The sequence below is a fragment of the Papaver somniferum genome, unplaced genomic scaffold (genome assembly GCF_003573695.1).
Source record: "Papaver somniferum cultivar HN1 unplaced genomic scaffold, ASM357369v1 unplaced-scaffold_115, whole genome shotgun sequence".
Taxonomy (NCBI): Eukaryota; Viridiplantae; Streptophyta; class Magnoliopsida; order Ranunculales; family Papaveraceae; genus Papaver; species Papaver somniferum.
The window spans coordinates 2,552,788-2,613,735 of record NW_020620492.1 but is presented as its reverse complement, the minus strand read 5'-3'; the positions used below and the strand labels follow the sequence as shown (position 1 = coordinate 2,613,735).

General features: G+C 36.5%; 1 protein-coding gene across 4 annotated transcripts; it reads right to left on the bottom strand.

Moving 5' to 3' along the window:
• Positions 1–8,412: 8,412 nt before the first annotated feature.
• Positions 8,413–12,486, bottom strand: LOC113329262 (E3 SUMO-protein ligase SIZ1-like). Of its 4 annotated transcripts, none has more exons than XM_026576221.1 (14): positions 12,225–12,486; positions 11,998–12,117; positions 11,838–11,898; positions 11,148–11,289; positions 11,000–11,080; positions 10,822–10,903; positions 10,576–10,657; positions 10,404–10,504; positions 9,945–10,052; positions 9,399–9,560; positions 9,244–9,324; positions 9,037–9,145; positions 8,835–8,919; positions 8,413–8,668 (listed from the first exon to the last, which is right to left on the bottom strand). In XM_026576221.1, exons 8-14 carry the CDS (start codon positions 10,413–10,415, stop codon positions 8,560–8,562), a joined length of 666 nt encoding a protein of 221 aa, XP_026432006.1. In that variant the 5' UTR covers positions 10,416–10,504; positions 10,576–10,657; positions 10,822–10,903; positions 11,000–11,080; positions 11,148–11,289; positions 11,838–11,898; positions 11,998–12,117; positions 12,225–12,486; the 3' UTR covers positions 8,413–8,559. The 4 variants fall into 4 exon arrangements, with proteins under 4 accessions (XP_026432006.1, XP_026432004.1, XP_026432007.1 ...); XM_026576219.1 differs by having other exon boundaries at positions 10,822–10,891; XM_026576222.1 differs by having other exon boundaries at positions 11,000–11,069.
• Between the last annotated feature and the right edge of the window lie 48,462 nt (positions 12,487–60,948).

Here is a 60,948-nt window from a genome sequence, read left to right as displayed (position 1 = left end):
GTCACGATGTATCAACACATAAAAGAGTATTTTCTTTTCACTTTTTATTTTTTTAAATATAAAATTAAAGAAAAATATAATCCTAACTCTCAAAGTTTACATTTCAGGTCATAGTCGTGGATTCAATAAAAGCTAACTAAGAATTCTGAATTTCTTTTGGTTAAAGATACAAAGTAGAAGAATCAATCAACACATCCTACCAAACATAACTAAAAGCGGTATTCACAAATGTCACCTACTTACTCATTTCAGGCACACCATCTTATAGCTAAAACAAAATTACTTCCCGATACCATCCATCCTTTATGGTAAGGAGAGGTTGTTCTATCAATTTACTACTATAACTGAATGATCTTAAGTTTTTCTATTTTTCCTCTAAGAACAGTCTAGCCCTTGTCATGTTGGTTAAACTTCAACATAGAAGTCACTAACAAGCTGGTTAGGACAAGATTAGGAAATTGATGTAATCCTAAGGGAATTAGAAGTCATCTAGTTCTAAGAAAAGGAAAGACATGTAATAAGGTAATAGGACTAGGAAAAGGAATTCATAGTTCTATATATATATGATCACCAAAGTTGTGGTTGATCATATGAGCAATTCTGAGCCATGGAAAGCGAAACCACCATTGTGGGTGCAAAACAGTTCACGCCACCATCAATACAAGTTCCAATCCTCAACGCCACAAACTACACAGTATGAGCCATGAGAATGAAGGTACTAATGAAAATCTACAAAGTTTGGGAAACAATTGATCCTGGTACATTGGACCCAGACAAAAACAATATTGCCATTGGATTACTCTTTCAAGCAATACCAGAATGTCTTGTTCTACAAGTTGGTGAACAGGAAACTTCAAAGAAAATTTGGGATGCAATAAAGGCACGTAATCTCGGAGCTGATCGAGTTAAAGAAGCCCGTCTGCAAACCTTAATGTCTGAATTTGAAAGAGTGAAGATGAAAGACACTGATACTATTGATAGCTTTGCAGGAAAGCTATCAGAGATAACATCAAAAGCTGCGTTACTTGGACAATCCATTGATGAAGATAAACTGGTAAAGAAGTTTCTCAATAGTTTACCAAGATCCAAGTATATTCATATCATAGCTTCTCTCGAACAAGTCTTAGATTTAAAGAAGACTAGCTATGAAGATATAATTGGAAGATTGAAAGCATATGAAGAAAGAATCCTTGATGAAGAAAACAATGGAGAAATTCAAGGAAAACTCTTGTACACAAACTATTAACAACAAAACTCTGCGAAAACAGGAAGCGGTCGTGGGAGAGGTGGTAGAGGAAACAGAGGCCGAGGAAGGGGAGGAAGGTTTAACTCACAAGATAGAACAACAAGTCAGAATGATCAAAACCAAGGGAAAGAAAAGAAGGATATATCAAACATTATTTGTTACAGATGTGATAAACCAGGACACTTCTCCTATGTATGCCCTGAAAGAATACAAAAGATGGAAGAAACAAACAAGAATGAAACAAGGGAAGCAGATACAACTCTTTTCATGCACGAAGTTGTATTCTTAAACGAAGGGAAACTAATACCAAAGAACTACGAATCAAAGGATGGAGAAGAAGGAATCTGGTATTTAGATAATGGAGCCAGCAATCACATGACTGGTAAGAGACACTACTTTTCTGAACTCAATGAGAAAATCAAAGGACAAGTGAAGTTTGGGGATGAATCTTCTATAGAAATTGAAGGGAAAGGATCAATTCTATTTCAGAGCAAGACCGGAGAACAGAAGCTTGTCACAAACATCTACTTCATCCCAAACTTACAAAGAAACATTCTAAGTTTAGGACAAGCTACAAAAGTTGGATGTGATGTTAGAATGCGACAAGATTATCTAACAGTTCATGACCCAAGTGGAAGACTTTTAGTTAGAGTCTCACGCTCACAGAATAGACTCTACAAGATAAGTCTCATGATTGGAAGGCCATTGTGTCTGAATATGAGACTGGAAGATCAGACATGGAAGTGGCATGCAAGATTAGGACACATAAGTTTCAGAACCTTAAAAACTATGTCTCAGAACAAGATGGTTCGAGGTCTACCACAACAAAACGGAGTGGTGGAGAGGAGAAACATGACTCTAATGGAGATAACAAGAAGTTCTTTAAAGGCTATGCAGGTACCTAATTATCTATGTGGAGAAGCTGCACGACACTCCACATACCTAATAAACAGGATACCTACGAAAGCTCTGAAAAACATGACTCCATATGAAAGTTTGCGAAAAAGAAAACCAAACATAGATCATTTAAGAGTGTTTGGTTGCAAAGCATACGCAAAAGTTGATTCTGCAACTCTTGAGAAACTGGATGATCGATCTCAGACTCTTGTGCATCTAGGAATTGAGCCTGGATCCAAAGCTTACAGATTATTCAATCCAACAACGAAAAGAGTAATAGTGAGTCGAGATGTGGTATTCGATGAAAAAACAAACTGGAAATGGAAAGAAACTAATGATGGACCAAGTAGAGATCCAGGAATGTTTCACATGAGATGGGGTCAAGTAATTGATGAAGGCGAAGGACCCATAATCATCAATACCAATAGAAACAATGATGTTAATCAAGAAGAAGAAAAGAATAATGAAAACACTGAGAATAACGAAGAAGTAGAAGAAGAAGAAGAAGAAGAAGAAGAAGAAGAAGAAGAGGAGATCGATGAAATAACTCAACCCATTCTACTGCAAAAATCAACAAGACAGATACAAAATCCACAGTATCTGGAGGATTATGTTCTTCAAGCTGCAGAAGAATGTGAGATTATGCTACTTTCTGTTAATGATGAACCAAGGAATTTTCAGGAAGCAAAGGTCTCGACTAAATGGACACAAGCATGTAGAGAAGAAATTATTTCAATAAACAGAAACAAGACTTGGTTTCTAGTTGATAAGCCAGGTGGGGTAAAAGTGATTGGTCTTAAGTGGATCTTCAAAATAAAACGGAATGCTGATGGTACTGTCAATAAATACAAAGCAAGGCTTGTAGCTAAAGGATATGTACAAGAATCAGGCATAGATTTTGATGATGTTTTTGCACCAGTTGCTAGAATTGAAACAATACGCTTATTAATTGCAGAGGCAGCATCAAACTCATGGGAAATTTACCACTTAGACGTTAAGACAGCATTCTTACATGGTGAATTGCGAGAAGATGTGTATGTTGAAAAACCAGAAGGTTTTGAAGTAAAAGGACAAGAGCATAAGGTTTATAAGTTATCAAAAGCTCTATATGGTCTAAGACAAGCTCCTCGAGCCTGGAATACAAAGTTAGATCAAATCTTAAGAGAAATCAGATTTGTTAAGTGCTCTAAAGAAACATCAGTGTACAGAAGAGAGGAAAAGGGAACGCTTCTTGTGATTGCAGTCTATGTAGATGATCTATTTTTGACTGGCAACTCCCTTAAGGTGATCAATGAGTTCAAGAGAGAAATGTCATCAAAGTTTGAGATGTCAGACCTCGGAAAATTCACTTATTACCTTGGCATAGAAGTCCATCAAGGAGTAGATGGGATTCAGATTAAACAAGAAGCTTATACAAGGAGAATTCTGAAAGAAGCAGGACTTGAAACTTGTAATCCAACTAAGATAACAATGGAGTTTGGACTTAAAGTTTCAAAGGCACAAGAAGAAGCTTATATTGATCCAACGGGTTATAGAAGAAATGTTGGATGCCTAAGATACTTATTACACACAAGACCAGATTTGAGTTTCTCTGTGGGAGTAGCAAGCCGTTATATACAGAGTCCACGCAAGTCTCATGGTGATGTAATAAAGAAGATATTGAGATATCTAAGAGGAACAATCAGTTGTGGATTGAAGTATGGTCGAGGAGGATCAAGAGGAATTGTTGGGTATAGTGACAGCAGTCATAATATTGACCAAGATGATGGAAAAGGTACAACTGGTCATATATTTTATCTAGGTGAAACACTATTACATGGTGTTCATAGAAGCAAGACACTGTAGCCCTCTCATCCTGTGAAGCTGAGTTTATGGATGCAACAGAAGCAGCTAAACAATCAATATGGCTTCAAGAACTGTTGGGTGAAATCAAAGGAAGAGAACCTGAAAAAGTTCTCATCAAGATTGATAATAAGTCTGCAATTGCACTTACTAAAAATCCAGTGTTTCATGGGAAGACGAAACACATTCACAAAAGGTATCATTTCCTACGAGAATGTATCGAGAAGGAGATCATCAACGTTGAACACATACCAGGAACTGAGCAGAAAACAGATATATTGACAAAGGCATTAGCTCGGATCAAGTTTGAAGAAATGAGGCAATTGATTGGAGTACAAGATATGTCACGGGTAAGGTTGAAGCTTAACGGGGAGAATGTTGGTTAAACTTCAACATAGAAGTCACTAACAAGCTGGTTAGGACAAGATTAGGAAATTGATAAATCCTAAGGGAATTAGAAGTCATCTAGTTCTAAGAAAAGGAAAGACATGTAATAAGGTAATAGGACTAGGAAAAGGAATTCATAGTTCTATATATATATGATTACCAAAGTTGTGGTTGATCATATGAGCAAGATTAGAGCTTGTGTTTAGTTTTGAGAGATTTTCTAAACATCAATAAAGAAAGTTGTCTTTATATAAGCTAAGTTTCATCTTGCAGTTGCCATTATGTCATACAATCTAACACTTCATCAATTCTTCGACAAGGATATCAATGTACTCTTTTTTTTTTCTTAAGATTCTTTTTGACATCTACTTTTTATAATAAGCTTTTAAAGGTCTATTAGTGTGCAAATACAATCGGGACTAAGTCCCTAATAAATTTTTAGTGATAAGTTTGAGGGTTGTTACAGTATGTATCAGAGCTTAGGTTAGAGAACCTTTAGGACCTGGGGAGTGAGCCGAAGATGTCTTATCGAATATAACCATAAATTGGATATATCATATTCTTAAAAATAAATCTTTGTTTATATCTGGTTGATATATTCTTGGTCCTCGAGAGTAGTACGTATGAGTTTGAACTTGTTTCAGGATTATAAGAATTTATATTTGGTTACAATTTGTACAAACTTTAGTTGATGGTGCATATGTTTAGAAAATAAAAATAAAAATTAAAAAAATAAAAAATTGTGTGATCACAACAGGTTAATTATAAGTTCTGTAACTATGTTATTTGCATGCAAACTTTCTTTAAACTAATGAGTTTTACTTATATGATTTACGATTTATGCTGCTACTGATGCTAGAGTATAAGAATTTGTGATTTGTAGCTTATGTATAGTAGTTGATTTTTGTTGGAAGATGCTTGATCTTTCCATAGTTGAGTGGGTAAACGACACTCTTACATCTTATACTGAAGTATACAGTAATATAGATCGGGTCAGTAGTTAAAGTAGACACTTCTGTCTTTATAAAGATTTAACTTTCTTCAAAAGTAAAAGACCACCCTAGTGCAATGATCCTTGGTGTGAAAATGTGGACTTATATTTGAGATGGTGGTCAAGTGGTACACGGCGGGAACGTATTAGATCAGAAAGGATAATTTTGATTGACTTGCTCCTTAATGCACGTGAATTGATGTTGCAGGAGAGGGGATATTTGATACTACCATATTGGGGGTGTGGCCTAAGTTATGATAATTTAGTTATTACTTAAATATTCAAGTAGCTATGTAAGTCTAAATGTTAGATTTCCAAGTTTTAACTAAGTGGCAGTCGCATATTTTGGTCTAAAGAGTATATTTTGGCCTAAGCATAAGTCTGAGGTCTGGGCATATTGGAAACAAATTAGGAATATGTTTTGGACCTGGGAAACTCAATTTGAGTCTGAGGTAAATACTGATTATATCATTTGTGTTCCAAGATGGGAAGCTTAATATGATGTTTAAATGGTTTATGTATGGGTATTTCCTGTTACATCATTCCTAAGCGTAAGTCGCTGAAACGAGGTATGTCCTGTTATATCATGTGTGTTCAAATAATGGGTATCTTGATATGATGTTTAAATGGTTGTTGTATGTGGTATATCCCGTTACACCATCCCTAAGCGTAAGTCGCTGAAACGAGGTATGTCCTGTTATATCATGCGTGTTCCAAAATGGGCAGCTTGATTTGATGTTAAATGGATGATGTTTGGGGTTTATCCTCTTACATTGTTCCAAAGCGTATGTCGCTGAAACGGGCAGTGAGGTTTTTCCCTTGGTTATTGACGTATAAGATCATTTTCTTTAACCTAACCGTAGCTGATATGGGTAAAATAAAAATTCCATACCCGTTAATCATAAGCTGAACGGAACTTTTTTCTTTCTCTTTGCTTCGATCTTACTCCATTCTACCATATTCTCGCTCAATTATCTTCTTCTTCTCCGCTGGATGAAACACTACTTGAAAGTATCAATCATGATGGAGGGGAATCCGAACCTTGCTAGGTGACCTTAAATTAATATTTTACTTCCACTTGTGATTATGTTGCTATTAAGTGTGTGTTTGATTTACTGTTGATTAAGCTACGCAAAATTGAACCTGAATTTTAGTTTTTAATGAGATTTGTGTTAAGTTTTGAATTCTCTAATGAAATATGTCACAATTTTATCTCCATGTCTTTTTAGATTTTAATGTGTTCATGGTCTGACGTTAATTTGATGATGTTCTTGAAACCCATTTCTGATAATAACCCTAATTTTGGTACAATTGGATCGACTCTGGGTAGGTACTGAGGTGAGGCTGCTCAACAAAGTTAAACCTTAGGAATTGGATGCAAACTTTGTGTTTGTTTGATTTTTTTTGGATTAGACCCTTTGTTGGATTTTGAATGATGGTTAGTGGGTTTTTATTGTTTAAGTAAATTTGTTTGGGAAAAGGGAAATTTTTCTGTGAAAGTTGGGTGAGTTCAGGAAATCTTAAAGGTAGTCAACAACCTGTCAATTGATTATGGTTTTCTGAATTTACCGGTAACCTCGATAGTGGATTCACTAGTTTAGTGGAGTTTGAGTAGTTCCAGCTTTGGGGTTTTTTCCAAAATGTTTCTTGATTGAAAATAAATATTTTCTTTGGTTCAAGTCTGTCGTTTAGTTAAAGGAACTATAGTTTATTGCACGGTCCTTGTTTAGTTTACATAAACCGAAATGTAAGTCGGCTAGTTCTTTTTGTTGTTTAAAATGAGACCTAATTAGTGGGCTAATTTTCACTTATTCTGTTAGACATTTGTTATGAATTGAAATCATATAATATATGGTGGTTGATATCTAAATTTAGCCTACGAGCTGTTCCCATGACCTTAGTATAACATTCATCCTATGCTCATACAATGAAGTTTCTTCTCCAAAATTTTACGATGAAATGAAGCAGTCACTGAACTTGAATTTAAAATCCACTAACTGCATTTGAGCATAATTTATTATACTTAGTGATTGTATATTTTTTTTTGTTTTGTTTTTTGAGGCATTTTAGTGGTTGTATTGGTTAGCTCTTTGAACCGGTTTACACTGATTATGCGAAAGATACATTTTCTTACTTCAAAGCTGATTATGATCCTCATATGTTGCTTCATCGTCATTAGTGATCCAGAATACTGTAAAAAATATGCGACAACTGAGGACGTTGGGAATAATTTATGATCCTTAGTTTGCATTGTTTATGCAACAATTTATAAATAGTCGTTTTCTTATGCATATGTACATCATGATATTTGTAGTGTTCAGGTAAAAATCAAAATCCAACTCCAAGGAAAAACTCTGTTGTAAGAGGACCCATCTGTGGCGGTATATTTCCGAGGGACTCCTCTGTCTTATCTACCTTCTTCTTTTCTTTCATAGCCTTTCGGTGACATGTAAATAACTGAACACAACTATGGGTTTTATGTTAGCATCCATTTCCATAACTTATTGTTGAAACTGCACTCTTAAAAATGCTATTGTGATCTGTAGTTACCTTATCTATCATGTGATATTTTGTTTTATTTGTTATTATTTATTTATAACAAAGTACCTAACTATATTGTTCTCGCAGATTTTAACCAGTAAAGAAAATTGTAATCTTATTCTGTGGTCTATATCCAAAACAAAATCGTCTATATTCGGTCTGTCTCCGGAACAAAATCGTTTTTGTAACAGCTGTGGGCCCTTACGAAATGACACGAGTAACAGCTTAAGGACGTTACAAAATTTTTGTAACAACATGATCGTAACAGGGTTTATCCGTTACTAAGTGGCAATTTAGTAAATGCGCAAGCCGTTACTACGTGGCAGGTTGAAACAGCAAGCCGCTACGAATGTTTTTCGTAACAGAAAAGTTTTTTATTGCCAGTCAACCTTGACCTGATGAATATAACTGGCAGTTCATTTTCTACCGGAAATAAGTCGGAATTCCAAATATCCTGCATATGCCTTTCAATCCATTCAACAAAAATTTTCAATCAATTCATACCACATTCATATCAAATTCAATCATTTCATATAAAAAATAACTGAAATTTTCCTAAGTAACAATTCTTTTTTGTCAAGGGAATACATAGAAACTTCATAAGTTCAGTTCATTCCTATTCCTAAGGGAATACAACTTATGTGTATTACAAACATCATGAATATATTCTGTAGCTAAACTTACCATGAGAGCAGATAGGTTTATCTTTGTTCGCCACAGCTTCTTTCTTTAAGATCAGACAAGAGCATTTCTTCTGTAAGTACCTGCAAGTGTCAAAAGAAACATATAAACTGCGGGTAAGCAAAGACAGACATGATGGACAGCGAACTAGTTTGCACTATGCAAAGAAAATGCAAAAACAAGTAAGATTGCAAACATCACTAGTAAAATCACTCAATTATATGTTTATATTCTTTTGAGTATCCTCACCTATTGCTAACCATTTTGGTTGCAGTTTTGGATGCAGTAGAAAAAGCTTGTTTTTCGGCAACTTCACCTTCATCGATACCCTTTCCTATATTCAAGAAAAATACTTGAATGATTTGTTGAATGTTAACAATATTGCATTTTATGAATATGTGTGTAAGTTATTTTTTCACTTACTTAAAATACTGAAAGAATCTAAGAGGACCTCTAGTTGCTATGAGCAGCAGAAGTTGTTGTCCAAGAGCATCATTCGCACGCCAAGAACCATCTGGCTTGACGTATATCTCTGTCACATGTTCTCCAAAACGACCCATCTGAAAAACCATGAAATATATAATGTTAAACTAAAGACACACAAGTGGACTGGATAAATTCTGCAAAGGAAAAACAGGAGATGAAGAGTAAGTAGTACCATGGCTGTGATGCGATTGGAATACGGGTCAATGATCATATGCTCCAAGGTGTAGTTTTTGAGGCAAATGGGGCACTGCCACTGGAAATAAAGTAGGCTTATTCAGCTCTTAACAACAAGACAAGCACATAGACGGGGAAAAAAGTATTACTTACAGGACAACACAAGTTTACAGTAACTGAATCTGCAACAACTTCCAGATCACTATCACTATTTGCATTTTCCGCATCATTACAACCCCCTATGCAACGACAAACACGGGCACGTGTATCTTCAAAACGCTCACCATCCAGCTCTTTTGGTATCAAGTTGAGAACCTAATGAAACGTACAGTAGTTAATTAACCACTCGACTCAAGATGGAAACCTTTCTGAAGATCGCAAGCAATTAACCATCTACTTCTAGCAAAGTACTCTCCCATATCAAATTTATAAAGTGATACTTTAGGGAAGGATGGATGTTATGTTTATGTATCAAGTTAAGTGATACTTCACATTTCTACCAGCTAACAAATGCCCTTATATCAAATATTATACTTCTAGGTAACAAACATTCCAAGGAAATTGTTAACATGGATATAAATGGGAGGAAAAAAAGAGTTATCTCACCATTTCTTAACATGTATGTAACAAGCAAAAGTATCATTGAAATTGATACGGAGGGAGTATCACTTAGGGGCATGACCAAGACAAAAGCCATACCTGCTGAACTGTTCGGCGCTTTGCAATTCTGGCCCCCAAGCAAAAAATGCGAGCATCACATCCTGTCAAAGAGATCTTATTCATCCCCTCCCTCGTACATGTCGTAATCTAACAAGAAATAAAATGCTGTCAGGATAACCCAAATGAAGATACTAACTACTTGCAAGCCCAACACTGAATTATCAAGGTTCAAAAGAGTTATTTGACATTGCTAGCCAGCGGATAAAAGGAAATACGAGAAAATATATTAGGATGGATTTCCGTTACAAAGAGGTCGCAAATCAAATTACAAGCTCACTCCGCTAAGAAAGTAAAATGTAAAAAATCTAATAGGATGTTAACTAAGGGACAAACAAGATTTCATGACAGCAAAAAATTTCTCAGACTACTCTCATGGTTTATATTTTGTTTTAATGCTTGGTTTATTCAAGGTTAAGAAATCAGGGAGTAGTAACCTACTTCTGCAAACATTTCAAAAGAAAATCCTTTGCCTCCACTGACAAATGCTCAGGGATGGGTGGATGAGATTTTGCCGTCCCAATGTGAAATAGAGCAGCAACCTATTTAAAACAATAATTAGTCAATGGCTTACAAATTATGTTGGCAAACCGAAGCACAAAATAGTGCATACCTCTTGGAACTGTTGACTCCAAAGAAGTTTTCCAGTAGCCATCTCAATCATAGTACATCCAAAACTCCAAATATCGGCAGAACTAGAAAAGAAAAAAAAATATACAAGAAATCATTGAAACCAGTTAGCAATCTTCTTCTAGTTCAAAAAGAGAAAAAGTGTGAAGATCGGCAAAAAGAACACGAAACCATCAAACTTTCAGGGGAAATTATAAGAACTTAGATAATGGTCTATTGGAATCCTTACAAGCTATGTCCCGTTTGGAGAATGACTTCGGGAGCCATCCAGTATGGGGTACCCTTCATTGACTTGGCACCTGAAATTGTGGCTTGCAAAATTCCATGAGGTTTAGATAACAAGGCATGTTCAAGATATAAAACAAGCTTATAGTGTATCAACAAATAGAAGAAATGTAACTATGTACCAGCTCAACAACTTGCTCCAAAGTCAGCAAGCTTGGTACCACCATTGTTATCTACAAGAATGTTTGCCCCCTGATTGTACGCTGAAAGTGTAATTGGTTAAGAAAGAAAGAAAGAGGGCATGGACCAAATTAATGGAACGGAATATACCTTGATGTCCCTATGAGTGATGCCATTCTTATGAAGATACTCTATCCCCATCAACATCTGTTTCGTATACTTTTTAATTACTTGTGTTCAACAGATAGGTTCTCATAACATCACTACTCATCGCAACTCAGTCCTGTACAGTCTGAAGACCACCAAAATGAAGATATTTCTAAATTTTAATGAATTAGAGTAACTTACCATCTCTGGGGAAAGAACCAAAGATGTAATTACTTTAATAATTACTAAGCTTAAAAAGAGTTGATGTTGCCAAACTGATATCGCACATCACCAATATAAGCTGAGCAAGCTTAAAAAGGAACTGCAGCTAGCCAACCATGCAAAGCACCAAAACTAAAGTTGAAGCATATACTACATATCAATAAATCATGCCACTACATATAGAAATGTAAGGAACTAATTTTTAACATTATAAGCAAAAACCCAATTAGAAAGGAGCAATTTTCCCTAACCCGACTAACTCCAGATGGGATTTGAAGAAGATTAGCAATGGGTTCATGATAAAGACAATCAATCCATTATTGAACAACATATTCCCATTGTTGAACCATAATTAGTAAATCATCAATTTTAACACAGCCCATATGGTTCACATTCGACGAATAAACTGTAGATGACATTAGCTAAATTACATTGAAACCGGCAGAATGTTGACAGAAGATTAATACTCACAACAAGATATATGCTTCTCCACCATTTTCAATCTATGTCTAATTCATTCACCAACTTACTCCTTCAATCAAAACAAACAAACAAAACCCAGGTTCAATTACACAGTATGATTAAAAACTCTACTTTCAGATTCAAAAATATCACAAAACTAAATCAAAACCTTGAGTTAGATCTGATGATGATTTCATTTCTCACAGGATGATAAGAGTAACCCTAACTTCAACACCAGAGTAACCATCTCTAGCAAGCTCTCTAGCAAAGAATACTCCTCAGCAACAAACTGTAAATCAAAATCGAAACAATTGATTTCAGCCTCAAAAAATCACCGAAAAATCAAAAAATAACAGAAATTAATGATACAGAGAGAGGGATTGAAGGAGAATTTACCTTCTATTTCTCCCGAAATAACCAAATACATCACTCAACAACACCTACAAATCGCAACCAAGTCAAGAACAAAACCCTAATTTAAATGAATTCCTAAAATCTGATTTAACAGATGATGAACCCTAAAATCGAAGAAACTGATGATAACTTAAACAGATCGAAATCCTAAACTCGATGAGCATATGATTAAAGATCAGTTATCCAAATATCAGATGATTAGTATGCAGTTGATGGGGAAGAAAAGAGGGGCGCAGGAGGAGAAGAGAAATGTAAGTGAATGAAAAGTCAGAGAAGTTTATCTAGGTTAGAGGAGGGGAGGAAATATCCTCTATTTCAAGGATTCTTGGGTGGAAAAACAATCTCAAGCATGTGAATGGCACACTCACAGATTCCAAGTGTTACGACCAATGTAGTTGATTTCGTTTCCGGTTTGTCCCGGTCCCGAACGAGACAATGGTACAACATTGTTTCAGCGAGATTCCGTTTCCAAATTTCGGTGTAATCTCGATTCAAATTTTTATATATATAATTATTACATATATTAAAAATACTGGATACTATCAAATTAACCAAAAGAAAAACACCATCAATATCTAAAAGTGAAAACAAATACTATCAAACACTGATCCTAGAGAAGGAAAGTTGGTTGAGTTTATCCAAGATCCGGTTTGGTGTATTGGATTGCATCTAAGAAATTTATACACATCTCCTCATCCATTCGATCTTCTGATGATCCCCTTGTGTCATCATCTCAACACCGTCGATCTATCGAGCTTCGATGCTCCGCAATATACCAAATCATCACCTTCCTGACTTCACCATTTCTCACCGGCAGATGGCAGAAGCTCTCGTCACCAACCAATCCAATCCCGTCACCATCATATTTTCTCTAAACTCAGGCATACTTTCTCCGATGATCTGTGTTTATCGTCTACTGCCAATACCAGCAGCAACCCACGTCTTATATTTCCTCCAACGATCCACTGGTATATAAACGAACTCGAGTTCAGTTCGAATGAACTTCATCACCATTCATCGCCGAGATTATGATCATCACGAGTAATAGCGTCATCACTGCAAATGCCATCAATATCATCTCTGCCATGAGCAAACCAAGCTCAGTTCAATGGCAGCAAAAACCCGTCCAATATATTCCCATCTCGGACTCGAACCCATCACCAAGCTCCTTGCTCTTAGGATCAGTTTACCAAAATACCTTGTCTCGGTGACTAGTTTCGGCTTATCTCGGCCGATTCAACCAGAGTTTTCCGGTACCTTTCCATCTCGGCGAAGTATTGTATTTCGTTTTCTGGAGATCCGAAAATGGAAATTCCGCCGAAATTCTGTCCAAGATATCCGAAATTGACTACATTGGTTACGACCCAGGTGTGACCAAGCGTGTGCTTGGCACGCCTATGAAAAAATTCGTAAAGGATCATCTCTGCTGCGAAATTTAAAAAAAATTAGTAACGGCTCAGCCTGTTACGAATTTTTTATAACGGCCTTTTGTAACGGGAATTTCGTAACGGCCACAATGCCGTTACGAATTCCTGTTACGAATCTAGGAATTTGGTGTAGTGTAGTAACTAATTTATTTTATAGTACCGTGAAAATTAGGTACCTGTTTTTATTTATACTACCGTGTTAGGAAGGTACCTAATTTATTTTATACCACCGTTTGAAAGACTGTTTTATAGAGAAGTAAATTTCGCGGGAGATATTAAGGGCACGTGAGGATGCTTTCTCGCTACTGATGTTCATGATAGATATAAGTTTTGACAGTGTTTTGTTCTTCACCGGAAACATAACCTAACATCCACTGCGGTAAATCTAAATTCATACTACATGTGCACATACTAGTCGCCTCATCCAAGCCAACGCCTTAATTGTACCACTTGCTACTCACGCAGTCACAAAACTTATATAAGAGAAAATATACACGAAGTAGGATGATCCAAAAAATATACACGGTATTGAAAGAATTACTTCCACCAAAAGTAGGATGATCAAGAAAATAACACGGTATTGAAGGAATTACTCCACCAATAAGAGAGAGAAAACACCTCTACTGTATACTACTACCCATATTCGAATCGGTTGCTCAAAACCACCTATATCTCCAAACCCAAATATAGTCTAACTATGGTTATTAACTAACTTTGTTGGAGCAATAACTTGGATAAAAATTCAAAACTTAACAAATACATATGGATAAACTCGCCTGTCCATCTATAAAAAAAGACATACCAAAATAAAATAGTGGTAATTATATAATTTCCTCTGTTTTGACGGGCTTCACAATTACCCTTATGACACAATAAATATACCCCTCCCAGTCTAAAGCCCATCAAGGATCCATTAATATTTTTATTTATTCCATATTTGTCCTCCTACCTATCGTCAAAACAGATCTTGTTCGTCTTTTTATTCTTCATATCCTGTTCTTCTTCTTCTTCTTCGTCTTTTTATTCTTCATATCCTCTTCTTCTTCTTCTTCTTCTTCTTCTTCTTCTTCATCATCATCGTTCCCACCACCACCGACAGTATCTCTACCATCGCTACCAAAAACAACATCAGCACCAACACCAGTGCCACAACCACCACCACCATCTCCATCGCCACCATCATCATCTTCTTCTTCACAATCAACAACAATCGATTTTGGTATCCAACCTCCACCACCGCAACCACAGAATCATCAACAAACCAATCGGAAAATACATATTAGGTTTAACTTGATTTAGATCGATATAGCATGAAAAGCATAAATCGAAGATTTAATTTATTGTAAATCAAAGAGAAAAATTTATGAGATTCATAATTTGAAGAATTCATCTTCATAAACGATGGAACAGGTAAGTAAAGGGAAAGTTTAATTGATTGATTTTCAGATCTGAAATTTCTGAAACTAATTTTAGATTTTTCAAAACTTTCTGATTGAATTAATATAAATAATAATGGTGGTGATTTGTGTTTGATCATGGACTGGTGGTGGGTGGTGGTGGTGGTGTTGCGGCTGTGGTGGTTGTTGGTGAATGTTATTCTTTGTTGTGGTGGTGGGATTCAATACTGTTCCAGATCAATTTTACAGGTACGGTTCTTAGATATTAACTTCCATGGACGAAAGGTCTCTGGACTTTAGTTTTTATGGGATCAACAACTGTTGTTGATCTCGTTTATGGAATCAACAAATGTTGTTGATACCATTTATGGAATCAACTCCTGTTGTTGACAGCATTTTCTATGGGATCAACTACTGACTCCTATTTGTTGATAGCATTTCCTTGGATTAGTATAGTCATGTTTGTAGTTTATACCATGTTTGTTAAAAAAATTAGCTTGATTTCTTGTTGGTTTGTATTTGTGCATTGTTGTTTGACGGATGGTACTGGTTGTGTCTTTGAATTTTATAGATGTAAAGTTCTTCGAATGTTGAATTTGTGATGCAATGGTAGCATGACTGACTCCACGTCAGATGATGTGTGTTCGACTCACGCCAAGTTCACTCATTCCTAAATATCATTTCGTTTTTTTGTATCATAGATGGTTGTTGCAGAAATTTTTGTTACTCTTGTATTTCTTAAGGATATATCAGTTTGCAGGTTTCAGTTTTATTGGTTTTTACAGTAAACAGACTCGTATAAATCCCATATTTTGTGGATCAACTTTCATTGTTGATCCGACTTGATGGGATCAACTTCAGTTGTTGATCCCACTTAAAGGGATCAACTGGTTGTTGACACTATAATCTGGAAACGTTGATACTGGGTTCCACCTTTTTGTATCAACTTTGGTTGTTGACTCCATTCACTGGGATCGACTTCGATTGTTGACGCAAAAAAAAAAAACTGAATATTAGTCAGTAAAGTTATTTTTGAACTTTTGATTTTTTGGATCAACTTCAGTTGTTGACAATTTTGATGGCATCGATGGTGGAGGCGACGACGATGGTGGTGGTGGCGGCGACGGTGATGGTGGCGACAACAGCGGTGACAACATCTTCAATGACGGTGGTGGTGGTGGTGGAATATTGATGGTGGTTGTAGTTAGTAAATGGTGGTGGAGTGGCAGTACTCGTGGTGGTGGTGGTGGTGGCGGCGGCGGCGGCGGTTATCAAGTATCAGAGAAAGAAATTTATTAAGGGATAAGGTTTCAAAATGAAAAATAATATTATAAATAAGGATATTAAAGTAATCTAGTTTTTAATGGATAAGGTTTTTAAATGACAGGGATATATTTATTATTGTATAAGGGTATACTTGCTGGATGTCAAAACTAAGGGTATTTAATTAATATACCCAACAAAATATAAGACCAATAAAAAAAAACCGATGTAGTAATTTTTTACGAAAGATAATTTAGTATTTTCTCTATTCACGTTTTACGACTAAATCAAGGGGTTTATCGAGTAGTTTATACACGAGGCCCCAGTTGATGGTAACTGTGGTTAAGCGTGGGAGCGAATGCAGCTAAAAGCGAACCAATAGGAAATCGGCCGAAGAAGAAACTCTTCACATATTTAGCAAACAATGCATCAAGTGTACGTTATCCATGAGTAGCATCTCAAAAGACCAACTCCGCCAATGGGAAACGGATTTCTATCTCGACTTGAGTCACTTGACGACTATTTCAAAGACAACTTTCATGATGAAAATATACTCGGATGCTCAGATGCACAATGAGCTTGTTTTTTTTAAGCCGTTAGACTCCCATTTACATATAGATGTGAAATCTGGCAGTTTTAAAATGCATACATACAATATGAGAGAGATATAAGAGTGCATTGATCAACATATAAGAGAGAAAATATACTATTTTTATTAGACGACATGATATTTGGTGGATTGATATCCTAAAGTTTATTAAAATTATTACAAAAAATATATATGTACGAGACATAATATCACATTATTTGCATACGTTGCGTAATATCATCGCATGGAATTCATAATTCCGTAATTTGACCTCTTATCTCAATCTCATAACAAAATCAGTAAAAGAAAAAAATCCTAAAGAAAGGGAGAACAACAAGAACAAGAAATGGCAGTCACAACCAATCTATTATTTTGGGGCCGATTACAAAATGGTCATACTTTTGTAATTTGGTTTACAAAATGATCACACTTTTGAATTTGGTTTACAAAATGGTCATCAACCATCTGATCTAACAGTTTTGCAAAAAACGGTTCCAATGTTTTACTTATATGCCCTTCACTTACAACCAAAGTAACTTAACCGTAGCTAATCAGATAGATGGGCACCATTTAAACCCCTGGATCTAGAATGGTGAACCTTTAGGAGCCATGGTTAGTCATGTTCTGAATGCGGACCAGTATAGCAACAACAATTCCTACCCCATCTTCAAAACCACCAAAGCAGCAGCGGCAGCAGTCCATTACCACCTCCATCAACATCTCCAAAACCACCGTAGCAGCGGAGGTGCATTACCACCTCCATCAATATCTTCAAAACCACCATACCACAACAGTTGGGTCTATTTCGGTGTTCCTTTTTGTTTGTGACATGATTTAGAGTCCGCGAGGTGGTGAGAAGCTTTGGTGTGATTCGAACTTGGTTTTGGAAGGAAGATGATACAAGTTAAAATGAAGTTGAGCATAAATTTTGTCTGCCGGAGAACCATGAAATACTGAATAGTTTTAATTGTGAGAATCCCTTGGTCTTCATTGATTTTTAACTACGACTCTATACTTGAATGCAAGAATTAAATGAATTAAATAATTAAGCATTTACCTCTTCGTACAATGTACATAAGATTTGGACATGATTTAGAGTCTGTTAGGTAGTGGGAGGCTTGGGTGTTATTCGAATTTGATTTTGGTCATAAATGATACAACTTACAAGTTTATATGAATTGAACATAATTTTTTTTCTACTGGAGAACCATGAATTATTGAATACCATTGTTAAGTGGGTCAGATTTCGTTTTAACTGATGTGAAATCCCTGCATATCAGATTCTTAGTATCTGCCTGCAGATTGATACTGGAAATGCATTATGCTTTCATTATAAAAGAATATCGTATTGGAGTGCAACTAATTCTTGTTCCATTCCGTAGCACCAACAACTTCACGGCGTTGCTATCCCAAGACTGTTTGTCAAGTTTAGTTTCCAAAATTATAAGTCTTGATTTCCAGTCTACTTATAGTTAAGTATCGGATTAGAATAGAATGTGTAGTTGAGCTTTAGACTTCACGGAGTTCATCGATTGAAGACGAAGAACTACTAAGGGGAGCTTTTGGAACTTCATCAACAAAAAGTATGTGGAGACTTGAACTCATATATCACTCAGAAAGTCCATTTCTACTCTATCTCATTTTTGAGACAAAATTCGTATAACTACATAAATTTCAGTTTATACACTTTTGAGATTCGAGCTGAGTTTAAATCGCTTACATATTTATCGAAATATGTGTTGGTAAGCTTTTGCTTTAACCAAGTTCATCTTATGTTCTTGACGAAAGTCAAAAGATGATCATGTGAAAATCACCTTGCAACATCTTACATGATTTGTGTGAGACATTCATCTGATGTAGACTCAGAATGTTTCGTATTGATCATTCGATCACTTAAAAATTGCTCTAATTGCTTTGAGGCTAATAGTTTGTGTGAGACATCTATTCCTGTCTTCCGAGAATATTTCAATAATTGAAATGGGGGTTTAGAATAATTAACTAGCATTGGATATTGCACAGTATGCGTACTTGTATGCTAACTGTTGCAAGTTATTCCAAGACCGAGAACCATGGTATGCATACCCATGTGCGTATTAGTTGGTTTGATGAAAGTCCGAGAACTAGGTATGCATACCCTTATGTAGGGATGCACAAGAACCAGACTAAAACTGAAAAAGTAGGACCGGAACCGAACTTGAACCAGAGAAGCGAGTATAGGGAATGGGGATGAAATCCAGAACCAGTTGTATAGAGGTACATATACCGGTTCAAGTGTATTCTCGTACCTGTCCCGTACCATAAGAACGATCTATATATGTCATTGATAGAAATCAGATGATTAAATATTGGATGTTGATTTTAGGTCAAGGTAATACGCCTAAAACTAATCTGACTCTCGACTTTCACTAATGTCTTCTCTTTTTCTTCCTTCTTCTTCGTCACCGATAAAACAAAATAGACACCACCACCTTCTTCATCTAATCGACCTCTCAAATCTATCCATAATACTACTATTGATCATAAAGGGGTTGTTTAATGATCATAAAGGGGTTGTTTAATGATCATGGTTTTATGATTCTACGACCAATCTCACCGTTGATTCTTTCTTTCCAAACCATTTTTTTAATCATCGACGTTCCTTCATTATATACATGGGCAGCAATCACTCATTGGTAAGATTCCATATTTCTGATTGATTAAAAGTTTATTTCCTGTTTCTTGTTGATCTGAATTTTCCATCGATTTTTTTTTTGTAGTATTGAAATAGAAGGAGGAACACATTTACTATCAAGTTTCAAAGAAACCCAAAGAGGCAGTAATGCTACTTTTGAATGTTCCCCTTTTGGATCTTGTCTCTACTCTGAAAAGATAATTCCTTTGTACTAAAAATTACTTCTTTTCAATTTTAATCTAGTTATGTTTTTGATTCATCACTTCTTGAATACCTTCAAACAAAACACAGATCTTGTAATTTCTTAAAACTGGGTTCATTGAGAATTTGATTTATAAATTACTTTATGTTTCTAATTAATTCTTCAACAAATTAAGTTCTTAGGAAAGAGAGCAGTACATACTTGTTTATGCCATGGGTAAAAACCAGGTACCGGTCTTGTACCGGACCAGTCATATAGATACATGTACAACTCTAGGTAACAGGTCCAGGTCGAGGTCCTCAAAATGAGGTACCGGTCAACTCCAGGTACAGGTACCGGGTTCATAAGAAACCCGGACCGTACTGGCCCATGTGTGTCCTTAACCTTATGTGTATTGGCGTAAAGTTCATGTCCGGAAATTCAACTGAGTTTGGAGGTATGTGTACTCGTTCGCGTACTGGCGAACCCAAACTAAATCCGGCTACTTATGTATGAGTACCCGTTTGAATACCTGAGTTGGTTATGTTCTAAAATCGGTTTGTTCACGAACTAATACATATATATTAAGGAATACAATCTTTTACAAACCGTGGCTATAATGTTCATGAGTTGATTCAAGTGAACCAAAATCAATTTTGCTTCAATTGTGTCTTGTATAATTCTACGAGAATATAAATAATTGAGCAACTCCATAACTAGTTTAATTTGAGTCATTTGAACTAGTTATGATTGAGATGAACAAGGTTGAGTAGAAAGTATTCATATGGTTAACTTCGGTTGTTGAACCAACCATGTGTACATTTTTATGTATGGTCACCCATATCTAAATGAAGGAACATTTTATTTGTGTATAACAAGCTAAGTTCGATCTAACGGTTGAAATATATTAGCTTGAATCTAATCATATTTTCATCTACTGTGAATATTGAATGCTTGGTTTCCAAGGTAATTAGATTGCAAACCCTGATATGAAAATTATATAAAGGAGAACTTTAGCAACTGGAAACCTAATCCTCACATCTCCTGTGTGATACTAGTTGCGACTAGAGTCTATTCTCCTCTAACCTTAGGTTTTTCTCAAAACCTTGTAGGTTAACGAGTTAAATACTTCATTGGGATTGTGAAACCAGACCCAATCTGTAGTTGCATGGTCTGGTTTTGCTTTATTCTATCTTGAATGAGTATTATCTTCTCTAAGATTTTCTAGAGATTTATTCACCAACTGGAAAGATAAAAAGTAGTCACAAACATCTTCGTCTCATCGTTTGTGATTCCGCAATATCTTGTTTCGCTAAAATACAATTTATATTATTGTGAGGTGATTGATATTACTAGGATGTTCTTCGGAATATAATCCCGGTGTATCAATTGGTTCATGTTCACCTTGATTTATCAAAAGACAGAACAAAACTTGTAGGTGTTTCTGTGGGAGACATATTTATCTATTCCTATAGACTTTTATGTAAGAGACTAATTTCTTTTTTTTCGACTTTGGTTCGTAGCAACTCTTGGTTGTGGGTGAAATCATCTAAGGGAATCAAGTGCGCAGAGTCCTGCTGGGATTCATAGGCATAAGGAACACGACTGTACCTTGATCAGTGTGAGATTGATTAGGTCTCAACTACATTTCAGTCCGAAGTTAATTTGTAGTAGGCTAATGTCTGTAGCGGCTTAATATAGTGTGCTTTTCAAATTTGGACTTGGTCCCAGGGTTTTTCTGCATTTGAATTTTCCTCGTTAACAAAACTTCTAGTGTCTGTGTTATTTCTTTTCCGCATTATATTTGTTTATATAATTGAAATATCACAGGTTGTGCGTAGTTCAATCAATTAGATAATCCAACCTTTGGTTTTTGATATGAATTAATTGACACTTGAACACTGGTCTTGGTACCGTTCAAGTTGTTTCTCATATTAATCCGGCTCACATATTTCTATCGATTTGATTGCGGATTGATTTGAGAAACCGAGTTACATTTCTGTGATATATTTCCATTGATTGAGTCTGACTGTCTAGTTGATTCTCTTGGATATATATTGGAGTTAGTCCATACAAATTGTCTAAACGAATTATTAGGTGTGATTGTTCTGCCCACGGTTTTTCACTTTAAGCATTGGTGCTCTAGATCAGGCATACAACCATGCAATAAGAAAGGACTACATGTTTGTGGAGTTCTCTTTCTTAATCCTGCAGATCCAATTGGTATGAGTCAGTAAATTATTGACAACTTAGTGGAATTTTATAAGAAAAAAAACATCCACATCATTTGGGATGAAATATTTGTGGGTCAAAATATGGAGATGAGGAGTTCGTCAACACGATCGGGGTTCTTGATTCAATGGGTTTTGATAAGAGTAAGGTTCATATTGTTTCCGAACTAACCAGTTTTAATTTACTTACTTGGGAGATTGTACAAGCATGGAATATATATTTTTAACATTCTTCTCTTGATTCAGTTATTTTTCTTTTTCTGCAACTGCTTATGTCCAGTACTTGAGTCTATATCTGGGGATAACATATCGTTTCAAATTTTGTCAAGTCTTTAAGCCAAATGAATATTTTTCTTCTTCTTTATGTTGAATGTCTATTGTTTTGATTATTTTAATTTATTGTTGACTCTTGCTCTGGGTACTTAACCAAAGTCCCGAGGATTATCGGGATCGTTATGGAAACAAGGAGATGGACCTTGTTGATCCTTTACCTGGGGCCTATTCCGGAATCTGTTCAGGAAGTTAACAAGGGATGTCAGGGGATATGTTCAGAGGTGGGTTGATAATTTTAAGTTGTTGTTTCCAAATGAATGAGCAGGTTAACGAGTTCAGGTGGTGTTAATTGTTGTCATCAGTTGGAGGACATGGTATGGGTAGGAGTAAGAGTTGTATTTGGAAGAGAGAATGCTCGAGATTGCAGCCGAGAGTTCTCCGAGGAGAATTAGATATGTGAACAAATAACGTAATTGTAATGTGCAACTGTAATTGGTGTAGATGTAGATTTCGTGTGTTGTTGTGAGTGGCTTGAATGACGCTGTGAATAATGGGTTAGTGGTTTGCTTGGTGAACTGATTTAGATAAATGTTAGGTTCCACAGGTCAACAAATGGTAAGTTCAGATGAGTTGACCTTGAAGGGTTTTGATGAATTTCAAGTAAAGATGCATATACAGTCTTCAGATGAGATTAGAAGCCACAGAAAGCGCTATTGGTGTTGCAGTGTGGTTATATATGGGGTTATGGAGGTCTGAATCTGGCAATGATGGTGACGGTTGTGCTATTACAAGGTAGAGAAGACAATAGTTTTGAGTTTCTTATGAAGATGAGGTGGATGGAAGATTGGAATTGAGATGTGTTATTAATGAAGCAAGAGTGAGTAGCAGTGCAGATGGTAGACAATGGAGGTATGGAAATGGAAAAAGATTTACGGTTACTGTTGCAAAGATGAGTCAACGGTGGTTATGTAGCTGGTTGTAGCGCTGAAACCAATGGGTATTGCAGCTGAAGAGTTGATGGTTATTGTCATTACTGGGAATGATAGAATGTATGAATGAAATCAATACAGAGAGAGTACAAGTTATGTGCATTATTTTGAACTGAAATTACAGGGAAAGAAATCGATGAAGATTAAGATCACTGGTGATTGAACCTACAGAATGATCTTAGATATTTGCATTTTTGGAAAAGTTATGCACTGACAGCTCCACGGAACTGACAGGACTAAATCATTCAGATTAGTCAGTTGACTCCCTGACTCAGTTGTTCTGACTCGGTGACTAACTCACCATAGACCTTGACTGAATTGACTCAGTTGACCAGTGATCGGCTCCAGAAACCAGTGTGCGTACTGTATTTTTATGCCCTAAACAAAATATATGCATAAATGACGGTTGATGTTTTTTAGGTCTGCCCAGAGCGTAGCGCGAGCACGAGTTAGGTTAACTAATTGTGTCATACATTGTATATGATGCATCTGATGCATTTGCATTATTGACATCTACATGCATTGATAATTGGAAACCAAAATTTAATTGAGGACTTATTAAAAATCAATTTTCCAGAACCTATGGATTCTCATTTTGTCCAGAATAAAGAAAACTTGGTTGCAGGGTACAACAAACAAATCACAAATTATTTTTTTAGATTATTTTCATCCATCTAATAATATCGTCTCTCCACACCAAATCAAATATGCACACGAAATAAAAAATGCATCGTTAACAAACCAAAAATATATAGCGACGGGGTGAGGCGAAACCTCGCGACACCGAATGAAAAATGCATCGTCAAAAATGTTTCGAAATGAGGCTAGGCGAAGCCGAGCCACACCAACCAAAAATACTAAGTATGCTTTGGGATGCGGCGAGGCGAAGCCGAGGCATACTAACTCCAAAATTTTAAACGACGGGATGAGGCGAAGTCGAGCCATACCTAATCAAAAATGCATCGCGATGGTGGGAGCGAAGCCCAAATTGAATGACAGTGAATGGTTATTTATGCTACATTGATAAGCCCAGATAAATTTTTTCACAAATGTCCTTATTTATGCTGCATTGATAATTGGTTTGGCAATAAGACAAAGAGAGAAACAAGAAAAAACATAAAAAATTATGAGTTCCATAACCACCTCTTGTTCTTCCACTGAAATGTACGATACAATCTTGTTTATGGGTGAAAACGGTTTCCACTGGTTTTGGTAAATTCGTGTGTGTGGATGAGAAACGAGTCTAGACCATAAACAATGTACTGCACGGGAGTACTTTTAATTCGAGATATCAATTTGTACAAATCTAGCCTAAACCAAGAAATGGCCGTTCCATACTTGCTTCGGGCACAAAGTGAAGGAGAAGTGTTGGTCTTACGAAGGGAAGCAAAGATAGTGTTGAGACCAAAATAGTTGATTCTGAAGGTGTGGTTGTTTATGACTTGTATCAGAAAGTAGAACTGTCTAGCAGAATGGAAAGCTACCAGGTGATTTCTGGATACTGTGTTGTTCTCCGACCAAAACCTGTTGTCTGGTGGAAATAGGTGAAACCTATTCATACAAGTCGTAATAAAACGTATCCTTGTTTCGTAGGAAGTGGAAACGATTGAGTAGTGGAAGAGTGGAGTAACATGTAACATCAGGAGTTATGTTTCCATAATGAAGGATCCGTTTACATTATTACTTCTTGCCATTACTAACCGCCCCGCTTTATGACACTTTCTTGTAACGGGTGTATTGCACGCCGCACGCTGTAAACCGCCAGACCAATACTCTGATGAGTATCCCCTAGTTTGTAACATGTTTGATGTCTCGAGTATTTTCGTGGAAAACATATAGCACTTTGATACGTGTGGCAAGTTAAAATCAAAAGGCTTGCCGCAGGAAAATAACATGTGATGCTAGTAGGCTCGTCTTGGCTGGTCGCCTGAAACTTACCACAAGTCTTCCAGTTCGGTGGCGAACTAAGATGGCTGAGATTGTATCTCATGAGGAAGGGTAGACGTTGATTATGACTACCTTGTGTTGGCGCCTGATAATTGCGTAGTGGAGTGTTTGGTTCACGCCAGTGGCAATGTGGCATGACTCGTGCATGCCAGTGGCACGGTGGTGCTAGTGGCGCCTGGCGTAGCCATGACCACTAGTTTTAGGCGGCTGGTTGCCTGAAAGTTGCCACGAGTCTGTCAGCTTGGTGGCGAACTTGGATAGCCGAGATTGCATCTCATGAGGTAGGGTAGCCGTTGATTATGGCTACCTTGTGTTGGCGCCTGATAATGGCGCAGTGGCGTTTTTGATGCACGCCAGTGGAAATGCGGCATGGCTGGCATGACTCGTGCATGCCAGTGACACGGTGGTGCAAGTGGCAGCTGGCGTAGCCATGGCTACTAGTTTCAGGCAGCTGTTCTCCTAAAAGTTTACACAAGTCCGCCAGCTCGGTGGAAAATTTGGATGGTCGAGATTGCATCTCATGAGGAAGGGTAGCCGTTGATTATGGCTACCTTGTGTTAGCGCCTGATAATGGTGTTGTGGCGTTTTTGGTGAACGCCAGTGGCAATGTGGCATGGCTGGCACGACTCGTGCATGCCAGTGGCACGGTGGTGCAAGTGGCACCTGGCATAGCCAAGGCCACTAGTTTTAGGCGGTTGGTCACCTGAAAGTTTCCATAAGTATGTCAGCTCGGTGGCGAACTTTGATGGCTGAGATTGCATCTTATGAGGAAGGGTAGCCGTTGATTATGGCTACCTTCTGTCGGTGCCTAGAAACTTTGTCTAAATTAGGGTTTAACATGCTGAAACCCTAATTAACATATATGGCATCCACATGCGGTAGGTGGCACGTTGCTCTCCCGAGGTGGCATAGTTTTGTGCCACAATTAGAAATTAGGGTTTCATCCACCACCATTAGATCATGGTCGCGCCCATGGCCTAGGCTAGCCAAATTGGGGTTGGAAAGTTTGGTGCGCTGCCGTGGTAAGTGGCGCGTTTGGCATGTGTACTTGGCATGTTTGTTTGGCATGTGCGATTGGCATGCTTTTGGCATGTTTGGCATGCCGCTTGGCATGTGCGTCTGACATGTGCATTTGGCAAGTTTGGCATGCCGTTTGACATGTGCGCCTGGCATGCGCGTTTGGCAAGTTTGGCATGCCGTTTGGCATGTGCGCTTGGCATGCGCGTTTGGCGTGTTTGGCATGCCGCTTGGCATGTGCGCCTGGTTTTGGGAAGCCAACTTAGTATGGCAACCTCTTGACACGATTTCCACCTCTTTTAAGGATGTGGAAGGTTTAGAGCAACCTGATTGGTCAATGAAACTATAAGGTCGGCCAAGCACGGGGGCGATTACCCTTTTGGTACGCGTGGCAGGTTTAATGTGACCTAATTGGTCGGCAAAGGAATAAGGGCCGTTTAGGTATCATTGGGGTGTGGCCAAGTGGTGCTGGCTAGCCTATGGCGTGGCCACGCTCCCTCTTATTGCTGCTACTACTCCACGACTCAGTTATTCTCTGTTTTATGATTTTGGGTAGGACATTGCTCCTACTAATCCACAACGGATTAATTGCTTAGTTCTTTAAGCATAGACTCGACCAATGGGGTCTAATATACTGCGGGCCGCGAAACCCTAATTTCAGAAATTAGTCAGGTTCGTGGGTTTTGTGAGTTATCACAAAATTGATTGAATTTTATGTGCTGATGCAAAATTCGTTATTTATAGAATGTTTTCTGACTGGGCTTTCTGTGCAAGGGCCTTAAATTTTGGTACTTGGAAATCCGTGCTACTCTGCTGGGAGTGAACACAAATCAGTCATGCCATACCGCTGTTAAGGGTTCTTCTGGGAACATAGCACATGAAAAGTACTCAATGAATCTCATATTAATAAGTAATATAGGAAAGGCGCCGAAATTTATAGGTCATCTGGGGTAGTTTCTACATGCGCCAGTCTGGATGAATTTCATATAAATATATTAAACGGCTCAATAAATATGCCAGTGAAGGGGTTGACACTCATGGCTCTGTTTCCTCACAGAGTGACATCACATCAGATGCAATGTTTTAGAATTTTAATCCTAAGCTAAAAACCACCATCAATAAATCTATAATAAAATGAAATATATCGCATCATTTGTCATTTTTCTTTAAAAAACACAGAAACGGCTGGGGACGAAAAGTGGATATCCAGCCGTCATCTACATGACTGGGTCGACGAGTGATATTCGGAACCGTAAAACACTTACGGCTAGGAATTCTAGGCCGTAAATTTGCCTGTAATTGGATGCTTATGACCTAGAAAGCGAGCCGTAAGTAAAGCAAAAACGTCCAGGAAACCAGGCCGTTAAAGTAGATAGGCTGGGTATCCCAACCGGCGGCACAACATTAAATAATATTTAATATTTATGGCCAGGACACCCAGCCACCGCCGACAACATTAAATTCTATTTAATACTTTCCATGCACGAAGAAAAAAACTGGTCGTAAATTTTCAGTTACGGCTAGGAATATTAATCGTTCCATCCGTAATATTTTGGTAACGGCTGGGAGTTCATCAAGAATGAGCTATTTAACATCATAACGATTAGGAGTTCATGGTTTCCCAGCCGTGATTGAACCTGACTTCTCCTGGGGTTTTCAGAAGGAAAAAACCGAAACTTATTGCAACTCTAATCTTCAAAACCAAAATTGGAGTTAGACTAGAGGTGTACCTGGTTATCTTGACCATTTTTTTTCTTTGATTTTCTCTTTCCTCTTGGGTTGGTCATTCAAAATCATTTTAAGGTTCATAAGGGTTATGTTGAGTGTGAGAAAACTTTTCATAATTTTCTGAAAAATCGGCAAAGAACTGATTGTTGATGATGGGTATTAATATGTTATCGTATTTTCAAGATGACAGTTCACCTATATCAAAAGTCTTGCTTGAATCAATCGTTTCCAAAAAAATTTCACTTCTTCTTATTCTTTGCTTCACTCTGATTCTTTTTGCTATTTTTATTTTCATCATCATCACTTAACTTAAAAAAATTAATTAGTCTTAATTTATTAGATAATCATAATTAGTAATGTCAATTAAATTTATCATCTCAAATCAAATGGGATCATATTAATCATTACACAAAATATTTGGATAAGCGGTGTTTAATGTTACCGTTTGGTGACCCTATATAGCCCCCAAAATCTTATTGGGTTCGAGCCCCAGTTTTAGGATTCCATCTTTGTTAGAGCCCATGATATTAGGACATATGATATCTTTAAAATTATTACAAAAAATATATTTCTACGAGACATAATTACACTAAATCATAGCATTTAATTCATAATTCTGCAATTAATGAACATGAGAATCTAAAATATTTGACCTCTTATAAATTCCAACCCGATCTCATAACAAAATCAATAAAAGAAAAAAAAAAAACCAAAGAAAGAAAGAACAGCAACATCAACAAGAAAATATGGCAGTCAAATTCAGTCTATTATTTTGTTCAGTTTTCATGTTCATGTTCTTCATCCAAAGAGGTTCGGGACAGTAATGTCCACCACCGGGTCCTGGTGATGTAGAGATTACACAAGAAAAAACTGGTCTCAAAATAGGTAAACCATACGAATACTCTGTGAAGATCGACATGCCTGGTCGTTGCAAGTGCACTATGGTCAACTTGGTGTTGGATTGTCCTCAATTTCAAACCCTTGAACCCCTAAAAGGGATTCAACTTCAAGCATTACCTAACAATGAGTGTTTAGTCAATGGTGGTAAAATGATTGCAACTCCACTTGTTTTCCAGTATGCCTATTCTAAACAATTCCCACTCGCCGCTAAGAGATTTGATTGCGTGACAATGTAATAAGCTTTAGACTGAGAAGTCAATCGAGATGAAGCTGAACACAAATCCTCCGTATGGATGAATATATCTGGATTTACGTTTCCGTTATTTTCTGTTTGCTCGTTAAAATGTAGTGTTGCTAATAAAATGATCGAGAAGACGTACTTTTGATAATGAATGTTATGCGTTTTAGAAACCGTACTGATGATAATGTTTGTTTCTTTAGAATAAGATTTTCCATTACATTCGAACAGATTTGATAAATACTGATCCATTATTCTTGCAATGATAGGTTTCTTTTCATCTCTATTCCGATCATTCCTGGGAGTGTTTTAAGTCACCCAAGTCTTCTAACAAGCGCAATAGTTTAGTTCCCATCTTTCACTGTCTTAACCGTGGTAAAAGAGAGACAGTAATTCCGATTAGCAATTCCGATTGTTTTTCCAAATAAATCCTTATAGTAAAAATTGACAAAAAGAATCTTTTATGGGACAAAAAAAAATGGGATCATTTTTTGTCGGACGAAGACAGTCACATTTTTTGTTTTTGCCGAGAAACCAGTTAAGTTGGTGATGCTGCCATGGGTATTTGGAGTGATGAATGAATGAGATTAAGTGGTTTTTTAGAGTTCGTGTTAGAAAGGATTGATGGGTCTGAATTTGATTCGGATTTGCAGGAAGTTCCGTTGAAGAAATTGATCTGTAAAAGGAGATAATCATACACAAAAGGAAGTTCTTAATTGGGCACCATCTGCTCGACACAACTCCAGACAAAGAAGCTTTGGAGCTGAAACAGGAAACAAATTGATCTAATGAAGACATGGATTTTGTTAAGTATTTTGTTAGAAATTAATCTAATGAAGAAATTGATCTAATGAGGAATTGGTGGAGTGCATATCTATATTATGGTGTTAGTAGATGTTCTCCTGGAGGTTGAGCATATCTATCCTATGGTGTTAGGACATGTTCTTCTGCACCCAACTGTCCTGCTTCAATTGTGTATTGTGTGATTGTGCAGCGTATGTAGCTCCTACTACCACACTTCCAAAGTTTCATGCTTCAGCTGTGTGCAGCGTACGGATGCTGAACATCAATAATGATTTCAATTTGTTTAACTCGGTATCGAGTCACGAGTTAACTCTCCATTCAATCACTGGTTAACACATTCTTAGTTGATTCAGGGACTTGAATGTCATTTTATATGAGTGATTCACTGCCACATAGGCACTAACCACAACTAACCATTTTCTCAAAAAAAAAAAAATGGGATGGAAAAAGTCAACCATGTGGCATTTTATAAATATTGAAAATAACGGTGGCACTTTCTTAAACATGAAATTTGAAAGTGTGACACTTTATTAAAGTTCCCTTGTTGTTTTTATATAATTTCTTGCTTGATAATTGCTTAAAATCAGAGGATAGCCGCTTAACGAATCAGAACATCCAATAAAATGTATTACTAAATTACTAAGTTGTCAAAGAAATACAATGAATTGAAACTAGATAATATAATAAGAGAGAAAAAGTAAACGACATTAATAGGCATGTTGATCACTCTTGCAAATTGTTTCGTTCTAACCCTCGGTATGAGAAAACTAGATGTCATTCGGAATATTTAAATAGCAGCAAGCATTACCTCTTCAATGCTCTTGCAGCATCACGTCATTAAGGATTACGAAGTGAAGAGTAGTTTTTCTTTGATCTCCATTGTCATTCTTGGGTAGAGTTCTAAAACACCAAACCCTAATAACATCACCTGAATTAAAATTGTATGATGCAACTATATCATTCCATTTAGTTGTCAATATCAAATATCTATTCTTATTCCACAACCGAATAGTTAAAGTCCTCCATTTACCCTGTAAATCGCGAACTTTCACAGCCATGGAGTTCTTTTTAATTTTTTTTGATCCATCATCGTTCACAATATCAGTCTTTAAAATCTCCTTCTCCTCATTAGACAAAACATCATCTCTATTATCAAGCTCTGATATATTCAACATTAACAAACGGCCTTGATCGGTTTTTAGATCAGAGTTCGTTAGTGTTTTCTGCATTACCAAACATAGATTTCTACCACCATGATTACGCACTATGTGTTGCAACAGACGTGGGACTTCTACAGCTTCTTGTGGTTCTTCTTCCTCTGACTGTGCTTCAATATTAAAATTGGTATTTTCGAAAGTACTAACAATAACATCGTCTCTCTGGTTACCATACCCACCTGAATTATAAATCTTCCATTTCGGCTGTTTTCTGCTCCTCATCCTCATGATTCTCAAAGAAAAACTATTTGCAACAGAGTAAAATATATAAACAAAATAATAATAAAAATAAATAAATCAAAAGATCATTAAATCTTAGTAAAAACATCTTACTAGAATGCTTCAAATAGAAAAAAAGAAAAAAGACTTACCAGAACCGCGACTGGAAACCAAATTGAGCAACTATGGCATGCAATAATTATAAAACTATAAGTTCCCACAAGAGATAATATAAATAGAGAACCTTTTTACTTGTTCTCTAAGGATTAGGAATTATAAACCGATTACAATTTGGTTTCCGCGTAAAACTTAAAACAAATTTAACTAAAATTTTACTCTTTCCTACTGCAATTTTGTTTCACATATTCGACTCAATCAAAAGTTCTTGATTATAAGCTAAGGAGAGAAAAACCAGTACTGCTATATACTCGCATGATACAAGAGATAACTGAGCGCAATGAATATATTTATTTTATTTTTGTTTTTTTAGATCCTAAGAGAAGGTTTATTCTTTACTACATGATACTCCCGGTCTCGATCTTTCTATCTTATAGCTTCTGCTATTGCGCAAGTCACCAGATCGGTTGTACTTGTTGTACATATGTATTAGGAGATAAACTAGGAGTCTATATTTAGGTGATATGTTATTGATGCCGACAAAACATGGCAGACGAGATACTGCTGCTGAGAAGGAAGATAAAAAGAAATAAAATAATGGTAAGGTCGATGTGAGTGGATGCTGCTGATGGACACCGGTAATGGAGATGTGATCACTGCCACTGACTGGTGGTAGTTGATGGAGTTGCAGTAAAGAGATTTGAAGATCGAGAATAGGAGAAGCAGTCACTACGAAAAGATCAATTAGACAGTAAGAGAGAGCTAATCTTACCTTACAGTGAGTGGTGGTGTTAAAGAGTGGAGTGCAGCAACGGTGTATGAGTGTTTTGTGAGAGCTAATCAAGTCATTTCATTTCATTGTATAAATTAATTTTTTGTGTTTTACAGTATATCTTGACTACTCTGTGAGCGGTAGTCAACCTTGATCTTTTGAAAAAAATCAAAGTATCCAAAGAATCAAAGTAGGATAGCTAGAAGAGTTCAAGTGACCTCGGAATGTCGGTTTACACGTGGACAGAAGCTTTGCTTGCTAACCACGAGTCTCTAGGATTTACTACAGGAAACTTAATATATTGGAGCACTCTATAATTATGGCATAAACCCCTATAAATATCGGAATAATCTGTGTAGCAAGAAGTCTCTATTGCAGCACAAATCTTATTGTTGTTGCAAGAGATTATACTGTTTTTCCGCACTCTTTTTATATTGTTACTACAGTTGTGTGATAAATGTCTCATTTTGCAACAGTAAATTATAGCTTTTAGCTGCAGCTGAAAAGTATAGTGACTAGAAATTTGCTTTTACAACACTTATATTAAAGGTGTGGCAATATATGGTGTAGCAATAGCTATATTTTCTTGTAGTGATTTAAATTCAGGCTTCATCGGCTACAAAACAACTATGAGATTGAACATTCAACCAACATTTCTTTTCTTTTATCAAAGTTAATTAAAATTCTGTGAAAAATCATTTGAAAATATCTTTCTCTTCATTTCTTTCTTTTTATTACGTGATATTCATTCCTAGGAGAACTTGGTGAGGATAATTTATGTTTTTTCAAGAGTCTGAAGAATTGTTTAGCTAGTAATGATGCTAGTAGTGGTTTTGGTAGCTTTATTTTTCATAGATTAGGTATTGTTATACAAAAGGGAGTGGGATCCCAGCTTGTCGCTAGGTTTCGTTCCAAAAATTTGTAATTTTATAATTCACAATTATTTTTTTTTATTTTTAATTCCTTTGTAAAAATAATATCGTATGAGACATAATATCCAAATAAATTACATTAAATCATGGCATTTAATGCGTGATATCGAAAATAAATTACATCGAACCATCATTTAATTCGTAATACCGAAAAGATTATCCCATTTAATGTACATGAGCATCTTAGATATTCCGGAAAATGGGTCATTTGTCCAAATATTTTTAAAAAACGGTTCTAATGGACGAGTAAAAATTAGTATGGGTGCAACGGACACAAAAAAAAACAAGGATGAAACTGGATTCATGCTAGCTTAAACTTAAAAAATAGCGAGGCTGAAACTGGATGCATCCTATGTAAATTAAAAATAAGAAAAAGTATTTGAAAATGGGCAGGATGAAACTGTTTATATCCTAGCTATATTTACATTGTTGTCCATTTAAACAATATCAAAATCTAGATGTCTTTTTCACCCGAGGAATTGTTTATTTTGGTCTTTTTAACCAATTTTGTGTAGGTATTCTACCTCTTACAAAGGATCCTGTTAACCTCATAAATTCCAACTCAACCTCGTTCAATGTACATGAGCATCTTAAATTCCAACTCAACCTCATGAAATATCCAGCAGAAGCAAAAAAAAATTACAAAAAAAGAGAGAGAAACAACAAAAAATGGCAGTCAATTTCCATCAATTATTTTGATCAATTTTCATCTTCTTCGTGTTCTTCATCCAACGAGGTTCTGGACAACCATGTGGAACGAGTGATATCAAAATTACACAAGAAAGAACTGTTCCCCAATTAGGTAATGCATATGCATACTCTGTGAAGATCGACACTACTTGCAGGTGCGTTTTAGCCAACTTGGTCTTGAAATTTCCTCAATTTCGGACCCTTGAACCAATAAAAGGATTTTGAGCATTACCTGGTAATGTGTGTCTAGTCAATGATGGTCTACAAGTTGCAACTCCGCATGTTTTTCAGTATGCCTGGTATCATCAAATCCAATTTGATGCTAGGGGTTTTTCTTGCATGTTATCATAAACTGAGAAGCGAATCGAGACAATGAAGCTCAAACACAAGTCCACCGTATCAAATGTATTTTGATTTATGTTTCAGTTATTTTCCTTTGTTCGTTAAAATGTAGTGTTGCTAATAAAATGATCGAGAAGACATACTTTTCATAATAACAAATGAATATTTTGCGTTTCTAGAAACCATACTGATGATAATGTTTGTTTCAATCAATATATTTCATTCAAAATTTGGCCTTTTCAACCCGATCCTGATGTTCAGGGAAGGGACTTTTTGTCGAAAAATTCCGGCCAAAGGTGAAAATCACGAAAAAGAGTAATGAAAATAAATATGAAGGATCAAAGTCTTTTTCTTTGTGCATCGAGTTCAAACGCCAATATATACAAGACTGCTAATAGAGGTACCAAATTGTTTGGAGTGTGCCAAAATACAAATAGGACAAAATAGCTATTGTCTTTGGGTTGGTACATCCCACTAATTTGGTACCCCATTAGCATCCTTAAATTTACCACCAGTTTGCCAACAAATCCTAAAGTTGTTTGTACAAATTGACGTTTGGTCCTAAAGTTAGTGGGCTCTAGATATTCTAGTCCTGTGCACTCAAGCTTAGTACTAGGAAATCCAATTATACATAATTTGGTACGAGTTAATCCTTCTAGGAACGATTCAGTCCAAAATATTTTTTTATCATGTCAAAAATACCCATCACAATAGATCTGCAGGTACGAAGTTCATAATTCGTTCTTTATCTTTATTTTCATTGTCGAGACAGATCTCAAAAGAAGATAAATCCTTAAACCTAATCTTCTCGACGATGTTCGAATGAAAATTCAATGTTCAAACATGAATCTGAGAACCAAACAAGAACAATTTCAATTAGATTCTACTTAATTAACCTAAATCTTCATCATCATCAGTACCTTTCCTTGAAGATTACTTGAGGGGAAAAGTTTATGCGTACCTTTCCTTAACATAATTCGAAGATTTTATAAAATCAAAGTGACGTGAAAGGTAAGTTGAACCTATTTTTATTATCTAGTTTGATTAAAATGTTAATTTTTCGATTTCAAAATCGATTTTAGAAAAATATTATGGTTTCAAAGACCTAATTACTTCAATTTCTGTTTGAATTTCATATTTGATTTATCATTATAATTTAGATCTATAATCATCTCATTCTAATTGATGTTTTGGGGAAAAAATTGATAAATTTTATTAACAATTCCACAAAATTTCTTGTAGCTTATCTCTGAAAATTTGAATAATGTATGATTATGAACGGAAATCGGACTTCGAGGTTGATGCATCTTCCCTAGCTAGACCAAACGTTGGAAAAAGAAGAAGAAAAAGAAATCAACCATGGGTAGAAGTCAGTTTTCCCCAAATCCTTCTATTCATGTTATTAATATTTTGTGATAATATGTGACTCGATCTAGATAAATAAATATTTTTTGTCTTATTTCTGGATTAAGAAATCTTGAAACAAGTATTTGTGTTTGGGTTAGATCGGTTTAATTATTATATTGTGAAGTTATGCAGTGATTTTGCATATGGAGATTGTTATTAATTTTTTGGTAGTGATTTTTATGAACCTAATAGCTATATTTCTCATTTTCTTTATAAGTTATTACTTGACTGTATGTATATGAGTTTGGGTGTTTCCCAAAGAAGCTGCCATCCGGTATTATTCTTACATCTATTTATGGCTATCTAGGTTCATGGTTGGATATTTTAAAGTAAGGTAAGGTAGGTATTCTCACTAATTATGAATTGGAATCGAGAATTTGTCATGCATGCTTTTTTTTGGGCAAAGCTAGTCCAAAATGTTAGTTAATATTGTATGATTTTGTTGGGCATAATTCTACGATCAGGAAAAGTTGGGTAATGTTGATTTTGAGATGTTCGACTTACTGTTTTTGTGGACATGGCTATATGGTCTTAATCCTTTTGTAACAATCTTAGTTGTAGCCTTTTTGCTTCACGTTTGTTATTGAAACCGTAATGGGTTAACTATGTTTTCACCAGTGTCCTTTTCTTATTGAATTCTTAGTGTGTACATAATTGTACACATGCTGAGTCCTAATGTGTACATAATTATACACGTCTAGCTTCTTAATTCACACAGTTGTACACCTATTAAACGTTAATGTGCACATGTTGATTTTCTTTGTTTTCTTTTTGAGGCGGAACTCCAAGAAAAATAAAAAGTTGTTGGCATGTGCCCTTTTGAAATAGCATATGGTTTTAGATTTGTCTCAGTTCTAGACCTGTCCTTCCATAATATAGTCGGTAGTGATACGGGATTCTCCCGCTGACGGACCCCTCTACCCCTAGAGAATGAGCGCGCCATGACGATATGGATCAAAGAATTTTTACATAGAGATATGGCGGAATGGAGAAAGGAACTTTTACATAGGGACTCTGAGATGATTGTGAGGGTATCCAGTTGAAAAAACGGGGGTCTAACAACACCACCCAATATTTCTCTTAGCAATATGTATGGACTAACTCCAATATACTTTGGTAGTGAATCAACTAGACAGTCAGACTCAATCTAGATTAAAGTATATCAAGGAGTTAATATCTCTCTCTTGTTTCGATTTACTCAAGCAAATAGAAATCAACGAGTTACTAATCAAACACAAGGAACAACTTGGATGGTACCAAAGACCAATATCCAAGGATCAATCAATATCAATCAACAACCGAAGGTCGGATTTCCAATTGATTAATTCAAACGCACAACCTGTATTATTTCAATTATATATATATACAAATATAATGCGGAAATAGAAATAACACAGACACCAGAGATTTTGTTAACGAGGAAACCGAAAATGCAGGAAAAACCCCGGGACCTAGTCCAGATTAAACACACTGTATTAATCCGCTACAGACCCCCGGGACCTAGTCCAGAAGTAACACAGACACAAGAAATCTCTTGGTTTTCAGCTTGAGCTACTTACATGTCTAGTTATTTTATGCTCCATGGCAGTAAGACTCCAAGAGAAGGTAGAAAAACTTACCTGGTTCGCGAACTGATGCTAATGGTGAACTACGAATAGGAACTTGCAACCACAAACCGTTTTCGACCCAAGATGCATCGTCCTCTTCCGATTTCAAAGATATAAACACTTTATAAGATGATTGAGAAATCAAGTAAGAAGGATGAAGAAGTATGCGAACTGTTGGTGTTTCTCTCAAGTACTTGAACTGTGAAAGATGAAGATGAAAAGAACGAGGAAGAGAGTCTTTTCCTTTTTGGTGTTAAACAAAACACTTGCCATGTTAGCGCACTGGACTCGTTCGTGAGACGGTTCCTGAACCAACACGTGTGAACCGCTTGTGTGACCCCCAAGGACGTGTTTGGTATAAGGATGACAATAGTATAATAGTGATTGAACCCCATAACACCATGAGAGAGCTTATTTCCAACAAATCTTACATATCGAAGACCTAAGATGATTCCAGAGAAGAATTATCATAGGACTATCCAAGAGTATTATCAGAATCAAGGTATTAAAGATTTGATATCCCTTTCTCCATCCTATCAGAAATTGTTCTTGAAAATAGTTTTTGCTGAAACTATCTTGACAACAATTATCAAGGATTAGGAAATGAAAAAATTTATTTGTAACAAGGTGTTCATGTGACTGGGAATTAAGCTCCTCTTGAGCCGGAACTTGCAGGAAGCTAGAAGATCCCAGAGGAGGATCACAATTCTCACTGATAATTGAATCAATGTCAACTTCTACATAAATATTATTTGTCATAGATTGGTTTAGACTTTCAAGATATTCTTTATCATTCTAGAGAAACATATCAACATTAGAAGACATTCTTTCAAGTTTCTTATCAATTTCAGAAAAGATTTCAAGGGATTTTGTACCTGGTGGAGGTATAGATAGAATTTCTTCTATAAATTTTAAACAATCATACATGGAGGAGAATTTTGAAATCCCTAGATCTGGTGGTGCATTAATTGAGATAGCACAACTTTCCATAGAGTCAGATCGCTACAAACACATACTTGTAAGGTCTTAACCGTGTTTGCCTGCTCCGATACCAATTGAAAAAACGGGGGTTTAACAACACCACCCAATATTTCGCATAGAAATCTATATGGTATAACTCCAATAAACTTTGATTGGGAATAAAATAGATAGTCAGACTCAATCAAGATTAAAGTATATCAAGGAGTTAATATCTCTCTCTTGTTTTGATTTACTCAAGCTAATAGAAATCAACGAGTCACTAATCAAACACAAGGAATAACTTGGATGGTACCAAAGACCAATATCCAAGGATCAATCAATATCAATCAACAACCTAAGGTCGGATTTCCTATTGATTGATTGAAACGCACAACCTGTATAATTTCAATTATATAAAAAAATATAATGCGGAAACAGAAATAACACAGACACCAGAAATTTTGTTAACGAGGAAACCGCAAATGCATAAAAACCCCGGGATCTAGTCCAGATTGAACACACATTGTATTAAGACGCTACAGACACTATCCTACTCAAAGGTAACTTCAGACTGGACTAGTTGAACCCCACTCAGTCTCCCAATGATCCAAGGTAGAATTGTACTCCCTACGCCTCTGATCCCAGCAGGATACTGCGCACTTTATTCCCTTAGATGATCTCACCCACAACGAAGAGTTGTTACGACCCAAAATCGCAGGGTTTGACAATAAACAAATCTGTCTCACACAGACAAGTCTATCAAAGGATTAATCTGTCTTCCACAGATAAATGATAGACACATTTATGTATCTAATATGTCTCAATTGTATGTATTGTTAGTACTCGATTTTCTATTTATTTTGTTATTTTATTTCTTTATAGGTATTTTTAGAGAAATAACCTCTTGCGGCAAAATTGGCTCGAAAAGTAGTGTTTTACACCCCAGGACAAAGTACTAAAGGCACCGGAGAAAAAGTGTTGGAAACACCCCAGAAAAATTACTAAAGACACCCCAAGTGACATGTGTTATTCGGACTCCAGCAACGGATAAGGGGCGACCACTGGATAAGGGGTGGCCATCTTCAACAATTCAAAAAAATCATTTTTGGCGGGAAAAAGAGCTTCTTCCCTGGCAGAATTTCAATCAAGAATTTGAAGGTGCTGCACTGCGATTCAATTGCTGAAAATTTGTGGGAAGTTGTGATATAGCATGAAAAAGCTAGTGTGAGTGTTCGTTTATCCCAGAATTGTCTAGGAAATCCACGAGCTCAAAACAGGAATACACGTACAGGGAGAAGATAATCACGAATTTTGGAGAATTCTGGACGTGTTATAAGCAAGTTTATTGGCTATAGGAACACTATGGGGCATGAGAAGATGATTTGTAACGTGCTGGAAGAGAGTTAACACGTGAAAATCCGAGAATGGAAAGAAAATATTCAAAAAATATTTTCTTCACTGCCCGAGTAAAAGAGAATTATTTGGAGTTAATGGAGGAGATTCGGTGTCGCAATTGTGTATAAATATGTTCATAAGGTGATATAGAGAGGTTGTCGAGATTTTGGGGTTGAGAGGAGAGCTTAGGAGCGAGAAATCAAGAGTTGATGAAACTCTGTTTCTGCTGCTGCTGATGATGAAGAACACCAAGAACACGAAGAACAGACTCACAAGGACCGTCGTTTATCAACAGTGTCTAAGACGCACAGACGTTGGTCGCAGTGCAGTCTTAACAGCATCAACACTTGTATTTTATCGTTCATTCTGTGACGTTTTTTGTGCGTCGCAGATTACAGTTTTAAACCATTTTCTCTTTTTCTCTCCAGTGTAAACACCATTTGAGCTATAAATAATTATTTTGAGAGAATGTTTATCATGATGAGCTAATTCCCTCGTAACCAAGGCAATGGAGGAAGCTATTCACGCAACATAAATGGGTAACTATTTCATTTAATTATATAATTCACCTAATCGCTGCTTTTGCAGAGTTTTAAATTGTTTGAATGATTGTCTTAATTATTTGTTATTCAGTGTGATAGGTTATGCTTGGTTTAATATCTTGATAATCTATGCTTAAGATTTAAAAATAACATTTGAGAAATGGTATGATTGATAGTGAATTAAAGATAAAAGAGGACTTAAGAATTGAATAGAGTTTTGAAATATTTATCATTCAATTTTGTGTAATAGTGTAATCTAGTGTCTTGGTTACCTCTCGCCCACTTTGTTAATTTTTTTGTATATAATTTTATTAAATCTAAAATTTCATTTCCTTCACAAGAAGAAGGAGATAGAGTAGATAGACTTTTGAGTGATAGATAAGTTCAAGTCTTGTCTTCACATATCTTTTTGTCGAGAAGTTCCACCGGTTCCTTGAGTAGTTCTTCTACTTGTATGATGAATCGCCATGAAGTCCTTGAGCTCAATTACACTTTCTATCCTAGTCCGAGACTTGGTTATAATAGACTAGAAATCAAGAATTATAGTTTTGATCACTAATATTGACAAACATGCTTGAGATAGCAACGCATGCAATTTTGACCGAGCAATGCTCTGACACCAGTGATAGCAGAGTAACTGAAAATTTAGAACTGCTAAGACAGCATAATGAATTATAAAAATTTCCATGGATTTTTTTTTTATAGAATTGGTCTTTAGGTAAAATAATTTTGGAGGTCACCAATGTACACCTTCTATTGTTAACGTGTACATAAATGTACACCTGTTGATTTTAATGTGTATATAGTTGAACCAAATGCTAAATTTTTGAAACATCTAGGTTTGAAAGATATTAATCGATCTCCTTCTTGATTTTAATGTACACTTGTTGATTTTAATGTGTATATAGTTGGGAATCGCTGAAGATGTAGACTATATGATCATATTTAGTATGGAAGATGCATGGTAACGAAGCTGGGCTAGCAAATACAATGGATATTGTTGCCACTAATATAATGCATGGAAAACTAACCGAGGTATATATATCATGTTTTTCATTTTACTGTATTTTTTTCGAGCTATACAATTGGTATTCATGTAAATTACCTAGTTGTTAGCGAAACTGTAGCATTCTTGTCATGCAAGTTAAAGAACGACATATGTTTTTGCATTTTAAATGAAAAACCAACTTTTTGTTATTACAAATATTGGATTTGACTAGCTCTTAATGAAGTTTCCATGCTTGTGGTGTCTGTGAACTTTTCATTTTTACAATGTTTCCATGTAGTCACAAATTTCGGTTAAATCATATTATCGTTCATTTAGCACTTCGGGCGGTAGATGATATTTTATATAGGTCACTATTTGTGGACTTGTTAAATTTGTCCTTCTGGCTATGGATATTATGTTTGTTAGTTGTTATTGAGTATAGGCTCCCATGAAACTAGGGTGTACAAACTAGTACACATGTGAATAACTAAGGTGTACATAATTATACACACTTTGGTTCTTAATTTGTACATAATTGTACACCTGTTGTATGTGTGTTTTCTCTGTATATATGTGCTTGTTCTGTTTTACATGTGCTAAGTTTTTTGTCCGATTGTAGCTGTATTACATGATATTTGAAAATGAGGATATTATATTCTTACTGTGAATGTGAATTACATGATATTCAAAAATGAGGATATTATATCCCTGAGGTCCGCATCTTCGTGATTATAGTTGGAACTAACATGTCTTGTTAGAGTAGCTTAGAGTTTAGCTTCTTCAAAATTTTAGCAGATACCACAAATGTAGCGCCCCCAAAGCTAGCAGCTGACTAATCCAAGAGATTAACTATAAAATGGGCACCAACGATCCAAATCATATACTTAAGCATTCAATTAAGAAATCTTCTATAAAAATTAACCCAAAAACTAGCCCCACTCTGAAATGTACATATACAAGAACTCCTTTCAAGTGATACATATGCATTAGTTCTGTTTTGGAAATAGAATATAAATATAAATTAAAAACATCATAAGTTATCTAACTATCGTAATTAAATCCTCGAAGCTTTCATCGCCACATGTACATCTTGATCTGTCCGGAAACTGAAACTGGGAATGGGTGAGCACATCATCCCTAAAAGGGGTTCCCAATAAGAATGAAAATGAACTTTTAAGCAAACATCGACATGCATGATTTTGAAAATAATAAAGACTAACTGCAATTGTAGTTCCAAGCTTCCACTAAGATCACTGCCATAAAAGCATTACAACTTACTTCAGCTTCTTAAAAACCTAAACAATAACCATAACACCATTATCATTTACTAACTTCATCTCAGGAAAAATCTTCATCAATCAATACACTTCATGTCCTTCCATTTCTTCCACCATCCACATTTCCAACTCCCAATTCTAGTTTTACACACACACATGCTTAATTCTATTTTACACCAACAAAACTTCATCTCGTTTACCCCATATCTGTCTTAAACATCTCAATACTACCACAACAACATTCAGCACTAATAAAAAACCTGCACACCTGTAAACTTCTAACATTCATTTAAACCTTCAATTCATTCAGTTCAATCCTCTCTTAGCCACAAATTTACTACCACAACAACATTCAGTTCAACTTTACTATAACTTGATTCATTTATAACAATATTTTCTTCATTTTATCTACACAAACACACTTACACAATTCTCAACAACTTCCAGTTCTTAAAGTTCAATCCCTGCATCAATCTAATACTAACAACAACTAACACCAATTCAATCCACTCTTCATAACCAACACAATCATTCATTTAATTTCAATTTTCTAAACTCATACTATCACAAGCACATCCAAGTGTTCATTGTCATAACACCTCAAATACTGGTTTATCACACATACATCCCAATTCTTAACTTAACTATCAAACATAAATATTCAGACAATAAAATGAACTGAACTAAATCATATCAAGAATAATTACCTCTAATGGTTCCATTGATTCCATGGAAACCAATTCTTCTTTACTTTGATTCAACTCAACATCACAACATTAAACTATCAATTTCATCATATGAGATTAAGATTTCACCTGCAACTCCATTATAATCCTCTTAATCATCCAAACCCACATATTATCTCATCTAATTTCTCTAATGCTTCAACAAAATCCTAATTCCTTTCAACATAAATCTATCTTCTTAATCTGTGCCCAATTCGAACTCCAATTCAACATGCATAAACCCTAAACTTTTCTTCCTTCACTGCAAATTAAAAATCATCTACTAAATATGCTTCTTATCTCTCAATAATGAAAACCCATCATCTCGAACTCATCGGAGATTCAATTTCATAACTTCTCTGAATTAACTTTAGAAACCCTAACTTTCATCGTTTACATCATCACTTTCTTCTCCTCCCGTGCTCAAACTAACTTTAACACCATCACCAAAAATTAATACCCGATCTGTATATTCTTCCCTCGATCTGATAACCATTATTTTATTTCTCAAAAACATTGGAGAATCGCTGTAGGAGAAGAGTAGCAAAAGAAAAGAAGAACAAAAGAAGGATAAGAAGAAGAAGAAAGAAAAATGAAAAATATAAGAATGAAAGAGAAAAGAGGGATCGAGTTCATCTACTCGAATCGGGAGAAGATCTAGGATAATACTATTGCAGCCATTCTCTTTGCTAAGGTACTCCAGTTCGGTCTATTTGTGAAAAGACTATTCTGTCCTTCAAACAAATTTGATGATTACCTCTTCGTCTTGTATCTGATTGACACGTTCGAGTAGTTCATTCCGCATAACTTCTCGAGTTCTATCTAACGGTACTATTTTCGTATCTAGATCATTGCTATATTAATTCATATTAGTTAATATTCGTGTTAAACTAATCGAGTAATTAGCGGCTAAATCGTCTATTGACTAGTCTAATAGCGTTGAGGAGCTTGAGGGTCCTTACATTCTCACCACCTTATTAATTTTCGTCCTCGAAAATTGAACCATCCTTCTGGTCTTCAGAAACTCCCCACCTTAAAGAAAAACCTATCTCTTGTCTAACGCAAACAACAAGAACAAAGCACAAACCTATAAGGCACTTTACAAATAAAAATTTGTGGCTCTAGGTTCAGTAAACTAGTTTCCGTTTCAAAAACATAATGGTTATAACTATAAGAGAAGATACTCTACCATAAAGTTTCGAAGTAAAATTTGGGATCTATTAGTTCACTAATAGAAGCAAGTCTGCCTAATATGAATGGTAATCCATGCTTGTAATTGTCTTGTCCAGGGTAGCAAGACCCGAAGATGGTTTCCTACGAAAAAAGACAACACAAACAAACCAGAACTCCAAACCTCACTGTTCTCCAGTGCCAGATTATTTAAGTATCATTCAATTGAGACTAACTAATTTCTAGTTATCTATTAAAATTCATAACTAATACCACAATTGGTTTCAGCCTAAAATTTTTACTCCATATACTACAAACTAACGTATGTACATAAAACAAAGAACAAGCAATCAACACGTTATACAATCAATCAAATCAATTCAGTACAAAAATCTTTTAGTTATTGATTGGTTTTAGTGATTAATATTTATCTCACAACCCAACCCAGTTCTAAGCTAATTTAGTTCACTAACTGCCACTTTCTATTCCTATTGTTTCCCATATAAAATCTAATAGTGAGCCCTGATACCAACACTGTAGCGCCCCCAAAGCTAGCAGCTGACTAATCCAAGAGATTAACTATAAAATGACGCACCTGATAGACACATTTTTGTGTCTAATTTGTCCTCAATGTCCGTATTGTTGGAACTCTATTTTTGTACTAATATTGTGTTTTTATGTATTTTTAGGAAATAAACATTTTTGGAAAATTCGGCTCGAAAAATTGTCTAAAGCACCCAGAGGACACGTGTTATTCAGACTCTCGCTTTTGGATAAGGGGTAACCTAATTACTAAGGGGAACCCCCAAGTCACCCCCAAGGCAGCTGCTATTCGCACCCCAATTCTGGTTAGGGGGGAGGACATCTTCTTCCCAAATTCAAAAACCAAAAATTGGCGGGAAAAGCTAACAGGCTATGGAAGTTTCAGGGTTCGATTTTAGATTGGATTTAAGGAGACTCAATGGCTAAAACTCTTTGTGTTGACTTGATTGGGCCTAACAGGATTGGTTTTGGTCTTTGGTTCGGCTGCAATTGGCTAGTTAATCCGAGAGAAGAAAAACAGGGAGTACGTGGATGAGAGATTTTCTGCATTAAGTTGGGAAGATTTGGGGAGATTTTCTCGTTCCGATTAGTTGAGACCAGCCTGTTTAATCAAAACAGATATGGTAAGAGTTTTAAATTCGAGCAAATACGAGTGTGGTGTGATTTGGAAGGAAACAAGGCACGTTTGATCTTTGAGATATTCTCGAGATTTTTACTTCACCTGTTGAAGGTTTGAATGAGTTTAAAGCGTGATAAACTTCTTATGGAGCGTATTTGAGTATGATGAGAGTGCGCAGAGTACATGCAGACGTGTGAAGAAATTAATTCAGGAAATATTCCCGGTGACTGCATGGAATTACTACAGAGATTTGGCGAGTTATTACGGGATATTCTTGATTCAGTTGGGTCTATAAAGAGTGTTCAAGACTCATAGACAGTTTGGGTGAGGTTTAGAGCATTAAAGAGTAAGAAAATTGAAGTTGCAGAGATTCTGGTTCTGCTGCTGCTGCTGCTCGAGGAGGAAGAAGAACAGGAAGAACAGACTACCAAAGGTAGTCGTTTATCAACAGTGACAACGACTATCGGTTGTGGGTCGTAGTTTTCCAACGACAACAGCACTTCAGTTCTATCGTTGTTGGGAGACGCTTTCTGTGGGTCGCAGAATCCTGTTGTATATCATTTTCTTGTCTTTCTCTTCATTGTAAAACACTTTTGAGCATCAATGAAATATTTTGAGAGGTTTTTCATCATGAGTAGCTAAACCCAATCCCAGGGGTGACAGAGGAAGCCATTCTCACAATAATTATGTGGTGATCTCTATTTTATTAATTTATGCAATATTTTTATGTGATTAATTGCATTCATAAAAATGAATTAAATGGTTTTTATTAATCAACTGTGTTTTCCCTTGATAATGCATGCTTAGTTTTAGACTCTTGATGCATTATACTTGTGATTAACATTTGATATTTTGGAAATCTTCTTTTGGCAATAATTTAGAATCAAACCAATTATTTAAATTGCATAGTAAAAAAATATTAAATCACATAAGTATTGTTGAATGGTGGAATCTTAACCCTTATTTCTCCATAAAATTTCACATCACTTTGCTATTTAATTTTGCAACATTCCTAAGTTTTATTTAAATCTAAAATTTTTATTCCCTTCACAAATCTGAAAAGAACCCATTTTTACCACTATCACTACAACCATTTGAAAACAAATCAAATTTTGGCGTCGCCGACGCGGATTTGTGTTTAGGTGCATTTTTTTAGATTTTTTTTTATTATTATTTTCATTTGTTCCTCTTACGTTTCTCTGTTTGTGCCTTTGATTTGCAGGTTTGAAGATTGGACAATAAGGACTTGGAACAAAGCTCAAAGCTAAAAGAAAAAAGAAAAAGAAGACAAATGATTTTTTAGGATTTAGTTTTATTATTCTTTTTTTTTAATTTTTAATTTTTAGATATTTTTTTTTAGAATTTTATTAGGAAAATTTATGTAATACTTTTGCACTTTAAAACTTTGGACTTGGACTGTAAAACTTTGGACACTTTATTATTATTTTTTAAACCCTACAGAAGGGTAAGTTAAATATAAAATGTGTGCAGGGAAGGACGACGATTATGATATCGTCCTGGCTCCTCGGGTTCGCACACTGACACCGGAGTCAGTGGCCCGAGTCGACTCCAGCGGTTCTTCGCCCGTCTGGTACGGGAGGTAAGTCTTCGGAACACCCGCGAATCCCCTGTAAGCGGGTTTATTGTCTGCCTTAAGGTGAATATTTGTTGAGGACTGAATCGGTTGTTTTTAATTTCCTAGTAAAGGGCAAGAACTGGCCATATAAGATAAGGGTTCGGATTTCATCACCGTTCCCTTCTTGCCCGCCTTAGGAAAACGAAACCTAAAGCGAACCCAAGCCTAAAATCTTGACTAGAAAGAGACCTATAGGGTAACGAGCTTAACAGGAAAATCATTCGAAAAATATTGGTTACTCTTTTAAGCACACCTCAAAGTTCTTGATGGTTTCTGTGAGTTGAATGCGTGACTACGCCGCCTTGTATCGGTGAGGTTTTGGGTATCAAAGCTCCTTTGAGCTTCCCTCGCCTCGATTCAACTTACTTTAACTCGGATTGATTCCAGAGGGGTTTTCTTAAATTGTAACGAATTCCCTTTCGAAGGATTAGAAGCTGGTCTAGAAACAATCTAAGTGGATCCATCATGCTTTTTGTTTGCTAGAAATTTTTAGGTTTGATTTGATGGAGTCGGCCTGCTGTGTGTTTGCTTAGAACCTCCCTTCCTTAGGATTTTTGTTTGTATATTCCAAGAGCGCTCGAGTCCTTTACAGAGCGTGCTTGGAAAAAAGATAATTTTGGCCGTTTGATTAGTAACGAGCCTAAAAAATCTTCTTGTGGAAGCGTGGAGCTCGAAGACTCTTCTTTTGAGAGCCCCGTTTTTGGAAACTTCAGTTTTGAGAATCTGTCTCTTCGTGAGGAAAGTACCCCTAGTACTTCTGCTGTGCCACCGATGGCAACTTTGAAAGATTACATGTTCCCAACTAGGTCCAACCGAGATTCGTACGTTAAATTGCCGCCACTACGGCTAATTTCGAGATAAAACCTAGTATTCTTCAGATGATCCCTATATTTTTAGGAAAAGATGATGAGAACCCTTATTTCCATATTAGGGACTTTGAGGAAATTTGTGGGACAATTAGAATAAAATACCTTACTTATGAAGTCTTGAAACATAAGATTTTTCCCTTTTCCTTGAAAGATAAAGCCAAGACCTGGATGAACAACCTACCATCTGAATCCATTGAAACATGGAAGGAACTTATTGCTGCTTTCTATATGAAATTCTACCCTAAGCATAAAACTGCAGCTGTTAGGCAGAAAATTAGTGCTAGTATGCAACAAGAGGGAGAGTCTCTTTATAGGTTTTTGGAGAGATTCAATGATCTCCTATCCTAGTGTCTTCAACATGGATTTGATAAGATGAAACTTGTAGAGATTATTTATAATGCTTTAGACTATTCGACCAAAGCCATGGTCGAGTCTATGTGCGCTGGTGAGTTCACTAGTAAAAATTTTGATGATGATTTTACCTTCGTAGGAGCTATCGCTGAGAAATCACAATAGTGGGAGTCTTGTGTGGAACCCCCTAAAAGACTCTTGGTCAATAGAAGTAGCACTAATATGGTAGATACGAGTTTTGCGTCAGATGCTAAGTTTGCTGCTTTATCTAGAAGGTTAGAAGTGTTGGAAATGGGTCAATCTAAAAATAAGTCCCTTATTGAACCTAATAGAGCCTCTCAAGTCTCTAGTTGTGGAATAGAGCCCGATAACTCATTTTGGGAAGGTCATGTTAGTGAAGAGCAAGCTCATGCTGTCTATAACAATGCTAGGTTTGAGAACCGTCAGAAGTTTGACCCCTACTCAGAGACCTACAACCCTGGTTGGAGAAACCATCCTAATTTCTCTTGGTCTAAGGGCCAGAATCAAGGCCATTCTAGTAATTCTCAGCCTCCCCCATGTTTTGGTTATACTAAGAACTCTTCAGGTCAGACCCAGAACCCATCTGAGAATAAAATAACTAGCTTAGAGGAAATCCTTAGTATATTAAGGAATAGCCAGGAGATGCTATCAAAAAGCCAGGATAGTGCCCAGTCTTTTGCTAAATTAGAACTTCAAGTCGGCCAAATAGCTAAGTTTATTAATGAGAGAGAATAAGGAAGGTTCCCTAGTCATACTGATCCTAACCCTAGAGGAGAGAAATCATACAATCATGTGAACGCTGTTACAATCCTTAGGAGTGGAAAGAAAGTTGATAATAAGGTTGCCATACCTGAAAGTGAACATGCTGTAGTTCACCCTTCTGAGCCAGAAAATGAGGAGACTGATAGAGTCTCCAAAGAGACCAATGAGGGTCCTGATGAGCCCGGATTTGTCCCCAGAGCCCCGTCCCCCCAGCTGCTAGTTCCGACTAAGAGGGAATCCAACTTTAATGATATATTGGAGGTTTTTAAGCAGGTTACTATCAACCTTCCATTATTAGATGCAATTAGGAAGATTCCCGCTTATGACAAGTTCTTAAGGACTTGTGTACACGAAAGCGTAAGCTTAGTGTCCAAAAGAAAGCCTTCCTAGATAGTCATGTGAGTTCCATTATTCAGAATACCACTACTCCTAAGTATAAAGACCTAGGGTCCCCTACTATTTCTTGCAAAATAGGTAACTACCGTCTCGAGAAATCTTTGCTTGACTTAGGAGCCAGTGTGAATTTACTTCCATATCATGTGTACCTTAAGCTAGGACTTGGTGAGATGAAACCTACCCAGATGACACTTCAGTTAGCTGATAGGTCCGTTAAAATTCCTCGTGGTGTGATCGAGGATGTTCTCATAGAGGTTGACAAGTTTATTTATCCAGTGGATTTTGTTATCCTAGATACCCAACCTGTCCCTGACCCAGAGAACCAAATACCAGTGATTTTAGGTCGCCCGTTTTTAGCTACATCCAATGCGATCATTAACTGTCGAAATGGTATTATGAATTTGTCTTTTGGTAATATGACTATTGAGTTGAACATTTTTAATATTAGTAAGCTACCCTCTGAAATAGATGACTCTAATATAGAAGAGGTGAACATGATAGGAACATTAGTGGAGGAGTCATTACCAAACACATTGTTAGAAGATCCATTAGAGAAATGCCTAGCTCACTTTGGGATTAATTTTGATGATGATAATGTGATTAATGAGGTGAATGCTTTGTTAGATTCAACCCCTTTGTTAGATACTAGTAATGGATGGAAACCTAAGTTCGAACCACTACCAGTTTCTAAGTCTACCCTAGTTCCTTCATTAGAAGAGCCTTCTAAGTTGGACCTAAAACCATTGACAGATACCCTGAAGTATGTGTTTTTAGGCCCGTCTGAGACTTTACCTGTGATTGTTTCTTTCGACTTGGATAGAGATCAGGAAATTAGGCTAGTAACCGTCCTTCAAAACAACAAGGAAGATTTAGGGTGGACCATAGAAGACATTAAGGGTATAAGTCATACTGTTTGTATGCATCAGATCTATTTAGAGGAAGACACCAAACCTTCTAGGGAGATGCAATGTCGACTAAACCCCAATATGAAAGAAGTAGTTCGAACTGAGGTTCTTAAGCTATTAGATGCAAGCATTATCTACCTTATTTCAGACAGTAAGTGGGTCAACCCCGTTCAGGTTGTTCCCAAGAAATCTGGTATTACTGTAGCCCAGAATGATAACAATGAGTTAATCCCAACTCGAGTGACCACGGGTTGGCGTGTTTGTATCGACTATAGGAAATTGAACAAGGTCACTCGGAAGGACCACATTCCCCTTCCCTTCATCGACCAGATGCTAGAGAGATTAGCTGGACATAGTCACTACTGCTTTTTAGATGGCTACTCTGGATATAATCAGATCGTTATTGCCCCAGAAGACCAGGAGAAAACCACTTTGACCTGTCCCTTTGGTACCTTTGCGTATAGACGCATGCCTTTCGGGCTATGGAATGCCCCTTCGACTTTTCAGCGTTGCATGATGAGCATATTTTCTGACATGGTAGAACGGTTCTTAGAGGTCTTTATGGATGATTTTTCAGTGTTTGGTTCGTCTTACGATGAGTGCTTGCATCATTTGTCATTAGTTTTGACTAGGTGTAAGGAAAAGAATTTAGTGTTTAATTGGGAGAAATGTCACTTCATGGTTCGTTCAGGAATTGTTCTAGGGCATATTGTATCTTCAAAGGGTATAGAGGTAGATAGAGCCAAAGTTGACCTTATTAAAACTTTACCGGTCCCAAAAACCGTAAGAGATAGTAGGTCATTCTTAGGGCATGCTGGTTTTTATCGTCCCCGGCAGCGGCGCCAAAAACTTGGTGTGCTTGGGAACGACACACAAAAGACTTGCAAGTATACAAGGTCAAGTTTTAGTATAGAAAGTAAGAATGGGATCAGTCCACAGGGAGTGGGAGCATACAAGAAATTATCCTAAGCTATCAATGGGTGCAAAGCACTATGGCAGTGAGCAAGGAAAGGTAATATGGCAGATGCAAAGAACCAAAACAGTTAACAAAGCAAAGCAGTTAACACAAGATGGCAAAACAGCAAAGATTAAATGGCAGAGGATATAAAATAAAAATAGCAGGGAACCAAGGCTGTAAGCCAAGGGCAGGGGGAGTTTGTGCACTGATTTCAGTGCACAACAGCTTCAAAATGCAAGAAAAACAGTGAAGGAAAGTAAATTTAGCATGGAACAAAATAGAACTGAAATTATAAGTGATTATAAAGGATTTGTGGTTAAGCCAAGGCTTAGAATCCACCTTGTGTCCTAATCAAACAACATATTTCTAGGTTGAGTTGAATATCCTATGCATACATCTAGAAATGGAAGAGAACTAACTTGCTCATTAGTTTTCCCCTAGTATTGACTGTCTTTTGACAGAACAGTCAATCACAGGCACTATGAGCATTAGTTTCTTCCAATTGCTCAAGCAAAACAGGGCAAGGAGTTAACTATCCTAGCAACTTGTCATTTGACAGTGCATAAGGCTTCAACTGAGCCTTAGCTTAATGCTACTTAGCTCATGCTCAACATATTACATACACAAGCATTCATCATACAAGATAATTCAAACAGAACACACAACATTCAAAAATCAACTGTGATAAAGAATTTGAAATTGTAATGAAAATTTCTTCAAATGTCTACTGGCTAGTCCAGAGATGCCGAATTTTACAACCCCTAACACCCTTTTATAGTTACAACAAAAAAATTCCAAAATCCCCAAATCAGTGAAATTAGGGTTTTACAAAAAATCCTTACCTAATCTCTGAAAACGATTGATAGCTCTCACCCATGCTTCCTTGTCGTCTGCTGATGCTACCCATGCCTTCGATTTATCCTCTAACCTCACCTATTTCATCAACTCCTAACCTAGGGTTCCTGTGAGATGAAATGATTAGGAGGTGATGTAATAAGTGGCTAGAAAAGTAGGTCTTGGTTGTTAGAAGTGATGATGGCTCGAGTGGTGGTGGTTGAGTGATTTGGGGGGAGAAGATGGTGGTGATTGAGTGATTTGGGGGAGAATATGGTGGTGATGGAGACAGCGTCGCTGTTGCAGAAGAGGGGAAGAAGGAGATGGATCGATGGGTTTTGGGATAGGGTGTGTTTGTTTTGGGTATAGGGTTAGGTTGTTCGAGTGTGAGGCGGGTACAACAAATCTTGATGTCTTGCGAAGCTGAGCCGTGGGATAATATCTTCTGGGACGGATCTAACGGCGAGATGGAGACAGATCAAGAGCGACCGTTGGATGCCTGATACATCGAAACTGACGGCTCAAGATGGAGTTAGGTGATGTAGTGTTAGACAGGATCTTCAGACTTTGATGTAATGGCGATGCTGCGACCGTAGGATGCTGAGATGATCCAATCTGACGGCTAGAAAGGGAAACGGGTATGGATATAGGAAATGGACCTGGGTGAGGGTTTTGGGCATTGGGTATGCCAAGCCCATATCTTCTTTAAGAACAATTCTTCCTCTTCAAGACCATTCCTAGCCTCTTGGTTTTGTGCACAACGTTCTTCACGGCTTCCTTGCGTAACTCCTCCCGGCTTTTCACTACTTTTCTGCTCTATTCCGCTCCGCAATTCATCCAAACTTTATTTATTACCTAAAAATATAAAATTAAGTAAGAAAAATATTTATTCTTGAAAACAATGAAAATACAGAATATGGGATAAAACGTAGAATTAATGCACAAAGGATGAGTTAAATGCCAACAAAAAGGGATACATATATACAATATTTGGCACTCATCAATCGTTATTGCCCCAGAAGACCGGGAGAAAACCACTTTTACCTGTCCCTTTGGTACCTTTGCGTATAGACGCATGCCTTTCGGGCTATGGAATGCCCCTTCGACTTTTCAGCGTTGCATGATGAGCATATTTTATGACATGGTAGAACGGTTCTTAGAGGTCTTTATGGATGATTTTTCAGTGTTTGGTTCGTCTTACGATGAGTGCTTGCATCATTTGTCATTAATTTTGACTAGGTGTAAGTAAAATAATTTAGTGTTTAATTGGGAGAAATGTCACTTCATGGTTCGTTCAGGAATTGTTCTAGGGAATATTGTATCTTCAAAGGGTATAGAGGTAGATAGAGCCAAAGTTGACCTTATTAAAACTTTACCGGTCCCAAAAACCGTAAGAGATAGTAGGTCATTCTTAGGGCATGCTGGTTTTTATCGTCGATTCATCAAGGAGTTTAGCTTAATTTCTAGGCCTCTTTGCAATTTACTTGCAAAAGATTTTAAGTTTATCTTTGATGATGCTTGTTTAGAGGCTTTTGAGAAGCTTAAGTCATTACTCACTACCGCCCCCATAGTCCAGGCACCCAACTGGAACCTACCCTTTGAGATCATGTGTGATGCTTCAGATTATGCTATTGGTGTTGTGCTAGGTCAACGAGAAAATAAGTTACTTCATGTAATTTAGTATGCTAGCAAAACTCTGAATGATGCTCAGTTAAACTATACCACTACCGAGAAGGAACTATTAGACATTGTGTTTGCCTTACACAAGTTTAGACCCTATCTATTAGGTTCTAAGATCATCATATATACTGATCATGCTGCTTTAAAATATCTTTTGTCTAAGAAGGATATGAAACCTAGATTGATTAGGTGGATTCTGTTGTTGCAAGAGTTCTCTCCAGACATTAGAGACAAAAAGGGTGCCGAAAATGTTGTAGCAGATCACTTGTCTAGACTAGTTGTTAGTTCCCCAGATGATTCCCTTCCTATAAGGGATAGCTTTCCCGATGAACAATTGTTCTTTGTTACCCGATTACCTTGGTATGCGAATATAGTGAACTATCTTGTTACTGGTCGAATGCCCCAACATTGGGGTAAACAAGATTGTTCTAGATTTTTAGCTGAGGTTAAGCACTTCTTTTGGGATGATCCTTATTTATTTAAGTATTGTCCGGACCAGATTATTAGAAGATGTATACCTGAGAGTGACCAGTCCAGTATTATTTCCTTTTGTAATGATCATGCTTGTGGGGGTCACTTTAGTGCTAAGAAAACTGCTGCTAAGATATTGCAGTGTGGATTCTATTATCCTTTGTTGTTTAAAGACTCCCACAGTTACTGCGTTACGTGTGAACGATGCCAGAAATTAGGAACCATTTCCCGTAGGAACATGATGCCCTTGAACCCTATTTTAATTGTTGAGGTCTTTGATGTGTGGGGTATTGACCTCATGGGTCCGTTTCCTAATTCTTTTGGTAACCTATACATCCTTGTCGCCGTAGACTATGTATATAAGTGGATTGAGGCGGTGGCGTGTAAAACCAATGACCATAGGGTTGTGATTGAGTTCTTGAAAAATAATATACTTATACGTTTTGGTACACCACGAGCTATAATTAGTGATGGAGGGTCTCACTTTTGTAATGGGCCTTTTAGGCTTCTGATAAAGAAATATGGTATTACACATAAGGTAGCTACCCCGTATCATCCAAAGACTAGTGGTCAGGTAGAGGTTTCCAATAGGGAGATAAAACATATATTAGATAAAACAGTTAATCCTAATCGAAAAGACTGGTCGTCTAGGCTTACTGATGCCTTACGGGCTTACCGTACTGCGTTTAAGACCCCCATTGGAATGTCGCCTTATCGGCTTGTTTATGGAAAGGCATGTCACTTACCTGTTGAGTTAGAACATAGAGCTTATTGGGCTGTTAAGCAGCTAAATTTTTCACTTGACGAGGCAGGAGACCATAGGAAACTCCAGCTCAATGAGTTGGACGAGATTCGTATAGATGCTTACGATAGTGCGAAGTAGTATAAGAACAAAATGAAACTTGTGCATGATAGAAACATTTTACGGAAGTCATTTTCTCCATGTCAAAAAGTTCTTCTGTATGATACCCGTTTGCATCTTTTCCCTGGGAAGTTACGTTCTCGGTGGACGGGTCCTTTTATTGTTCGCACTTTTTTTCCTCATGGAGCTGTTGAGATCGAGACACCGGATGGTAGTAATTCTTCGAAGGTTAACGGTCAGAGATTGAAACCCTTTTTAGATCCCTTTCCTACAGGTGATGTTGAGGAGGTCCCCGTGGAGGACCCTGTTTACCCTTGATTGACCATCGAGGCAGTTGTATGTTGTATATTAGTTTTTTTGATTTTCTTCACCCAGGTACCATCTTTCCAACTTCTCCTCGTATTATTTTACTTTTGGTACTGCTCTTTAATTAGAAACATTGAGGATAATGTTAGATTTAAGTTTGGGGGTGGGGAAGAAACCTTTTGTTAGTTTTTAGTTGAAATAAATAAACTCCCGAGCCTAGAAATTTATGCCTATTAAGGTTGGCACTAACCAATCTAAGTGGATGCGAACGTCTTGGTTGTAGGAGTCGAGGAACCAATCTGATTAGATGGAAACATCTAAAGAGTCTATTCATAAAAGCACATAGCTCAGGTGTTAGAATTAAAAACATGATAGTTTCGCCATATTTCGTGATGGAAACATCGAAAGAATCCTGATCACTTCTTTTCCTTTTTACCTTTTTACCATTACTAGGGTGAAATAGAGTGACTGAGATACTTCATCAATAAAGTCAACCACTGGAACCCTTGTATATGCCAGTTGGTTGACCTAGAGATAGGATTATCGACCACTGGTTCCCTTGTATATAACAGTGTGTTGATATTAGTCCAGACTAGTATCTCAGTCCATTAGGATAGGTTCACCTTAGTTAACATCATCTACGTTTTTCTCTACATACATCTTCTTAATCTATCCATGTGGTTGGTTGACTCCATTTTATGATGTCCAGAAACTATCTGAGTAGAGATCAGTCACTTTGTATGAATCTTAGTATGCTTGAGTGCAAACTCGTGTACAACAATTGGAATTTTGCATCAGGGTACTTCCTCCTATAGTCAATGATTGTATGCCAACCAAGGAGATTTTTTAGTGCCTTCCGAGGTTCGTTGTAGATAGCTAGGGTCTGGAGTAAAGGTTTTGTGGGTACACCTCTGGTAAACCCTCCGGAGACAACACTCCGCCACTAGGGCCACCTAGTGGTTTAACGGCTTGCTGCACGTGCTAAGTGTAGTCATTTTATTTTCTAGATTAGATTTGCTCGAGGACTAGCAAATAATAGGTTTGGGGGTATTTGATAGACACATTTTTGTGTTTAATTTGTCCTCAATGTCCGTATTGTTGGAACTCTATTTCTGTACTAATATTGTGTTTTTATGTATTTTTAGGAAATAAACATTTTTGGAAAATTCGGCTCGAAAAGTTGTCTAAAGCACCCGGAGGACACGTGTTATTCGGATTCTCGCTTTTGGATAAGGGGTAACCTAATTACTAAGGGGCACCCCTAGGTCACCCCAAGGAAGCTGCTATTCGCACCCCAGTTCTGGTTAGGGGGGGAGGACATCTTCTTCCCAAATTCAAAAACCAAAAATTGGCGGGAAAAGCTAACAGGCTATGGAAGTTTCAGGGTTCGATTTTAGATTGGATTTAAGGAGACTCAATGGCTAAAACTCTTTGTGTTGACTTGATTGGGCCTAACAGGATTGGTTTTGGTCTTTGGTTCGGCTGCAATTGGCTAGTTAATCCGAGAGAAGAAAAACAGGGAGTACGTGGATGAGAGATCTTCTGCATTAAGTTGGGAAGATTTGGGGAGATTTTCTCGTTCCAATTAGTTGAGACCAGCCTGTTTAATCAAAACAGAGATGGTAAGAGTTTTAAATTCGAGAAAATACGAGTGCCGTGTGATTTGGAGGAAACATGGCACGTTTGCTCTTCGAGATATTCTCGAGATTTTTACTTCACCTGTTGAAGTTTTGAATGAGTTTAAAGCGTGCTAAACTTCTTATGGAGCGTGTTTGAGTATGATGAGAGTGCGCAGAGTACCTGCAGACGTGTGAAGAAATTAATTCAGGAAATATTCCTGGTGACTGCATGGAATTACTACAGAGATTTGGCGAGTTATTATGGGATATTCTTGATTCAATTGGGTCTATAAAGAGTTTTCAAGACTCATATCGAGTTTGCGTGAGGTTTAGAGCACTACCGAGCAAGAAAATTGAAGTTGCAGAGATTCTGGTTCTGCTTCTGCTGCTGCTCAAGGAGGAAGAAGAAGAGGAAGAATAGACTACCAAAGGCAGTCGTTTATCAACAGTGACAACGACTGTCGTTTGTGGTTCATAGTTTTCCAACGACAACAGCACATCGGTTCTATCGTTGTTAGGAGACGCTTTCTGTGGGTCGCAGAATCCTGTTGTATATCATTTTCTTGTCTTTTTCTTCATTGTAAAACACTTTTGAGCATCAATGAACTATTTTGAGAGGTTTTTCATCATGAGTAGCTAAACCCAGTCCCAGGGATGACAGAGGAAGCCATTCTCACAAGAATTATGTGGTAATCTCTATTTTATTAATTTATGCAATATTTTTATGTGATTAATTGCATTGATAAAAATGAATTAAATGGTTTTTATTAATCAACTGTGTTTTCCCTTGATAATGCATGCTTAGGTTTAGACTCTTGATGCATTATACTTGTGATTAACATTTGATATTTTGGAAATCTGCTTTTGGCAATAATTTAGAATCAAACCAATTATTTAAATTGCATAGTAAAAAAATATTAAATCACATAAGTATTGTTGAATGGTGGAATCTTAACCCCTATTTCTCCATAAAATTTCACATCACTTTGCTATTTAATTTTGCTACATTCCTAAGTCTTATTTAAATCTAAAAATTTTATTCCCTTCACAAATCTGAAAAGAACCCATCTTTACCACTATCACTACAACCATTTGAAAACACATCAGCACCAACGATCCAAATCATATACTTGAGCATTCAATTAAGAAATATGCTATAAATCTTAACCAAAAAACTTGCCCCGTTCTGAAATGTAAATATACAAGAAATCCTCTCACGTTATACATACACATTAGTTCTGGTTTGCAAATAGAATATAAATATAAATTAAAAACAGCAGAAGTTATCTAACTATCGTAATTAAATCCTCGAATCTTTCAACGCAACATGCACATCTTGATCTGTCTCTGAAAACTGAAAGTGGGAATGGGTGAGCACATCATCCCTAAAAGGAGTGCCCAAGAGGAATAAAAATTAACTTTTAAGTAAACATCGGCATGCATGATTTTGAAAACAATACATGTTTTCCTAAATATTAAAAGACAACCAATTCTCTGAACTAAACAACATATATATGGAACTAACTCCTTCTTTATTTCTGTGGTGACATTTACACACGAGATTGATGACAATTACACACCAACCTTTATTTCTGTGGTTACATTTATACACCGTAATATTGGTGACCATTACACAACTAGATAGTTTATGGGTGAATGTACACACCCGTAATATTGGTGACAATTACACACCTAGATATTTTGGGTGACAATTACACACCCAAATGTGCATGAAAGTATAAATGAAGGAGCGTATCCTATATACCATATAAGGAAATTCTTATTTCCCATAACAATTCATAAAAGATAAACAAACATTACACTTTGTTTCCAAACAATGGAAAGATTAAAAGAAATAACAGAACTTTCGTAATTCAAAGTTAAACAATACACTCCTTTCCAAACAATGGAAAGATTATCAGAATCAACATAACTATCAGAACTAAAATTAAAAAATGCATGAAAACATGACCAAATAATGTGTGAGTTTGATAAACGTAAACTTTTGTAAAAGAAAACAATAATGTTCACAAAAGAGTTAAAAGTATTCCCACCTCTTTTGATGAAAAGCCACGCCTACCTCGAGATCCTCGATCCACTGGTTCATCCTTTGAATCGAGCATTGTTAATAAAGACTAACTGCAATTGCAGTTCCAAGCTTTCACTAAGATCACTGCCATAATAGCATTACAATTTACTTCAGCTTTTACAAACCTAAACAACAATCATAACACCATCATCATTTACTAACTTCATCTCAGGAAAAACCTTCATCAATCCATACACTGCATGTACTTCCGTTTCTTCCACCATCCACATTTCCAACTCCCAATTCCAGTTTTACACACACACATGCTTAATTCTATTTTGCACCAACGAAATTTCATCCCATTTACCCCATATCTGTCTTACCCATCTCAATACTACCCGTTCAACACTACTAACAAACCTGCACACCTGTAAACTTCTAACATTCATCTAAACCTTCAATTCATTCAGTTCAATCCTCTCTTAGCCACAAATTTACTACCACAACATCATTCAGATCAACTTTACTATAACTTGATTCATTTATAACAATCTTATCTTCATTTTATCTACAAAAACACACTGACACTATTCTCAACAACTTCCAGTTCTTAAAGTTCAATCCCTGCATCAATCTAACACTAATAACAACTAAAACAAATTCAATCCACTCTTCATAACCAACACAATCATTCATTTAATTTTAATTCTTTAAACTCATACTATCACAAGAACATCCAAGTGTTCATTGTCATAACACCTCAAATACTGGTTTAATCACACATACATCCCAATTCTTAATTTAACTATCAAACATAAATATTCAGACAATAAAATGAACTGAACTAAATCATATCAAGAATAATTACCTCTAATGGTACCATTGATTCCATGGAAACCAATTCTTCTTTACTTTGATTCAACTCAGCATCAAAACATCAAACTATCAATTTCATCATCTGAGATTAAGATTTCACCTGCAACTCCATTATAATCCTCTCAATCATCCAAACCCTTATATTATCTCATCTAATTTCTCTACTGCTTCTACAAAACCCTAATTCCTTTCAACATAAATCTATCTTCTTAATCTTTTCCCAATTCGAACTCCAATTCAACATGCAGAAACCCCAAACTTTTCTTCCTTCACTGCAAATTAAAAATCATTTACTAAATATGCTTTTTATCTCTCAATAATGAAAACCCATCATCTCGACTCATCGGAGATTCAATTTCATAACTTATCTCAATTAACTTTGGAAACCCTAATTTCATCGTTCACAACATCACTTTCTTCTTTTCCCGTGCTCAAACTAACTTTAACATCATCACCAACAATTAATACTCGATTTGTATCTTCTTCCCTCAATCTGATAACCATTATTTTATTTCTCAAAAACATTGGAGAATCGCTGCAGGAGATGAGTAGCAGAAGAAAAGAAGAACAGAAGAAGGATAAGAAGAAGAAGAAAGAAAAAGGAAAAAATAAGAATTAAAGAGAAAAGATGGATCGAGTTTATCTACTCGACTAGGGATAAGATCTCGAATAATACTATTGCATCCTTTCTCTTCGATAAGGGAACTCCGATTCGGTCTATTTGTGAAAATACTATTTTTCCCTTCAAACAAATTTGATGATACCTCTTCGTCTTGTATCTGATTGACACGTTCGGGTAATTCATTCTGCATAACTTCTCGATTTCTATCTAACGGTACTAGTTTCGTATCTATATCATTGCTAGATTAATTCATATTAATTAATATGCGTGTTACACTAATCGAGTAATTAGCGGCTAAATCATTTATTGACTAGTCTAATAGCGTTGAGGAG

Bases quoted from the DNA above. Each gene is read 5' to 3' on its own strand.
- LOC113329262 (XM_026576221.1), bottom strand. The intron at 9,146-9,243 runs GTACTACTTACT...ATGGTTTTTCAG, and splicing joins CCAATCGCATCACAGCCATG to ATGGGTCGTTTTGGAGAACA. The intron at 8,669-8,834 runs GTGAGGATACTC...TGACACTTGCAG, and splicing joins ACCAAAATGGTTAGCAATAG to GTACTTACAGAAGAAATGCT.